At 36.6% G+C, this 72089-nt stretch overlaps 3 pseudogenes across 3 annotated transcripts; all 3 read left to right on the top strand.

The window, feature by feature from the left end:
- The first annotated feature begins 36690 nt into the window (after window positions 1–36690).
- LOC306652132 (ATPase PAAT-like) lies at window positions 36691–52735 on the top strand (annotated as a pseudogene). The gene is made up of 4 exons (XR_013766720.1): window positions 36691–37298; window positions 38231–38836; window positions 43885–44366; window positions 50357–52735. The product of XR_013766720.1 is annotated as an ATPase PAAT-like (transcript).
- Window positions 45215–46559, top strand: LOC306652137 (protein arginine N-methyltransferase 3-like; annotated as a pseudogene). Its single transcript has one exon. The product of its transcript is annotated as a protein arginine N-methyltransferase 3-like (transcript).
- On the top strand, window positions 46561–49750 carry LOC306652136 (transport and Golgi organization protein 1 homolog; annotated as a pseudogene). The gene is made up of 2 exons: window positions 46561–46730; window positions 47373–49750. The product of its transcript is annotated as a transport and Golgi organization protein 1 homolog (transcript).
- Window positions 52736–72089: the final 19354 nt, after the last annotated feature.

Here is a 72089-nt window from a genome sequence, read left to right as displayed (position 1 = left end):
TTTCATTATTATAGATAATATTTTGTCAGTGGGCATATATTTGTAACAAACAATTTCTTTCTTGTTTCAGGCAAATCAATTTTCACTGGATCTACAATGCATTTTGAGAACCACATCTACTGTGGCACATTTCTTGATTAAATAGAATAGGTATAGCTATCTATGTTGTGAATTTCCTTTGGTAAGCTGTCAAAGCAATGATCACATCTGATTGGTTAAATTGTATTTGAGGTTTGATTGTGAAGAACAGGATGGGAGGAAGGATTTCAGAGCACCTCTCACATTTGATTGGCCAAATGCACAGTTTCTTATTAGACCAATAACCATCTATGCAGGATATTGCAGGCTGGTAATGATCACCCTGTAAAATCATGCTAGTTGTACAGTGCAGAGGCTTTTCATTTGTGTAGGTAAATCTCTAGCATGAAAAGCCTCACATGCAAATCTTTGTTTAAAGGAACTGGATATTTATGTCCATCTTGTGGAGATGTCTAAAACCTGGCCTCAGGGATCCTGGATAATGAACATCCTGCCATGATTGATCATTTTCATGTTGCAGTGGAGAACAAGGGTAACTGATGCTCAGGAATAGATCAACTTTATCTCTCAGTAGACCCATCTGTTAAAGTGTAAGAAGGAAAAGGTTATCCTGGTGATTTCCTCTATTCTTATACTTTCTCCCTTTGGTTTTCCAGAAAGAGCTATAGACTGAAGTTTCAGAAATCATCACAGTTTATCTGGAGCAAGATCAATATAGAACAGAATTTTTCAAATTAGTGTATTAGGGTTTATGACTTCTGGAAAACTAAGGCAGTACTAAGACCCCCTTCAAATTCTGAGTCTTGTGATCAAGTTAGAACGATTTCAGACATGTCACTCAGATTAACAGGCTTGAGTTTACTGAAGGGATTAAACAAAAGTGAAATACACTTTCAAGGGACAGAGTGGGTCCTCTAAGAAATGACGGACTGTGTGCTTCTTCTGCAATCTAGTTTTATTAGAGGGTCTCAGAAAATTTTCCAGTGAGTCCCATCAAGGCCAAATCTTGAATTTTTACTGACAACTAGATAATTTCAGACTGTCAAGTCCCCAATTTCATAACAAATCTAGGTCATTTGGCCCATGCTGACTGGTTTTCATTGAATTTTTAACCATAAATTCTTACATATTTTACAATTAGAAATAATTATCCTTATCTCCCTGGGTTTTTGGCCCTGGTTTGTGGAAAGGTTCATAAAATTCTCCCTCTTCCAGGTAACTTGGGTCCACCTTATATACATTATTTTATACCTGCATTACTCCTTCCAAAATAGGTAGTTTGCTGAGAAATGTGACATATCCTATCCACTTAGGCCAGGCAGGTATGCAGATAAATTGCTTACAGAAAAAGAATGCATATGTGGATCAGCATATTGAGCCCATTTTATAGAATTTTTCTCTTAACCTTATATTCTCACAACTCACATCTCTCTGTCACCTATCATTGCAGAAAAAAAAAAAACAGTCTAAGTCACACTATGTTTGAGAGTGGGTATCTAAGAGTGGATTCCAGACCAACATGAGTTTTACCAGAGAACATAATAGCAATGCAGATTCTCAGGCCAAACCCCAGATGTACAGTATCAGACACAAAAATCCAAATTTTCACAATTGCTCCAGGAGACACTTGGGACTGACTACCTGTTTTGTTGTTTCCTCCAAGAACAGGATCTTTTTCACCACCTTAAAAAAAAAAAAAAAAAAAAAAAAAAAAAAAAAAAAAAAACCTTTTTTATGATGGCCTCACTGACTGAGACAACGGGAAGACTGACTTCCATGGAGGGACAGTTTCAGTTCAGGTAGACAAACCATGAGACCAAAGGGGCTGCACATGCAGTTATGTACTGCAAGGAATCCAGGGAATCCTATTGTACTGTTCCCTTTAAGGTTCTCTACTCTCTCCATATCTAATAGTCAAAACCCTGTAAACGTTTTGACCCTTACTTTTCTACTGGAGGTGGAGGTCTTAACTTATCTGTTGTTTAAGAAACTCCAAAAACCACGTCACTGCTCTGCCATTATGCCTGGGAAGACATTTTTTCTTATGTGGAAGATCCTGTTTCCTGGTGTGTAGATTCCTGAAGTTGCCCTTCAATAGCACCAGATGGTGAGAGATCACTTTCCTGCTGGCACTGAGGGAAACTCCACAGTCAGTTTGCAAGTTTCTAAGTCAGTTTCTAAGTCCTATCAAATCCCTAAGTTGTCAATGTGCTGAGGACAATTTTCCTGCAGTATTCAGGAAGTGATAATCAGACAGGTTCATTAAGAAGAGGGAGCAATAAACATTTAAATGTATAAGGAAAATCCTTTAGAATTTTACAAGTTCTAGTTCCCATGCATGCAAGACTGACATTTTCCAATAGTCCTCAGTTCTGGGGGTGGCAGAGCTCTAGTCACAGACCCTAATAATACCAGTGAAGAGGAGGAGAAGTCATAAAGACATGGGAAGTCTAATTTGATTTTAATGACACCCAGAAAACTAAATGACCAGCCTTTCGTGATGCTTTAAAGTGTTCATTGAGAGGGTAACTGAGGAGGTGGGAAGAGAACTAGCATTTGAATCATGTGCCCAAGTGTAGCTCTTTTCCAGTTGATTGTGAACTTTGTTCCTGTGCCTCTTCTAAGCTTGAAGCCATAATAGTGGAGAGTGTTTGAAACAGGAATAGTGCTTTCACAATTTTCACTTGGAAGGTGCAGGTATCTTCCTCCACTCCCACCTCTGACAGCCCTTCCTGTTACTCATAACTAAGATGGGGAGGGCCTAACAGAAAGCAGAGGACAGGTGTCCCCATGACACAGGCTTAGGTGTTCAGGCTATGGATGCAATTTTCTTGGCCCTTTTGACAAGCTTTGCAAGTTTGACATTGTTTTAAGGGTAAATTGAGTTTGTTTTAATTGGATATGGTAAGACTTACAGAAAGAAATTTTGCTCTCACAGTCTGCTATAGTTTCCTCAAACAAATATTTCAGGCTATGTGGAAAACACCAAGGTTGTTGAAGAGGCAGAGCATGTGGAAGATGAGGGAGAACATGGGAAAAAGACTTCATTTTATTTGTGCAGGAAAAAAGATGATGCAGCATAAGAAGTTTTAGGACTAGTATGTTTCAAAGATTTCAGTCTTCTCTAAAGGACAAGGGCCATCTCTGGGTCTCTGGTATATAAACCTGATAGAATTAGTGGTGTGAGAACAAGATCAATTAGCTTAAGTAAGGTGAACATACTGGGGAAATAAATGACTCTCTAGAAATTAGTTATTTCCAGGAAGGTATGCCCTGGGTATAGTGGTATATGCCTGTAATCCAAGTTACTAAAGGGACTGAGGCAGAAGTATCACAAATTTCAGGCCAGCCTGAACTACTTAATGAGACCCTGCATTAAAAATTCTAAAAAGGTGATAGGGATCTGGTAAAGTTTTGGAAGAGTTGTAGAATGCTTCTGGATTCAATACAAGTTCCCTAATGTGTGTGTTTGTATGTGTGTGCTTGAACAAATACACACACACACACACACACACACATATATATATACCCACACACTCTTGCAACAAATGGCCAAGGAAGTAATGCCCTTCAGGGTCAGGAAAGACCTGATATCAAAGAAAGAGAGTGCCAATAGCAATGGCATAGTTAAGAAAGCACTTTCCATACCCAACAAGGAAGAAATTGTAACTCTGCAGGTGCCCCTAGCAAGCCTGCTTTCTGGTCCCTCCAGACCTGTGTTTATGGTCCTCTGGATCACTTGCTTCATGGATGAAAAACAGACTCTTGGGTGATTGCACAGAAGCAGGACTCTGTTTTAATGGTTTCAAATTGAAATAAAGCTTTCCAGTTTGAAATGAAGTTTGGTAAGCAGAGCATAGAATGCAACAGACTGTTCTTTGGTCCTCAGTTTGTCTCCCAGAGATGCCAACCTGGAGAAAGTTCAGGATTCTTGGGACAAGGACAGAATTACCAAAGAAAAGAGGGTGGTGGGCAAACATTGCAAGATATTTTTTTCTCACTGGAGCTTATATTTTCTTATGGCAACTTGGAAGGGACAAATGAAGCACTGCACAGACCACTGGAATGAACAAGATCAGAAATCAACAGGTTTTCCTTGCAGCTGGCATGAGACCTTCTCAGGTCATCAGCATCCAAATGGATTCAATTGGCCCTTCACGTTAATGTGTGTTTGTGATTTTATGCACATGCCAGTCTTTGACTCACTGTGTATGTGTGGGATAGAGGAATAGGAAAAACTGTTTCTCATTTGGGGGTTACTGCTTAGAAAGAATTTCGCCTGATTTTGAAGGAGGAATATCTGGCTTGACATCACCTACTGGACTTGGAGAGGAAAACTTCTGGAAGAATGTTCAAACTCTTTGACAGACTGTAGTATGAGGATCAGGTCCAAATTAGTATTTCCCTGCCCCCAGGCTCTAAATTTCTCCTGAGAATAGGCTGTGTGTCTCCCTCTCCCCCTCACTTTTTTCCTTGTCTTCCTTCCTCACCTACTATGAGACACTCACTGTGCTTGAAGAACTGGATGAACTTTAAAAGGTACAGTGTCTTCCTGTGTAACATTTATGATCTAGACCAGCATTCCTGAACATCATCATGATTAACATGAAAATACCAGATGATTTTTTGTGTTCTGGATTTTTCCTTTTTATAATGATGTGTTCAGTAGATCCCTGAACAATGACTAGCATTGTCCCCTGCACTTTTTGAAAATCAAAAATGCCTACAGACAGTTCCAATGTCTTCTGGGGGTGACCATTGCCCTGGCTGACAACTAACCACTGAGGCAGACAGCTATGTTCACATCTACAGTGGAGTTACCACAACTGTCTCTGTGCCTACATGGATTCTATTTAGGAATCTGCTAGTGTTCACAGAGACTGGTTTAGTGGGACTTGTGGTGGGTGTTAGTACATGCCTGTTGTAAAATAATAATTGACCAGAGGCTACCAAATAAATCCCTGGGGAAGAAAGGCTCCAACTTAATATCATGATAGGTTAGCAAGGAGGCATTTCAGTGACAGTAATATAGTGGAGGTATTTGAAAATAAATCAGAATAAAATGTCCTTCCCTATTATTCCTTTTCAGTTTCTCCTTTACCATGAAATAACTGCAGGATGGGAAAATGAGTCTGTGTCAGGGCAGGCTTGAATCCTGAATTTTTTTTTTTTTTTTTTTTTTTTTTCATATAACTCCAAGTCCTTCTGTGTATCTCTGGCCCCTTAAATAGAAAGCAAAGAATATAAGTGTCTTTCTTTGTGCCTAATACAGGGGTGAGTTTTGACATTTGCCAAATATTTGACCCTATCATCAACTAACTCTTTGCAAACTGAGCTTCACAGTGAACCTCTAGAGTCTGTGGCCTTGAAGTAAAAACAAAAAGAGTAAGGGATGGACTTAAACTCACTGATGTGCCATGTCATTGATCGATTACAAAGATTCATTGAGGATGTTTGGAGGATTTCTAACATCAACTTTGATCAGTTTTATTACTCATTTTAATTGTTGTTTGTTAAACTAATAATCAAATGGCACTTTCAATATATTTGAATGTTTTACTTCTAGTATTTTAAAGCATTAATGGCAAAATTCTCGTTCTTTTTTCCTACTCAAATTTTGTACTTTTTCCAAATAATGCATATTCTTCTTTTACTAAATTAGCTGCTACAGCAAATGACTCCTATTCATCTTTTCTCTTCTACTTGGGTGGGTGTTATTCCTTTGTATATGCTATCTTTTGTTTCTTATTTCATTTTGTTCCACCTTTCCAGCACATTTTACTTCTTATGTAATACTTCATCAAACTTAGTATATTTAATGACTAATTTTTCTTTTTGTTTCAGAACTATACTTCAAGCTTGTGTCTGAATTATAGGAATTTTGGGGAACAATATCAGCACATTTTTCACTTTTATTAAGGTTGAATAGTACATGGATTGACTCATAACTGACTGTATCAAACAGGGTTTAGTGATTGATCTCACACTGTTGCTGTTACCAGAATCAGCAGAGACCTCATATTGAGTTTAAGCATCAATACACTTGGTATTTGCCCAAGTCAGGGCTCTTAAAAGAAAATAGCTCACAAAGTAATTCCTTGTTTAAATGAAGAAAGAAAAAGTTTGATTAGAGATGTAAGCAACATGAAAATGCAAGGGAGCAAACCATTCTGGACAATCCATAGAATTTCAGGAAAATTAATCTCCAAATACCACAATGCAGAACATTTCAGAGTAAAAAAAAAAAGGAGAAATCTTGTAGTTAAAATGATCCATGAGCTAAAAGAAACTGTAAGGAGTAAAATTATAAAACAGAGGAAGTGGAAGATTATTTCGACAGAGAAAGATTCTGAAAAAGAAAGAAATGGAAGTCCTCAAAATGATTTAATTCACCATGTTAAAAATTTAATGGAGAAATGACAAGGTGGTAGGCAGATTAGAGTGAGACAGCATTTCTCTAGCTCAGCTATTTAGAACTCATGTGACTGAAATATTACCTCTTCTGTAGGTTTAAAATAAAAAAATTCTGAGACTGAAATAGAAACCTGCCATATTATTGAACTCAACAAATTTTATGTTTAAAAAAGTCACACTCTATTTATCAATTCTCCACAGAGAAGCATTTCAGAAACCATTTTTGGAATACAGATCAGTGGCCCAAATGTAAACTGGAAACCCAGATTCATTAGTTCAGTGCTAGGTCTGAATAAACCTATCTGAGATAAACAATTACTTAACATAGTAAAAAAAAAAAAAAAAAAAAACCGTGGAAAATCATAAACAGAGAGCATTTTGCCTGGGGGAACACAGATTGTATAGGCTAGAGAGGACCCAAATCTTCTCAACCTTGTGTGTCCTGAAGCTCATAGGATTAAACATGGCCAACTAGAGCAGGTTAGAAAATTGGATAAGTGATTTTGAGAGCATTGGACTTCAAACTGCCTGAGCAAAAATCCTGGCAAATGCCCAGTCCTGAATCAACCTAGAAACCACTTGGTCCTCCTGAACTCACAATGCCCAGTCTTCCAGCATCCCCAACCCCCTTAAATAAACCCACTACTCCACCTAGTGTGACTTCAGCTCCACTGCCAGCCCAAAGCCCAACCTACTATCCTCCACTTCCATGAGGCCTACCTGAAAAAGTATACTGCTACACCACCAGCCCTTAAAGCCCATCACTGGTCACTGAACCATCTGGCCAAGTCAGGTAGCCCTGCCAGACATAAACAAGCATTTTGCCAAACAGCTTCAGCCCAGCCTGCTTGGCCATTCACTATGCAGACTAGCCCACATGACCCAGCCAGCTCTTTTGCTATGCAGACTGACAGGCTTGCCTCTTCAATGCCTTGCCAAACCAAACTCAGCCAGCTTGGCCCACTGAAAATTTATTGCACCACCTCACCCAGCTGGCTGCTTACCTGCCCAGCAATAGCCCAGTTGACCTGGCATGCTTGTTTAATGTCAATCCTGTAGTTCTTAGCCAGTTGCTCCACCAGAGGGCTTTCAGCCTCCACTGCCCACACCAATCTCTCAAAAATGGAAGTTTGGAAGTCTTAACCCCCAACTGCCAATTTGTCAAATAATACAATATAAAGGAGGGACTCCACAGCACAATGCTGAAACACCCTAGTTTAGTTCATCTCTCAAGAAGAAATAAGAAAATCACTTGGGCACAGAGAGGAAACATATTTATTCACTGATAATTCTGTCCACCATAGTGAAAAGGACTTCTTAATTTCTTACTTTATCCACTTTTCACCAAGATTTTCCTTTTTTTTTTTTTGCTATTATTGCTTTATTTTGCTTTTTTAAAATATGTTTATTTTTGTTCTGTTTGAATTTCTACTGATTGATTCAAGGACTGCTGTACACACACACACACACACACACACACACACACACACACACACATTTTTTCTCATTTCTGCTCTTTTTTGAACTTCTTTTATGTTTTTCATTTTTTTGTTCTCTTTAGTTATACATGACCACAGAAGTATTTTGACATATACACAAATGGAATATAACTTCCCATTTCTATGGTTGTACATGACATGGCATTACAATGTGTGTATTCATATATGAACATAAGATAATAATGTGCCACTACTATTTTCCCATTTCCATTCCCAACCACACTGCACGATCTGGTGAACCTGCACCTCTCCCTCCCCACCTATTGTGAATCAGCATCCACATATCAGAGAAAATATTTGGCCTTTGCTGATGTAGGACTGATTAATTTTCCTTAGCATTGTAGCCTCAAGTTTCATTTACTTACAACCAATGTCATAATTTCATTCCTCTTAATGACTGAGCAACTATATATTGGTAAAATGTAATATATTTTCTTTAACCATTCATCTATTGAAAGACACCTAGATTGGTGTCATAGGATAGCTATTTTGAAATGAGTTGCTATAAATTTTGCCACATCACTACAGTGTTGATTTTAAGTACTTTTGTTATTTGTTAATGAGTGGGAAAATCAGGTCAAATGGTGGTTTATCCTAAGTGTTCTGAGGAATCTATACTACTTTTTATAGTAATTGTACCAATTACCAGTCTGCCAAGCATGCTATGTCTGTACCTTTTCCACCACATCCTCACCAACATTTATTGTTACTTGTATTCTTTATTTTTGCCACTGTAACTGTAGCTGGATAAAATGTACAGTTTTAATTTACATTTTTCAAATTGCCAGGAATGTTGTACTTTTTTATATATTTGTTGACCATTTGCATTTCCTTTTCTGTGAAGGTTCTGTACATATGCTTTGCCCATTTAGTGTTTGGGTTATTTGTTTTGGGGATGTTAAGTTTTTTTTAATCTTTATATATCCTGGAGAGTAATGGTGTATCTGAGGTGCAGGTGGCATGGATTTTCTCCCATTCTATAGGCTCTCAATTTATGTTATTGATTGTTTCCTTTCTGTGAAGAAGCTTTGAAGTTTAATACAATCCCATTTATTGATTACTTATTTTATTTTATATTATTATTATTATTTTTTTGTGTGTGTGTGTCTGCTTTTTGAGTCTAGTTGGGGAAATCAGTTCCTAAATGATATAACAGAGATTTGGTTGTATATTTTTTTCTAGTTGGGGCAGGGTCTTTTTTTTTAATAATTTTTAGTCGTCAGTGGACCTTTATTTAATTTATTTATATATATGCAGTGCTGGGAATCAAACCCAGTGCCTCACACATGCTAGGCAAGCACTCTACCACTGAGCCACAACCCCCACCCCTGGGGCAGGGTCTTTTCTGTAATACTTACTTGATCACTTAAGAGTTGAATTTTACACAGAGTGAGATATACCTGTCTAATTTTATTTTCTTACATATGAATATCCAGTTTTTCTTTACCATTTATTGAAGAGGCTATATTTTCTTCAATGTATTTATGGTGCCTCTATTTAGTATGAGATAATTGTATTTTTGTGAGTGTGTCTCCCTGTCTTCTACTATGTACTATTTGTCTTCACATCTGCATTTGTTCTAGTACCAATGTTTGTGTTACAATACCTCTGTAGTAAAATTTAAGATTTGGTATTGTGATGTCTTCTGCTTCATTTTATTGCTGAGTATTGGTTTAACCATTCTGAACTCCTTATTTTTCCAAATGAACATCATTGCTGCTTTTTCTGAGTCTGTGAAAGTGTCATAGGAATATTAATTAGAATTGTATTTTATCTGTATAGCACATTTTGTTTTATGACCTTTTGCCAATGTAAATTTGTCTCTCCAAGGTGGGTAATTTTCTCTCTTTCTAAGGTATTCTTAAATTTCTTCATTTATTGTATTGTTTTAATTATAGCAGTCTTTCACATCTTTTGTTAGATATATTCCCAAATATAATGAGGCTATTATGACTGTGATAGTTTCTTTAATTTCTATTTCAGTTTATTCATCTGTTATGTATAGGAATATAATTAATTTATGGGTGTTTATTTTATATCATGTTACATTTCTGAATTCTTTCGTGAGTTCTAGAAGTTTTCCAATAGAATTTTTTGGAACCTCTAAATCTAAAATCATGTCCTTAGCAAACAGGGGAAATTTTCAATTTGTATTCCTTTAATATCTTTCTTCTTTCTAATTTTTCAGTCTAGAGTTACTAAGACTATGTTGGATAGAAGTGATGAATGATGGCATTCCTGTCTTATTCCAGCTCTTAGTGGGAATGGCTTCAATATATCTCATCTCAAATTGATGTTTCTCTTGGGGATAGCATGCATAGCTTTTAAAATGTTAAGACATGGACACGGCCAGCTTCTCCAGCTTCTCAGAGCCGGCCCCCCAGTGAGAGCCTTTCTGCACAGAACCAGCTCCAAGTCCTGGAGCCAGCATGGTGAGCTCTGGCCCAAAAGCAGCTTCAGGGACCAGGACAGGACAGCCTGGGACTTCCCCAAGCAACCCGGCTCCCTCAGGCCGGAGGCGCCTTTCAAGGCTAGCTTCTCCGAGCAGACTGCCCACTGAGAGCTTTTCTACACAGAGCCAGCCACAAGTCCCTGAGCCAACGGAGAGCTCTGACCCACAGGCAGCCTCTGGGACCAGGGCAGGGCAGCCAGAGACTTCTCCAGGTGGCCCTGCCCCCTCCGGCCAAAGGCTCTTTCCACAGGGTGATCCAAGATGGCGAACTAGAGGGTGACTGCATCTCCAGTAATTCCAGAACCCAGGATTCAAGAAGGGGAGGCATTGAAAGACTCAGACTAAAATAGAGCCAAGGGGTGAGTCTCCCCCACCGGGTGAAGCTTGGCCTGGGCAGCAGGCACGGATAGGGACAGCTTATCAGAGTAGGGCAGGGCAGCTAGAGTCTTCCCCATGTAGCCCTGCTCACTCCGGCAGTGGGATTCTCCTACATGGCCAGCTTCTCAGAGCAGGCCCCCCAGTGAGAGCCTTTATGCAAAGAGCCAGCTCCAAGTCCTGGAACCAGTAGCGGGCTAGGGGCAGCTTTCTTCAGAAGCACTGCACTATCAAGTTCCTCCAAGACTTCTGGCTACTAAAGGCTGTGAGGTGATACACTGGAAATCTACAGGGACACTATAAGCCAATAGAGGAAATCAGCAATATCTCAGAGTCCCATTGACATCAGAACAATATGAGAAAACAAGGGAAGAAAATGTCACAAACAAACCTAGATACTATATCAATAAAATCCAATGACAGCACAGCAGAAGAAAAGTCAGAAAGGGAGTTCAGAATGTACATAATTAAAACAATATCAGAAAATTTCCCAAATCTAAAGAATGAAATGGAAAACCAAGTACAAGAGGCTTATAAGACTCGAAATATACAGAATAACAACAGACCCACACCAAGGCACATTATTATGAAAATACCTAACATACAAAATAAAGACAGAATTTTAAAGACCACGAGAGAAAAGAATCAAATTACATTCGGGGGAAACCAATACAAATATCAGCCGATATTTCAATCCAGACCCTAAAAGCTAGAAGGGTCTGGAACAACATTTACCAAGCCCTGAAAGAAAATGGATGCCAACCAAGAATCTTATACCCAGTAAAACTTACTTTCAGATTTGATGATGAAATAAGATCCTTCCATGATAAACAAAAGCTAAAGGAATTTACAAAAAGAAAGCCGGCATTACAGAACATTCTCAGCAAAATATTCCATGATGAAGAGATGGAAAACAATGATGCAAATCAGCAATGGGAGGAACTAGCCTAAAGGAATAGCCAAATAAAGGAGGAACCAAATCATGTCAAAAAACAAAAATGAGTCAAATGACTGGGAATACAAATCATATCACAATAATAACCCTGAATGTTAATGGCCTGAACTCATCAATCAAAAGACATAGACTGGAAGATTGGATTAAAAAGAAAAATCCGACAATATGCTGCCTGCAAAAGACTCATCCCATAGAAAGAGATACCCACAGACTAAAGATGAAAGACTGGGAAAAAACATACCATGCACATGGACACAGCAAAAAAGGTGGAGTATCCATCCTCATTTCAGATAATATGGACTTCAAGCCAAAGCTTGTCGGGAGGGATAAGGAAGGACATTACATACTGCTTAAGGGAAGCATAAATCAGCAAGACATAACAATCATAATATCTATGCCCCGAACATTGGTTCATCCATGTACATCAATCAAATTCTTCTCAATTCCAGAAATCAAATAGACCACAACACAATAATACTAGGTGATTTTAATACACCTCTCTCACCACTGGATAGATCTTCCAAACAAAAATTGAATAAAGAAACCATAGATCTCAATAACATAATCAACAATTTAGACTTAACCGACATATATAGAATATACCATCCAACAAAGAATGAATACACACTCTTCTCAGCAGCACATGGATCCTTCTCTAAAATAGACCATAATTTATGGCACAAAGCTACTGTTAGCAAATACAAGAAGATAGAGATACTACCTTGTACTCTATCAGATCATAATGGATTGAAATTAGAAATAAATGACAGAATAAAAAACAGAAACTTCTCCAATACCTGGAGATTAAATAATGCACTATTATATGATGAATGGATAATAGAAGACATCAGGAGGGAAATAAAAAAAAATTCTTAGAAGTAAACGAGAACAAAGACACATCATATCAAAATCTCTGGGACACTATGAAAGCAGTACTTAGAGGAAGATTATTTCATGGGGTGCATTCAACAAAAGAAGTAGAAATCAACAAATAAACATCTTAACACTACACCTCAAAGCCTTAGAAAAAGAAGAGCAGACCAACACCAAAAGTAGTAGAAGACAGGAAATAGTTAAAATCAGAGCCGAAATCCATGAAATTGAAACAAAAGAAACAATTGGAAAAATTAACAAAATAGTTGGTTCTTTGAAAAAAATAAACAAAATTGATAAACCCTTAGCCACACTAACAAAGAGAAAGAGGGAGAAAACTCAAATTACTAAAATTCGGAATGAACAAGGAAATATCAAAACAGAGACGAATGAAATACAAAACATAATTACAAGCTATTTTGAAAATCTATACTCCAACAAAACAGAAAACATCAAAGATATCGACAGTTTCTAGAGACATATTAATTACCTAAACTGAACGAGGAGGACATACACAACTTAAATAAATCAATTTCAAGCAATGAAATAGAAGAGGTCCTCAAAAGCCTACCAACAAAGAAAAGTCCGGGGCCAGATGGGTTCTCAGACAAGTTCTACTAAACCTTTAATGAAGAGCTCATTCCAATACTTCTCAAAGTATTCTATGAAATAGAAGAGGAGGGAACCCTCCCAAACTCATTCTATGAAGCCAGTATCACCCTGATACCTAAACCAGACAGAGACACATCGAGGAAAGAAAATTTCAGACCAATATCCTTAATGAACATCAATACAAAAATTCTCAACAAAATTTTAGCAAATCGCATCCAAAAATATATTGAAAAGATAGTGCACCACGATCAAGTGGGTTTTATCTGAGGGATGCAAGGTTGGTTCAACATCCGGAAATCAATAACTGTAATTCACCATATCAACAGACTTAAAGTTAAGAATCACTTGATTATTTCAATAGATGCAGAAAAAGCATTTGATAAAATGCAGCATCCCTTCATGCTCAAAACACTAGAGAAAATTGGGGTAGTGGGAGCATTCCTTAACATTTTAAAGGCCATCTATGCTAAGCCCATGGCCAATATCATTCTAAATGGTGAAAAACTGAAAGCATTCCCCCTAAAAACTGGAAAAACTCAGGGATGCACTCATTCACCACTTCTATTCATCATTGTCCTTGAGACTCTAGGCAGAGCAATTAGACAAGCCAAGGAAATTAAAGGGATACGAATTGGAAAAGAAGAACTCAAACTATCCCTGTTCACTGATGACATGATTATATATTTAGAGGAACCTGGAAATTCCACCAGAAAACTTTTAGAGCTCATAAGTGAATTCAGTAAAGTAGCAGGTTACAAAATCAATGCTCATAAATCCAATGCATTTTTATACATAAGTGATGAATCTTCAGAAAGAGAAATTAGGAAAACTACCCCATTCACAATAGTATTGAAAAAAATAAAATACTTGGATTTCAATCTCACAAAAGAGGTGAAAGACCTCTACAATGAGAACTACAGAACACTAAAGAAAAAATTTAAAAAACCTTAGAAGATGGAAAGATCTCCCATGTTTTTGGATAGATCAGAATTAATATTCTCAAAATGGCCATACTACCTAAAGTGCTATACAGTTTCAATGCAATTCCAATTAAAATCCCAATGATGTAACTTACAGAAATAGAGCAAGCAATTATGAAATTCATCTGGAAGAATAAAAAACCCAGAATTACTAAAGCAATCCTCAGTAGAAAGAGCAAAGCAGGGGGTATTGCAATACCAGATCTTCAACTCCATTACAAAGCAATAGTAACAAAAACGGCATGGTGTTGGTACCAAAATAGACAGGTAGATCAATGGTACAGAATAGAGGACACAGACAAAAACCCAAATAAATACAATTTATCATACCAGACAAAGGGGCCAAAAATATGCAAAGAGAAAAGATAGCCTCATCAACAAATGGTGCTGGAAAAACTGGAAAACCATATGCAACAGAATAAAATTAAACCCCTATCTCTCACCATGCACAAAACTCAACTCATAATGGATCAAGGACCTTGTAATCAGACCAGAGACCCTTCAACTTATAGAGGAAAAATAGGTCCAAACCTCCATCTTGTTGGCTTAGGATCAGACTTCCTTAACAGGACACCCTAGCACAACAAATAAAAGCAAGAATCAACAACTGGGATAGATTCAAACTAAAAAGCTTTCTCTCAGCAAAGGAAACTATCAGTAATATGAAGAGAGAGCCTACACAGTGGGAGAATATCTTTGCCACTCATATATCAGATACAGCGCTAATTTCCAGAATATATAAAGAACTCAAAATCTCTACACCAAGAATAGAAATAATCCAATCAACAAATGGGCTAAGGAAATGAACAGGCACTTCACAGAAGAAGATATACAAGCAATCAACAGATATATGAAAAAATGTTCACCATCTCTAGTAATAAGAGAAATGCAAATCAAAACTACCCTAAGATTCCATCTCACCCCAATTAGAATGGCAATTATCAAGAACAAAAGCAACAATAGGTGTTGGCGAGGATTTGAGGAAAAAGGTACACTCATACATTGCTGGTGTGGTTGCAAATTAGTGCAGTCACTCTGGAAAGCAGTATGGAGATTCCTCAGAAAGCTTGGAATGGAACCACCATTTGACCCAGCTATTCCACTCCTTGGCCTATACTCAAAGGACTTAAAATCAGCATACTACAGAGATACAGTCACATCAATGTTCATTGCCACTCAATTCAACATAGCCAGATTGTGGAACCAACCTAGATGCTCTTCAGCTGATGAATGGATAAAGAAACTGGGGCATATATATATACAATGGAATATTACTCCGCCATGAAGAATGATAAAATTAGGCATTTGCAGGCAAATGGATGCAGTTGGAGAATATCATGCTAAGTGTGATAAACCAATCTCAAAAAACTAAAGGACGAATGATATTGCTGATAAATGGATGAGGACATATAATGGGGTTGGTAGGTGTTAGCATTAGGGTTAGGGTTAGTTTTAAGGTTTGGGATAAGGAGGGTGGTAAGAATGGAGGAAGGAAGGAATGTAAAGAGGGAAAAGAGGGGTGGGAGCGGTGGGGGGAGAAGGAAAAAATAACAGAATGAATAAAACAACTTTGCTCTATGTAAATTTATGATTACACAAATGGTATGCCTTGACTCCATGTACAAATAGGGAAACAACATGTATCCCATTTTTTTACAATAATAAAAAAAAATGTTAAGGTATGTTTCTACTATCCCAAGCTTTTTTTGTGTTTTGAACATAAATTGATTCTGTTTTCAGGCAAATGGTTTTTGTGCATCTATGCTATAACCATAAGATTCTTATCTTTAAGTCTATTGATATCATAAATTTCATCTATTAAATTTGTATGTGGAGCCATCTTTGCATACCTGGGATGAATCCCCCTTCTTTGTATGCAAGATACTGCAATTTTATTGAGAATTTTTGCATGTATAATTTTCGGGGATATTGGTCTGAAAATTTCTTTCCTTTCATGTGTCTTTTGTTTTAGTATCAAGGTAATATCAAAGGTTCATAGAATGACTTTGAAAGAGTTCCCTCCTTTTCTATTTCATAAATTGATTTTAGGAGAATTGGTTTTTATACTTCTTTGAAGGTCTGGTAAAACTTGGCTGAGAGTCTGATTGGTCGTTGGCTTTGCTTTGCTTTGTTGGTAGGGTTTTGATAATGCCTTTAATTTTCATTGCTCAAAATTTATCTCTTTCTATTTTCTATTTTCTTCTGATACATGTGTCAGTCATATGTTTGTTAAAATTGGTTGATTTTTTAAAAACTTTCTATTTTTCAAAAGTATAAATTTTCTACTAGGTTGTGATTATTGTCTGTATTTCAGTAGTGTCCATTGTGATATTTTTTCACCATAAATTTTCATAGTTTTAATTTTTCTTTTTATGTCAGCTTTCATGAATTAACCTATTTTATTTATTTATTTGAAATAAATAACTTTTCATTTTGTGGATTATTTGAATTGGTCCTTTTTTTCAATTTCTTCTATTTCAGCTGAGATTTTAATTATTTTCTCTCTTCTTTCATTGATGATTTGTTCTTTTTAAGGACACTTAGATGTAATATTAGGTTATTTATTTGGTGACATTCTATTCTTTTAATTAATAAGCTTAATATACTAAAATTTTCTATTAGCACTGATTTCATAGTGTCATAGAAAATTTGATATGTTTTATTGTTATTTTTATTTTCCTCTAAGTATTTCTACATTTCATCCCTTATTTTTTTCTATTGATTTATCTTTCATATCATTTAGTCTACAGGTGTTAGAATAGTTTCTATTTTTATTTTATCAATGGCTTCTAATTTCATTGTATTATTATCTGATAGGATACATTGTATTATCTCTAATTTTTTATTTGCTTAGAGATACTTTGTGACCTAATTATATAGTCCATTTTAGGGAAGCATCCACTTGCTTTTCTGAAGAAAGTATATTTCCATGTCAATGGATAATACACTATATATATATATAAATATTTTAAGTTTAATTATTAATTGTATTTTTATTTGTATAAGTTATTTATTTCATTTTTGTTTGGAGGATCAATCCAATGTGAGAGGGTTCTGTTAAAGTCACCCAGTATTACTGTTTTCTGCTATGTTTCCTTTTGAAATTGAGAATGGTTTGTTTAATGTATTGTATATAGACTTTCCATTGTTTGGGCCATAAGTATTTACAATTGTTGTCTCATTGATGTACAATTCCCTTAGGAAGTATGAAATGACCTTTGTTGTTTCTTCTGATTAACTGTGGTTTGAAGTCCACTGTATCAGAAATGGGAAAGGAACCCCTGCACATTTACCAGTTCATGTGAAATAATATACTTCCAATTATTTGGCCTTCATTCTGTGGATATATTTGCCAAAGAGGTATAGTGCTCTTGGAGACACAATATTGTTGGGTCTTGCATTTTAATACAGTCTGTCAGTCTATGTCTTTCATTTAATAGGGATAGGCTGTTTTCTTCTCAGGATAGTATTGCAATATGATTTTTATTCCTCATCATTTTGATTTATATCTGGTTTTTAATTCAAATTAGTTTATCCACTAATTCACTGTTCTTTCTTTTGTGGGTGCTGGGGATTGAATTCAGGGCCTTGTGCTTGCAAGGCAAGCACTCTACCGACTGACCTATCTCCCCAGTCCTAATTCACTGTTCTTTTTGCTTAGTTCCTCCTTTGCTGGTATTCTCTTATCTTTAATGAAATATCTTATTGAGTATGTCTTATAATGCAGGTTTTCTAGTTTTGAATTCATTTAACAGCTGCTTACCATGGAAGATTTTTATTTTATTCTCAAACATGAAACTCACTTTTAATAATTATAGTAAACTTGGATGACAACAGTGTTTTTTTTTAGACCTTGGTATATATTATTCCAAGATATCCTTGCTTTGAGGGACAGGTTTTTGAGATCAGCTGAGGCCTGTCTAAATCTTAATTGCCATTTTTCTCTATCAGACTTTATAATTCTGTATATATTTTGTATGTGGTGCATTTTTATAATAATGTACCTTATTTCGTTTCAAATAATTTTGTGTATTTGGGGTCCTGTTATTCTTCTGTATTTCACTTTCCATTTAATTCTGAAGATTTAAAAAATTTTTTGGATATTATTTCTTTGAAAATGCTGTTCATTTCTTTCATTTGTACCTCCAATCCTTTATCTATCTCAATAAGATTAAAATTTGGTCTTTTCAGATAACCCCATATTTCTTGGAAGTTCTTTTCGTGTTCTCCTAACATCTTATCTCCATGGTAGAATTCATTTTTCATATTTTATGGTTTGTCCTAATTGACTGAAACTCTGCTTTCCAAGTGATCTCGCCTGTTGGTGATGCTCGCAATAAAAAATTTTTTTTTGGTATTGATTCCTTTATTTTGAGGAGTTCTGCTTGTTTTTACTTTCAGAATCTCTGTATCTTTTATAAAATGTTCTTTCACTTTCTGTATTTTCTCTCTGATTTCAGTCCCTTATCTTTACTTTGCAGATCAGTTTATTTACATTATAAATTCCTCCTCTGATATTTCTTCCACTGTGCTGTCAATGGGTTCTGTTAGTGGAGTGTCTTGGTTTGTTTGAGAAGATATTTTTCTCTGAATTTTTTTATGTGTCTTTGTCTATCCATCTTAATATATGGTTTTGAGGAATTAGAGTTTCTGCCGTGTGTACTTATAATGTCCCTGTATGTTTCCAGTAACACCTTGTTTATGAGTAGACAAAAATAACAGCATGCAATGTGAAAAATACACACCGTTCAACTAAATAGTTCTAACTGTGATCACTAAAATGTAATTATCACAATACACATAAATGTTATATTCAGATATTGCATATAGTAAAAACAGACAGATTGTAATAAGTTTTACAATTTCAAATGATGAAGAGGGACAGAATAGAAGTGATATAGAGTGAGATGATTACATGGGGGGAGGAGAAAAGATAGAAGTAAAAATTTAAAAGATGAATGAAAGATTGAACAATACAGATTGGCTGTTAGCAGAAGAAAAGAGAGAGAAAGAATAAAGGGAAACAGAAACATAAAAGAAAATTATATATATATATATATATATATAGTACAAATTTAAAAATATAAATGGATAAAGAATACAGAACAAAGTTTTTAAGAAATGCATTCAAATATTCTAGTCCTCAACACACTGGTCCATATAAAATAACTCCCTTCAAAAATTCTAGAAATGAGAAAAAAATATGAGTATGTACAAATATTTATGTACCACTATGGTCACAACTAAAGAGGGAAAAAAGAAAAGAAAAAAGGAGAAATAATATCCATGAAAAGTTAACATATTCTTTCTGTTGTAGTTCAAAAGTTTCACAGCTTCTCTTAACAGTTTTTTGCAGGGTCATGAGGAGCAGGAAGTTTCTCTCTCTGCACTGCTGGAGTGAGAAACAATCCCATTGGCATAATTCCTTAAGATTGTGTCTAGCATTAGGTGGGCTAGAGGATCTTCATTGAATGCCAATTTTTCTGGTGATTTTAAATCAGCACACCTCAAGAGACCAGTAATGGCTGGTTCATGCTAGAAAATTGTACTCTAGGGGATCTCATGTGTATTCCACTCATGTGATGAAAGAGCTAAATTTTAGTCCTCTACATCATCTTTAGCCTCCACATTTTATGGTCTATGGTTTAAAATCCAAGCTCAATATCTCCTACCACTGCTCTTCTGTATTCCCTGGCAGATACATCTTTCCAAGCTGAGGCTGAAAGCTTCAAATATGAGTTTGCTAGAAATTTGTTTCCTCATCTACTGTCCTATATGCTGCAGGTGCAAAATGGTACCTCTCTTTGTCCTCTGTATGCCACCTCAAGAGGTGGTGGATTCTTTCCTACACATGGTTAGTGTACAGCATGCATTTTAGTTTAGTAGGGCAATGTCCTTAAACACTCCATATTCAGACATGCCTCAGGCCTCCTAAAAATGTGGAATATTTAGTGAACTTATCACTTCACTTTTCTAATGGTCAGACCACCTTTGCTTGTGTTTTCTGCCTGCATGGCTATAGCAGTTACTGTACTGCTGGGATTTTATTTCTTATTTTATTTTATCCAACATCTGAGCTCCTTGTGTGCTCAGAAAATCAAATTTTAATTCAAGTAAAGTCTGTCCTTTTGTTGTTTTTGTTGTTTTTCACCCATTGAGCTGAGAACTACCTGTCTGATTTCTTGTTTCTCTCAACAGAGCAGACAGAAAAGCTATCTCCTCTATTTTGTCATCTTGAAAATATTTTTTTGAGTTTTAGAAGCAAATTTTTCCTTGCTCTGTATTTTGAGATAAATAAGCAAAGATCTACACAGACTGATGGTAAACAATGGGAAAATTGTATCATTTGCATAAATCACATAAAAAGTAAGGGTTTCTATCCTCATATCACATGAAGTAGACATCAAGCCAAAGTTAATCAAAAGGTACAAAGAATGCCTTTTTGTGCTGTTCAAGGGAAATTTATATCAACAAGAAGTAAGAGTCATAAATATTTATGCCCCAAACAATGGATCATGTACATACACCAGGAAAACCACTCTTAAATTTAATAATCAAATAGATCACAACACAATAAATTTGGGAAAGTTTAATACACCTCTCCCATCACTGTATAGATCCTTCAAGCAAAAAGTAAATAAAGATGTAGAAATGCAGTTAATAATTTTGACTAACAAACGTACATGGAATATTTCATTCATCAAAGATTGAATATACTTTCTTCTTAGCAACACATGGATTCTTCTCTTAAGTAGATCACACAGCCTACAAAGCAATTCTTAGCAAATACAAAAATTAGAGATTTTTAAAATTCTATGTGATTATAAGAATAGAAAATTGGAAATCAAAAATAAAATTGAAAAGAGAAGCTAATGTATTACCTGGAGATTAGATAATATGCTACTGATTGATCAATGTATAGAAGAAAATATCAGGGATGAAGAAAAAAATACTTAGAAATAAATGAGAAGAACACCATATACAAAGTTTTTATGGACTCTATGTAGGCAGTACTAAGAGGAAAGTTCAATACATTGAGCTTTTTTATTAAAGAAATAGAAAGTCACTAAATAAATATAATAATGTATATCTCAAAGCCACTGGAAAAGAAGAAAATAACAACCAAAGCAGAAGATTGGGAATAATTAAAATTATAGCTAAATTCAATGAATATAAAATATAAATTTGAAAAAAAAGACCTAACACAAAGTTGGTTCTTTGAAAAAATAAGTAAAAGTGGTGGAGCTATAGTAATGCTAATGAAGAAATATAAGAAACTCCATTTATTAATATTTTGTTGAAAAGGGAAATATCAAAATGAGCACTACTGAAATAGATTGTAATCAAATACAATTTTGATACTCTATGCTCCAATGAAATAGATAATTCTCAAAAACTTTCTACAGACACATGACTTAATCATACTGAATCAGGAGGCTATATAAAATTTAAATATATCAATTTTAGAAATAAGTCTGAAGGCACCTTCGAAACCTACCACAAAAGAAAAGCCCAACCCCAGACAGATTCTCATCTAAGTTTTTCAGACCTTCAAAGTATTTAATACTAAAACTTCTCAATTTTTTCATGACAGAAGAAGAGGTTACCTTTCCAAATTCACTCCTTGAAGCTAGTATCACTCTGATACTGAAATCAAAAAGACACAATGAAGAAAAGAAAGTTTCAGGTCAAATCCCTTTTGAAGACAGATACAAGATGTATTAATAAAATGCTGGCAAATCACATATAAGACTGTATTTGAAAGAGTGCACCATAATTAAATGTAGTTTATTCCAGGGATGCAAACCTGGCTCAATATATGAAATTACTATCCTTAATTCATCACATCAAGAAAGTTAAAGACAAGAATCACATGCCTATCTCAATAGATGAAGTAGAAGCATTTGGCAAAATTTTGCATCCACTCATTCTCAAAACACTACAAAATAGAAATCTAGGCATAGCAGAAACACAGGCCACGGGCTTAGCATATACCTTTACAATGTTCAGGTATGTTCCTACTATCCCTATTTTTTTTAGTGTTTTGAGCATGAAGGGGTGTTGTATTTTGTCAAATGCTTTTTCTGCATCAATTGAAATAACAATATGATTCTTATCCTTTATTCTATTGACATGATGGATTGCGTTTATTGATTTACGAATGTTGAACCATCCTTGCATTCCAGGAATGAACCCCAGTTGATCGTGATGCAAAATTTTCTTAATATGCTTTTGGATATGGTTTGTCAATATTTTGTTAAGGATCTTTGCATCTATATTCATCAAGGATATTGGTTTAAAATTTTCTTTCCTTGATGTGTCTTTTCCTGGCTTGGGTATGAGGGTGATATTAGCTTCATAGAATGTGTTCGGTAGGGTACCCTCCTTTTCTATTTCCTGGAATACTTTGAGAAGTATTGGAATGAGTTCTTCTTTGAAGGTCTTGTAAACCTAAGCTGAGAATCCATCTGGTCCTGGGCTTTTCTTGGATGGTAGATTTTTAATGGCTTCTTCTCTTTCATTGCTTGATATTGATCTGTTTAAATCGTGTATGTCCTCCTGGTTCAGTTTGGGAGGAGCATATGTCTCTAGAAATTTGTCAATGTCTCTGGTACTTTCTATTTTGTTGGAATACAGATTTTCAAAGTAGCTTCTCATTATGTTCTGTATCTCAGTGGTGTCTGTTGTGATATTTCCTTTTGCATCATGTATTTTAGTAATTTGAGTCTTCTCTCTCCTTCTCTTTGTTAGTGTGGCCAAGGGTTTATCTATTTTGTTTACTTTCTCAAAGAACCAAGTTTCATTATGTCAATTTTCTGAATAGTTTCTTTTGTTTCAATTTCATTGATTTCAGCTCTGATTTTAATTGTTTCCTGTCTTCTACTATTTTGCTGTTATTCTGTACTTCTGTTTCTAGGGCTTTGAGCTGTAATGTTAGGTCATTTAATTGTTGACTTTTCATTCTTTTCTGGAATGCACTCCATGCAATGAATTTTCCTCTTAGTACCACTTTCATAGTGTCCCAGAGATTTTGATATGTTGTATCATCATTCTCAATGACCTCTAAGAATTTTTTAATCTCCTCCCTGAAGTTTTCTGTTATCCATGTTACATTCAATAGCATATTATTATTTAATCTTCAAGTGTTGGAGTAATTTCCTTTTTTATTTTGTCATTGATTTCTACTCTCAGTCCATTATGATCTGATAAAACACAAGGCATTATCTCTATTATTTTGCATTTCCTAATGGTTGGTTTGTGGCATACCACATGGTCTATTTTTGAGAAGGTTCCATGTGTTGCTGAGAAGAAAGTGTATCCACTCATTGATGGATGGAATATTCTATATATGTCTATTAAGTCTAGGTTATTGATTGTGTTATTGAATTCTATGGTTTCTTTGGTTGGATTTTGTTTGGAAGATCTATCTAGTGGTGACAGTGGTGCGTTAAAGTCTCCCAGAATTATTGTGTTGTGTTCTATGTAATTCTTGAAATTGAGAAGGATTTGTTTGATGTACAGGGATGCACCATTGTTTGGGGCATAAATATTTGCTATGGTTATGTCTTCCTGATTCTTGGTTCCCTTAAGCAGTATGAAATGTCCTTCTTTATCCCTTCTGACTAACGTTTTCTTGAAGTCCACTTTATCTTATCTAAGGATCGAAACCCTTGCTTTTTTACTGAGTCCATGTGCGTGGTAGGTTTTTTCCCATCCTTTCACCTTTAGTCTGTGGATGTCTTTTTCTATGAGATGAGTCTCTTGCAGGCAGCATAATTTTGGGTCTTTCTTTTTAATCCATTCTGCCAGTCTATGTCTTTTGATTGAGGAGTTTAGGCCATTAACCTTCAGGGTTATTATTGAGAAATGATTTGTATTTCCAGACATTTGGCTTATTTTTGGTTTTTAAATTGGCTTGGTTTCTCATTTGAGTGGTTTTTCTCTAGGGTAGTTCCTCCCTTAGCTGAACTCCATTGTTGTTTTTCATTTCCTCCTCATGGACAATTTTGTTTAGAACATTCTCTAGTGCAGGCTTTCTATATGTAAATTGTTTTAACTTTTGTTTATCATGGAAGAATTTTATTTCATCTTCAAATCTAAAGGTTATGTTTGCTGGGTATAGGATTCTTGGTTGGCAACTGTGTTCTTTCAGAACCTGAAATATTTTGGTCCAGGCCCTTCTCTCTTTTAGAGTCTGGGTTGAGAATTCAGCTGCTATTCATATTGGTCTCCCCCTATATATAATCTGATGCTTTTCTCTCATGGTCTTCAAAATCCTATCTTTATTTTGAATGTTAGGCTTTTTTTATTCTAATGTGCCTTGGTGTGGATCTGTTGTGATTCTGTGCATTTGGTGTTCTGTAAGCCTCTTGTATTTGATTTTCCATTTCATTCTTCAGGTTTGGGAAATTTTCTGATATTATTTCATTGAATAGTTTGTTCATTCCTTTGGTTTGTATCTCTGTGCCTCCCTCAATCCCAATAATTCTTAACTTTGCTCTTTTCATGATGTCCCATAGTTCTTGGAGTTTATGTTCCTGATTTCTTACCATCTTCTTTGTTTGGGTGACTTCATATTCAAGATTAAATATTTTGTCTTCATTTTCTGAGGTTCTGTCTTCCACGTGGTCTAGTCTGTTGGTGATTCTTGCCATTGATTTTTTTATTTGGTTTATTGTCTCCTTCATTTCAAGGTTTTCCTTTTTTTTTTTTTTTTTTTTTGAGAATCTCTATCTCTTTGTTGAAATGATCTTTTGTTTCCTGCAGGTGCTCTTTCAGCTTATTAGTATTATCATTCATTTTCTGCATTTTCTCTTTTATCTCATCCTTTGCTTCATGAATCATCTTAATCATGTATAATCTGAAGTCCTTTTCTGACATTTCTTCTAAAATACTGTCATTGGATTCTATTACTGTAAAATCTAAATTTTTTTGGATCATTTTCTTCCCTTGTTTTTTCATGTTGTTCATGTATCTTCCCCTCTAGCAGTGCAAATGATAAGAAGGCAGAGAGAGAGCAAGATTTACTTTTTAAACACTTTATTTTTAGTTCCTCTTTAATTTTCATGCAACTTTTGTTAAACATAATCCATCCCCTATAATGTTCTTTTAACTTATTCTACAGTTTTTTTTTTTTTTTGGAATTCAGAGTTACAATTGTGTTCCTGAAATTCTTAGTACCCTTGGGTAATGTTTCATGTTTTCCCCTGTATAAAATTATGGTTGTATGTAGAGAACACTGGCAAGGTATTTAGTCCTTCTTTTCAAAATACATTGGATATGTCATTGTTTCCAGAGACTACTTAAAAAATACTAATGCAAACGAAGCTAATTTAATTACAGTGTATCTTGTTCATGGCACTAATAAAAATTGATGCTGACATTCTCATTGTGTTATAATCTTTCAGCTAGTACCAGCACCATTAAAAATGCTATTTATCAGGGCTGGGGATATAGTTCAGTTGGCATATTGCTTGCCTCACATGCACAAGACTTTGGGTTCAAATCCCCAGCACTAAAAAAAAAAAAAAAAAAAAAAAAAAAAATGCAATTTATTGCCATAGGCCCACTTTCATCGGATTCCTTGTTAGCATTTCCAGTCTTTCCTCTAACACAATTCAGCTCACACATGGTTTCAAGAAAGCTTTCTTGCTTCTTTCTAAATCATGCCCATTGCAGGTCCAAAATAAAGTAATATGATCAAAGACTATCAGAGGAAATGTACAGACTCCCCAAGGTATTCTGTCTTTGTTAGCAGAGGTCAAGAGCAAGCTCCATGATCATGAGCATACCCAGCCTCACCACCAGTCCTTGCCTTGAGCTGACTGGAACTCATCTCAACATGACCTTGCTATGAGTTACGTTCCCCAGGAGACAGACCCTGGAATATGAGTTCCTGTGCACATTGTTTTGGTGTGATCTTGAGAACATTATCTTGAGTGACAAGGGAGGTAGGTTTGGGCAGAGGAAGAAGTCAAACTTAAGGGCAATAATACAGTTGGATTGCAATTGTGACTGATGCTGCAGCCCATCCTACAGAGAGCTTGGTGCTAGACTTTTCTCCAGTTTGTCCTGCCTTCAGGATGGGTGAATATGAGCTGTGCCTTGGAGTATGATTTTGGGTTAAAAGACTCTGAGGGCAAATCTGAGAAATGGATTCTTCTGAGTTCTGTCAGATCCCAGTGCTCTCAGCAGGGAATAAAGTGAATACCCTCATCTCAAGGGAGGAAAGGGAGTGGCATACCACAGTATTTGCTGTATTCTGTACTCCCACAGCTTGAATTCACTTGCTGTGTGTCTTAAGTTCAGTGGTTACCTACTTTCACACCTGTCCTGTCCATTCATGCCCAGTACTCTGGTTTACTTTGTGGCATGATTCACATCTTCATCACTGAAGCATCTGAGCCCCTGACCACTATGGCCTTCAGACACTCTGGGTGGTGACATATTGATTTTCTGTCAAATTTTGCCCAGTAACATCTAGAAGGCACCTTAGTGTGCAACTTGGGTACCAAAGGTATCCTTTCCTGTCCCCAGAATCTAGCAACAGACTTACTGCTTCCAGTGATTAGTGTCAGTGACTACCTCGGGGAAGATATCTCAGCATGAGGAACCCAAGTGAAAGATAGTCAGAGCTTAAAGTTTAAGAGGACTCTTACAGTGTCTCCTGGTGGAAGTCTTCCCACTTTGGAAATCATACTCTCTAGACCCGCAGAATTTAAATTGGGGGGATAGGAAATGTACAAATTATACAAGTCGGTTTCTAGGAGTCGTGGTAAAAGAAATTACTTCTAATTCAAACTTTTAGTTTCATATATTCAATCTGTTGAGGACAAAGCATTATATAATGTTGCCTATGTTGCCTCTCAGAAAGGCACTTGATCTTGACAGGGTATCACCTCCAAACTAGCATTTCAGTCAAGTCCCTCCATCCCTCCATCAGGGTATCAGTTTATGGACTGTATACTGTTCCATCCTCTTCATGGAGTTTGTGATTGTGTTCCCATAGTTATTTTCATAAGTGGGTTCCTGGGTCCAATGAGTTGGATGAGGACTTGTTTGTACAGAAAACATTCTAGATGCCCTCACGCAGTACTGACTGAGAAACAATCCATTATATATGTATGCCAGATTTTGTTTATCTATTCATCTGCATGAAAATGCATTATTAATGTTATGATTTGAGAGAGGTCTGATTACACAGGTCCCTTCAGAGAGCATGAAAATGGACATGTGGATTAACACAGCAAGAATGTAGATCAACTATCTCTTCCTTATCACTGGAAAGTTAACTGCTCCAGATTGTGCTTCTGCTAGGGATGGAGAACACCTGTGCCATGTCAGGGACTTCAAACCATGTTCAAGTAATCCAAAAAGCTTGAGACCAGAATTGTTTTGGAATTTTGGGTATCATTGAAAATTTACATATTCTAAGAGATATGCAGCATTTGGGGATGGGACATAATTCTAAACACAGAATTCACTTGTTTTATAAATAGCTTATACAGACAGCCTGAAGGTGATTTTGTATTAATGTTTAGTGCACTTACATTTTGATTATGACCTGTCACATGAGGTCAGATGTGAAATTTTCCATTTCCAGTGGCACATTGATCTGCAAAATGATTTGATTTGGGGGAATTTAAGGTCTCATATTTTTGGATTTGGGATGCCTCACCTGTATTTGAGTCTGTGTTAATCTTCTAAGCCCAGAATCCTGTATTGTGGAATAGGAGATACAGTTGGAAACATTACTTGTTTTGAGTTTGTGGTTGTCCACTGTCAACCTCTTGAGTCACTTATAGGGTCCACACTGGTGAATTACATGGAAAATTATATAGACAAACAGTCTCACATCCTCTGATTTTTAAGAATGGTATTCATCTTTATGATTCCCTCCAGAATACCATGTTTTGGATTTACTACTTGGATCATTGGAAGGAAGTTTTAGAAAATTACATTTATGTTTCTCACTTTATAAACTTTTATGCTGCTAGCCAAGAAGCCAGAACATTTCCATTCCCATTATACCTACAGATATTTGGCATGTAACTGAGATGTGGGTGTGTAGAACCAAGAGAGCCTCTGGGACAGGGCTCCATTTGTGAACTGCCATTATCCTCAGCCACTCACTAGAACAGTCTGCTATGGAGCCTCAGTCCTTTGGTATTAAATCATATACTATAGAACCATCTTGAAATACTTGCCCAAACTTTTCTAGCCAGGGCAGTTGTTCTCCAAGTACATGGGCATAGATCTTTAGGTGAAAGGATTAGCAGGGATGATTGCTGCATATATTTGACTTGCTGTTGGAGGGAACTCCCTTGAGGTGAACTGGCCACTCTTTTTGTCCTTGCTTCTGAGACTGAGACCTGCATCAGGCCCAGAGAGTTGGCAAGAGAAAATGCCTTTTTATGGTGTGAGTGCCCTGGCCCTTGTAAGATCACCACTCCAAGTATTCCTAGTTCTGTTTTTACTTCTTTCCCACTGTCTGCAATGACAGTTCTGGAAATCTTACACTAGAGTGAACCACTGTTTCTCTAGGCTTTGAAAAGCCAATCTAGCAACATGGTAGTACATCTCTCAGGTCCTTGGTGGAGTGTTAACTCCTATGACATGAGAGATGTCTTCTGTACCAGCTTTCCCTTACCCAGCTTGATGCTACATGCCTTTATCCAGCACCCCTGGTATCCAGCCCATATGTCCTCCCTCAGCTCCTGTTATGAGTATCAGTCTATACCTGCAGGTGTATAGACTATTTCTTCCCTTAGCAAGCCAAATGATGTTGTGTTGACCTTGGATTTTGTTCAGCAGGCAAGGAGGGGAGTTGGAAGTACTTATTATCTTGCAAAATAGAAATTTTGGTATCATCAGTGTGATATGAGGAGAAAAGGCCACTTTTGGGGTTCAGAAGATCCAGGTCACTCTTAGAATTCAGTATTTTTGAGCATGTCAGCCAAAATGTCCCTATCCTGCTTCTTTTCACAGTGATCATGTATATTCAGCATGTTCCATAAAGAACATCTGACCTCTAACCCTCCCAAATCTCATGACTTTGAGTTTTTCCTCAGCAGTGTAAACCACACAGTTTCAACTCTAGACCTTGCAGCCATTTCATTTTCTCTTATGACCCACCTCTAACCTGTCAATAATTCCATTTCTCTTCATTTTTCAAATATATACAGAGTCTAGCCACTCTCACCACCTCAATGGCCCCCACCATAAACAGGGTCACCCATCACCTCTCAACTCAATTATTGGGATATCCCCCTCATCACTTACCCCTCCTCTGCCTCCTTGTGGCCTATGGCCTGCTCCAAACACAGAAGCCAGTGTCACCCTACTAACATGTAAACCAGTATGTATCACTCTCAAAACGATACAAAGCCTACCCATATCACTTAGGGTCAAAGTCCCTAATTAGGTATGTATTTCTCAAAACTATCTGAACCTGCTATTTCTCTCACCTTATGTCATGCAGTTTCCCACCGACTCACTCTGCTTGAGGCTTCTGTGCTGGTCCTAATATGTGTATGCACAGTATGACCTCAAGAACTCTGTACTGGGTATTACTTCTGCATAAAATTCTGTGCCTCAGTCTTTCCATATGTTTTCTCCCTCATCTCCTTTAGACCTGGACTAAAATTTAATCATCTTGATGGGGCTCTTTCTGATCCCCATCTGCTGTGGTTTGGATCTGGTTTGGGTCATTCCAAAGTCCTTGTGTTAAAGACTTGGTGCTCAGCTGGTGTTCATTGGAGGTGGCAGAACTTTGAAGCAGTGGGCCCTGCAGATGGTCTTTGTCATGGAGGTGTGCATCCCAGCCAGGAGATGAAGTTTGGCCACAGTGCTGCCACAGTACACATTCCCTTGCCACAGGCCCCAAAACAGTGGTCTAACCAGTCATGGAAAGAAACCTCCAAAACTATCAGCCAAAATGAACTTTTCTTCCTTTTAAGTTGACCACCTCAGGTACTCAGTTACAGTACCTAATGTACAGCTGACCTATGTGCTATCTGAAACTCTGACTTATTTTTAGAACACATTTCCTGAGTCATCTTTATGTTTTTTACAAACCACTTATCTTCAAATTTTATGTTTCCTTCTTTTATATGAAAACCCTATGAAGAGAAAGTTTTTAAAGCTTTAATCAGTGCTTTACCTTTATTTGGCACTAAGTATCCATTTACTGAATGAGTATTTTCTTTTTTCTTTTCTTTTTTCTTTTTTTCTTTTTTTTCTTGCAGTACTGGGGCTCAAACTCAAGGCCTTGTGCTTGCAAGGCAAGCACTCTACCAGCTGAGCTATCTCTCCAGCCCTGAGTGAGTATTTTCTTAAGTATATAAACTGAAAATATAGGAAGGACTGTCAATATAAATTGATGTGTGAATAATTCTTGAGTTTTGTTTTACCAAGAGGTGTGCAAAAGCAGTAAAAACAAAAGTCATTTACACCAATTAATAGTCACTGTCAAAGATAGAGATTTTGTTTTGTTTTTTTCTTAAAGAATCATGTTATGGGAAGTAAATGAACTCAGACATGTTTCATTACTTAAAATAATGTACAGATTGGGTAATTATGCTAAATGTAGCATGAATATCATTTGAGAACATAGGCAAAATAAACTCTTAATGAAAAAATTACTTCTTTTAATCATCCTATATTCTTTACTTAGTGCATAAAAGTATATCTTTCTATTCCTATCTTTCTATTCCTAGGTCAAAGAAAATGTCCCACACCAGTATCTCAACAAAATGGTGTGTTATCCTCATTTGTAATTCTAAATCAAATAAATTTAATGAGTGGGTTTCATTTATGGCCTCTACAAATATGACTGATCATTTGGAAATCTTTCTATAATTGGCTGTGATCATACACTGAATTAAGTCATGACTGTTTAAAGAATTATTGAATACTATGATACACCTAACTTGAAGAACAGTCTTAAATTATAATTAATAAGTGAGAATTTAGATCCAGACTGGCTGGGTTCTAATGTATATTTCTTCATTAATGGCTGTTTAATAATTGATAAAACAACCTCCTAATTTTCAGAGACAATAACCCCAACCTCAGAGATATAAGAATTCAGTGAATTGACACATGCAAATAATTGAGAACACTAGTTGGCACATTGGGTTTGCATTCAAGAATTCAAGAAATTCAGAATTAAAAATACTTAGAAAATAATTGTAGTTGTACCAAATCTGTACAAACTGTTTTTCTTACTAATATTCCCTAAACAATGGAGTCTGAAAAATGTTTATATAACATTTATATTAGGTTATTATAAGTAATCTAGAGATGATTTTAAATATACTGAAGAATGTAGATAGTTTATATGTAAATTACATGTAACTTTCTATAAGACTTCAGAATATTGGTATTTGGGAAGGGACGGTTCCTTAAACCCATCTCCCAGAAATACCAAAGACAATTGTGCTCACTAACTCTTCCCTGAGGACCATCAGCTGGATGGGATTACAAACCCACACTTGATATCTGGTCCTTTGACTTCGACTCTGTAAGTGCTGCTTGCAATCAAAGGAACTTTAAGTTCACATTATCCAATGCTGCAAACTGACCTGCTAATTAATTTTCAGTAGCTTTTTAGTTGAAATAAAACCCACATGCATAGAAATACACAAATCATATGTGTATAGCTTTATGAATTTTTGCAAGAAAATCACAACCATGAAATCACTGCCAAAAACAAAGACATGGACCTTTCAGCAACCCAGGGTTTCCTTCATGATAACCCTCATCACACATTACTGAAGTACTTGGTCTCCTGTGTTTTCCACAGAGATTAATTGTGCTGGCATGCTGCTTTTGGACTCATGTATTGTTCTTCTGTTGTCTGGATTCTTTCTTTCAACTGTAAGTTTGTGGAATTAATTGGTGTTATTCAGTTGGCTTTTCCTCATGCCTAAGAATCAGGTGTTCTAATCGTTCACAAAAATCCATCCATTTTCCTGTCAAAGAACTATGTGATAGTTCCCATTTTGGACCACATGTTCACATGATTCAGCCCAGAGCCCCCCCTGCACTGGGCGAGGCTTTCGGATTTCTGCACCCCACCCCTTAAAAATTGATCTGCAAAATGCAGAACTGTTCCTCTGGCCCAGCCTGGCCAGCAGCTGCATCTGCCCAGGCCCAGGGGACCCAGCAAGCACTGGCACAGGCGGTGGAGGATGCGCTCCCAGGTGGATCCTCCAGACTGGGGGATGTGAGGTGTGTGTGGAGGGGGCTCCCAGATGGATCCCCACTGGTCGGGCACCGGTGTAGGGGTGGAGGGGGCTTGCAGATAGACCCCCGCTGGCCCAGCATGGTGCGGGGTTGGGCAGGCAGCTCCTAGGAGCGCACACCCTGAGAGGATCAAGGTCCAAGGTCCGCTAGTGCCTAACTGTGGGTACGGAAGCTCAGCCTGGCCGGCAGTGCAGCACTTGTCCCCTAAGGGGACACTTTATAACGGCCCCATCATGGGAAATTCCAGAATACTTTAGAGCCTTTAGCTACGCCCCTCCAGAAAAGCCTCTCGAAAGTCCCCCTGCCAGGCATTGTCCCCAACCTAGGAAAGCAAGCGGACAACGCCCAGTACCAGAAGGCCCAGCCCCTGGGGTGTGGTGTACCTTGAAGCGCCTGCATCCCAAGGACCTCCACAGGGATTCACCCTGCACCATACAGTGCCAGTGTGATTGCAGGCGACCCCTCAGGGACAGGAGGGTGGAAGGAAGGGCTTTGCTCTTGTGGAATCTCCTCCCCGCAGGCTCCTGGGGCCCTACAGCAGGTCTCAAGTGGTTTGGGGTTCCGGACAGGGCGAGTTCACAGTGGGTGGAGCCACACAGGGGCGTGCCCAACCTACCACGGCCTTCTGCGCATGCCCAGCTCTCAGGCAGTGCCCGGGCAGGGACCGTTGGCCCCCTGATTACTCCGCTAGCGCCAGAACTGTTGGGACGTTGGCATCGTTTCTGCAGCTGCGTTGGTGTCCGGCTGATTCACAGCTGGAGGAGACCCAGTGCCTGGACCACGAGACTGACGGCCCTTCGCCTTCATGTCAGGCAGCCATTTTGCTCTCAGGGAAGGCTGCAGGGGTAATGCTGCCGCCCTCGGTTAAGGTCGCTGCTCTCCGATAAAGCTGCCCTCGGTAATGCCGCCTCCCTTGGGTAAGGCCGCCTTCCTTGAGTCACACCGCCCCGGGGTAAGGCCTCCACTCTGTGTGGGGTCTTGGTTGGTGTGCTGGGGCAGTGGGAGTGCTTTTGGTGACCGACCCCAGGGTCTGGGCCTTGAGGTCGGGGATCCTAGAGAGAGAGGCCTCAAGGGTTGAGCATAGCTGGACGGGACGCTAGGGTCTCCGGGTGTGAGTCCCGTCCTATGCCTGGGTCTGGACTGGGGACACGGAGGCCAGGCACCTTGCAAAGGTCAGGCTGCGGGTGCTTGGCCGGTCCTGCAGCTCGGGTCTGGAGTGGAGACCAGAGAGGCTGACGCTGGCACGGCGGACCCCGGCACCCCAGCCTTTTCAGATCCTCCAGTGACTCTTATTTTTGTTTTGTTTTGTTATTAATGTTTTCAGCTGTCAATGCACCTTTGTTTTATTAACTAATTTATATGCCGTGCTGAGAATCCAACACATGACCTCGCACATGCTAGGCAAGTGTTCTACCCCTGAGCCACTATGCAACCCTACTCTTTTGATTTTGAAGGAAAATAATCCAAAGGACCTAGGGCTCTGGATGCCTGGGGCTGGGGAGGGTCTCAGAACATTGAGAGCAGGGCTGATGTTTTCTTACTTTTTCTGGCTGTGTGAGTGAGTGTACTCCTGTTGGTGGTCAGTGCTGTGCCTCTCCTTTTGCTTGGGATGCTTTAAACACCAGCTTAGGGAGGACTCAGGATTAGAACTCAGGATTTTCCTTTCAGTTATTACATGTTCCCATATTTCCTGTCTCTATTTTTGAGAAATAATAACTATGTTTTGAACAAATTAGAAGAATTTGGGGTAGGGAGGAATGCATTTTTAAGAATAGTTGTTTTTTTCAAAGTACTGTTAGCTCTTTAAGAAAAAATGAAGCTGCCAAAAAAGGAATCAACTACCCTCTCCCCTGTCCCCTCATATTTGCTTTTTACTGGGTAACCACACTTCAAGTGCTTTAGTCATTGAGGGTTTTTTCTTTCCATGTATAGTATATTTTTTTCATATATTCTTTTATGGGCCAACTATAAACCACAAATATCCCTCACTTTTATTAACATGCCTCATTCTTTTTAAAAGCTCCACAACTTTGAAGTTACTTTTTTTTTTTTATTGCTGAACTTGGATTATAAATTTTTTATTATCAGTTGCTTTTCAAAGGCTAGTATTTTGAAACATATCATGGCAAAATTTCAGAATGTCCAAGGCCAGATGTGATACTTTTATATGAAACAGGCTGAGTAATCTGTTTACACAAAGCTTAATGGTTAGTTTACATGTGGCTGGATGACTTCATAAAGGTTACTAAAGAGTTTACTTTTTTTAATTGCTTTTTTTTCTAATTTACCATATGGTCAGATGAAAACATTTAATTCCTTGAATATGATGTGGCCAATTTTTGAAAGAAAGGTAAAGCAGAAAACCAGTAGTCATGTGGGAGAATCACCTGGTTTAAATATTTTTAAAAACAAGCCATAGAGAGTAAACCCAGAAGTGGAAGGATGTTACTATACTGCTTACTATTAAGAAAGGAACCAAATCCCTGTTGCATTCTGTATTTTGTGTGCAGAAAGCTGGAGACTTTGTTAGTTTAATTGCTACATTGTGATTTTTAAAGATGTACTCTTGTGTTCATCTTGGTGCTAGTTTCCTGAAATTTAAAAGGAAACAGAACCGAGAAAAACATATACAGTCTGCATCTAAGCATGTATAGTCTGAAATCTTACTCTAAATTGTGTAACATTTTATGTGGGAACTGCTTGAAAAGATTCAAAAACATTCATAGCATTTTAGTTCTTGTTCTTGAAAAGAGTAGCTTTCCCATAACACCAAAAGAAGTAGCATTTTTCCTATTCTATAGATTAATAAACATGCTCGCAGAGATTAAATTGTTCAAGATCCCATTGCTTTTTGAATAATGATGTCTACATATACTCACATGTACTTAATGCAAGAACTTGGAATTCTTTTGCTCTTCCTTTTAAGCAGATATGACAATTTATACAAATTAACTTAGAAAATTGTTCATCTTACTTTTCTTTCTTTAAAATGGCAAAATAGTGATGCAAATAATAATGCACACTGAAAATTGTCTAAAGGATAATTAGCCAGAAACTAAAATAGTATCTTTATATAGGAAGTTTCTGGTAATGTATTATTAAAATATTTTACTTGTTTTTATGCTGTTAACCATAAAGGTGAGGGATTGTGTTGCTTTAGTCACTGTTCTGTGCTATGATAAATTTGCAGGTGTAGCTCTCTTGACTTTTTTATAAACTTGAATAATCTCATTAAGCATTTTTTAATGGATCTATTTGAACTTTTAATATGCTAATATGTTCAAAAGAACACAAAGAGGGCCATAAAAAGTATAGAAAGACTGAAATTGCTTATTTAATATTTGGTCTTCTAACAGTTTCTTAAAATGCATCAATAAGATGTGTGTCATGATATATTATTTTAATTTGTTTTAGGTTTTTAGAAGATGTGACAAACATGTAGTGTAAAAAAAAATAAGGAAAATACTGAAGTTAATAAAGTATGACCAATATGTACTTGAGAAGAAACCCACAGAGAGTAAAAGATTTAAGCTTTTATTGGCAGTTCACAATGACAATTAGTCATATGTAAGTAGCATATATACTACTGATTATCTCTTAGCTTATGTTGGTTTTTAATGGGTTTTATATTTATTTCAGGCATAGCAAAATCACTGTACAGTATTTTAAGACTGATGACTTTTAGCTATGGAGGGAGATGAGACTGGGGAAATATTGCTTTTTTGTATATTTTCACAAATTAAGAGCTATCTTATTGCTGGTAAAAAGGAATTGAAAGTTTATTTTCCACTTTGATTTCATTATCCTTTTGGGGGCTGGTATTCATGAGCAGTCAGAATCAAATCAACTATTTTTGGTCATATGAATAATTTAAAGAAGCATCAGTATTGCTCTCTAGAGTTTAAAATCTACTGGAATTTTTTCTTTGTTAGAGAAATGAACGCAAAATTTATTAAGTCCCGAAGGCACAGTACTAGATTCCTATTTAAAAACTGATTTGTATTAAGTAGCTATCATGTAATGGCATAAAGAATCTGTTCCCTGATAATTCTGTTTTCGTTTAGATTTAAAAAAATAACAGAAAGGGTGGTGGTAGAAGGGGGAGGGTCTGAGAATTGGTTGTCAGAGAATGGGAAAAAGTGGTTTCTACCAAGAGGAGTAATTGGTAGAATCAGATGTACCAATGGATGGCAAAGAACAGGAAAAATTTCTTGATTACAGTTTCTTGAGCTTCTAGATGGGGGAGATGTTTGCTTTTTGGAATGCTAAAATGCATGTCTGTAGAATGAGGTTGTGAGGCTAATCAGTTTGTCACTCTACCTTCCCTCAACTTTATAAAGGTAATCACAAACACTACTTTTAGGTTTTAAGCACATTTAAATTATTCATTTATTTAAAAAAAAACAGATGAAATAGTTGCATGCTTCAAATTGTAAGTGGTACAGAAATATGTAGTTTGAAGATGTCTCTTCCTTATTCTCCTAATTTTTCTACTGGGAAGTAGCCACTCATGTCTGAAATAATCTAATAGAAACTCTTACATTATATACATATAAGTAAATGTGAATTAATTTTCTTTTCATGTAAGTAGAGATGAGGCACACTGCAGATTTTTACTTGCATTTTTAACCTGAATGTATATCTCTTAAATTCCATATCAACACATAAAGAACCACTCCATTCTTTTAAAAATACTTGCAGCCTCAAAGTATGCTGTATATAACTACAGTTTCAGATTGTGTATTTTATTTAACAATATTTCTACTAATGGGCATTTTGGTTGTTTCTGTTTTTTTACTATTATAGCTATTGAGGCAATGCACTGAAGGAAAAGAAGAAATAATTTAAAGGTAGGTGATCCTTCCTTGTAGGGAAGAATAAAGTTTGAACTGAAATTATTAAGTAGGGGTGAAAATATATGATTTTTTTTTCATGTATTTTAAGAGTCCAAACTTTAAGACTATGTAGCTGTCTACTGTTAATGTTTTAAATTTATTTCAAATAGACTTTACAGTACAATCTTCTATAGTTAAAAAATAGTACAACTGTGTTGAAGTGTGACTAGACAAAAAGTTATGACATGATTTGATAGACTGAAGGGTGAAACAGCAAAACCTGTTTGTTCAGGTTTGTCTTTTGTGTCCCTGTTACAGTCCTTCCATGTTATACGGTAAAACCCCTTCTGGATTGAGGGTTTTACTGTCTTCTATCAGACAAGGTGGGACCAAGAACTTCTTTATGACCAGCCTTAACCCAGAATGGCAAAGGGAGGTTAAAGTAAAAGATATAGGTTGTTATTACTGACCTAGGAAGAGGAGCTTTACTTTATATGACCCAACTTGGTGAAGAGGAATTCTAATTTCTGTGGCCTGCCTTGGGAATAATAAAAGGAGTAGGAGAAAGAACAGAAATCAGAAAAAGAATTTGCTTTTGAGGCTAGCTGGTGTCCTCAAGTTCAAAGTGCTCATTATGCAGAAGTACCATTCTTTGCTGTAGGTTTTTATGAGCCCCACAACATGTTTCTGGGTTATCCCTTTTATGTATGTGTGTGTGATTGTGAGAGAGAGAAAGAGAGGGCAGGGCTGATGCAAGTGATGTCCTAGTGAGCTTCATCCCCAGCTCCCTGCTTTTAAAATAATTTTTTTTGAGACAGGGTCATGCTAATTCTCAGGGTGGCCCTGAACTTGTCTTCCTTCTGCTTCAGCCTCTCAGTAACAAGGATCATATGCCTGTGTTACTCCAACTTACTTCTGGTTTCCTTTCTGACTTGATGATTAGTGAGTGATCTGGATGGAGAGAAATATGGGATCATGCAAAGACACTTCTTAGAATCTGTTGATTGAAAAGGTGCCACTGGTGATGGGTAGCAGCTTCCATGATCAATTGTTTATTACTCAAGGGTCAGCCCTCCATGCATTTAGAAGTTCAGTGCTTTGAAATGATAATGACCTGGAAGATAATATGTGAGACTCTCACCTATGTTATTGTTTCCATGGGGTTTGCTCCTCAGATGTCCATGTGTTGGAAGCTTGGTCTCCTTGGGGAGATCTGTGAAGTGATAGTACTTCAAAGGGGTGGGGTGTAATGGGAGGTTCATAGGTCAAATAGGGACTTTCCCTAGAAAGATATTGAGTTAGGTTTCATGTGACCCCTTGGTAAGATCTTAAAAGTGTTAATTCTTGAAATGCTTTGTTATTATTAGTGAGTGATTATAAGAACCTTATCCTGACCCCTCCCAGCTCTTCAACTTTCTGTTTGGGGATGTAATATATTTTCCTAAACAGGGTACTACTGTTGCCATCTGCCATGATGTGATGCATCATGAAAGAAAGAAAAGCCTTCACTAAGTGAACTGATGCCAGCACTATGCAGTTGAATATCAAAAACTGTGGGCTAAATAAATCTCTTTTCTTTATAAAGTTAGCCTATCTAAGGCATTTTGTTATGATAATGAAAACCTGAGTAATTCAGCTGGTAATAGTGCATTTAACATGGAATACCTGTTTGGGGATGAGATAAAATTCCCAAGTATTACCTAAAATAAAATGTCAAGGCCTCCAATGCAACATATTTTACTTTATATGGTCATTAACTTTTTTAAAATATAAAATTATATGTCTAAGATGATATTTAAACTACTAAAATAAGTGAAGTTAAATTCCTCCTGCAGGGCTTTCCATCCATGTCTGTTCTTTACGGGTTGCCAGAGTAATGATTTCTAAGTTTGGTGCAACTCCTTTCAGCCGTTTATGTATAAAGAAAGACAGTATGTTTGCCCAGTCTTAAGAACTCCAGAATTCTCTTGAAAAATAACCAATGGGAATGGTAAGTCAGAATCTTATTGAATAAAGAAGTGAAACAAAATGATGGGACAACAGGTAAATGAAGAGTTTATGTTCTTTGACTCCTTCTGATCATGGATACTATAAATACAGGGTATTGTTTTGTCAACAGTATTGACTACTTAGCTTCTGTGAGATTGTTGATCAGGTTATGTCTGACAGTCATTTTTCCAAACTTTGTATTTTTCAAACAAGTAATAGGGAATTGGAATGTTTTTCTGATAGGCCTAAAAATTAGTTTTTAGATGTTTATGTTCCATGCTACTTCTTTTGAGAGTGGTATTTATGTGTTGTCTAGATTTGACCCAGTGTGACTTAGATTTTTTTTAAGAGTTCTTGTTCTTACCCATTTATGAACCACTATGATTATCTTTTGATCCATTATATTGTAGTAGATGTTGTAAGCCTAGAAAATATAATGTCATTTATTTAGCTTTTGATTATTTCCCCTACTATAACAGTAGGAATTCACTGTAGAAAGACTTTAAATTATGAGGAAGAGACTGATTATCAGCAATCCTATCACCCAGTGGTGGTATATCCTTTAATTATGTTTTAATGAAATCATCAACATGAAAAAACCTGGCTTTAAGTCCTGCTGCCATATAAGAAGTAGATTTAGTGATAAAACTATGAAAAATATGACTGACTGGATTTTGTAGGCCTAGAAACTTGCACTTTAGTAACCCAGGTTGTGATAAAGCCTTGACATAACATGTTAGGGAATTTTGCATATAAATGACTGACCACTTTGTGCTTAAATTGTTGGTTAAGGAAACCTCAGTTGGATCAGTCAGTGTATCTCTAAAACTGCCAGTGGGTAAATACTGTAGATTTTTTGTTGTGATAAGTACCAGTGTATCTTGGTAGTCCATCATTAAAATACTAAGCTTTATGGGTATAACTGTTGTAAAGTCTTGATTAGAATGGTCAAGGCCCTGAGTTCAATTCCAATACTGAAAGAAACAAAAGAAAGTTCTTAAGATAGTAGTAGAAAATATTTAGAAATGTCATAGCTCAAAAGACTAGTACAAAACAGTGTTTTGTTTACAGTGTTTAGAATGATTGCTTATTTTATTCTTGTGACACCTGAAAGTCTATTTACTGTGAACTCTCAAGTTTTCATTCTTTGTCTTTTGTTAGCTAGAGTGGATTTTAAAATCCTGTTTCATCTTCATACTCAAATATAAGAGTACATTTTGGAATGTATAAAGGAAGTCACTGCAATTCTTGTTTCAAGAAAAGACTGCAGGGTACATAGTGAGTTAAAATGCATTATAAATCCCATCCTGAGAACTTTTCTTAAACACTTTTAAAATATTTTAATAGGCTTGACTTTTTCCTTTGAAAAAAGTGATTTGAAGGGTTTCTTCTTTCATGAACCAAAGATAACTAGAAATGGCTATAGAGATTCTACAGTAATTTATAGCTGCATTATACTTTGCTGTACTATTCTATTATCTATTTCTTTATTATGCTTTTCATGCCATTGATTTGGCTTTCAAGGAAAAGAAGGGAAGAAGTAAGCATGAATTTATAATAGTTGAACAACCTCATTGTTTATGATGAACAAAAAGCTTGTTTTTTTATTACGAAAAGTAAGCTTGCTTTTTCTTGACAGGGACTTATCATCACCACTGATTTTATTGCATCTGTATAGCACTTAATAAAATGAATGTCAGTTATACTGCTATCATAACTCATATATTTATAGACACATCTGGATATCTGGTCACAGCTCAGAAGGGACCATTTAGATTAGTATGTAAATTAATAGTTTCTATTGCTTCAGGAGAACTCCTGATATTTCTTAGAGTTGTTTTAGTCAGCTTTTTCTGCTGTTGTGATCTTGCTTGTGGACAAGAGCAAGTTTAGAGGAGAAAAATTTTATTTGGGCTCCCAACTTCAGAGTTCTCAGTCCATCAATGGCTGACTCTCTTGCTCTGGGCCCAATGTGAGGCAGGACATCATGGCAGAAGGACATGGAGGAGGAAAGTAGCCAGGGCCCTACACCAGGAAGCAGAGAGAGACCATTTCCCTCACCACAGACAAGATATAGACCCCAAAGACATGGCCAGGGACCCACTTGTAGGCATACATAATCTACCTTCCTACAGAATCACCCAGTTAGCCCCTGTCAGGGGATTGACACACTAATCAAGTTAAGGTTCTCATAACCCATAATTTCACCCCTAAACTTTCTTTCATGATTCATACATGAGCTTTTTAGGGGCGACACTTAATATTTACACAACAGTAATGCTTTCTAGATTTTTCAGGCAATATGTTTAGACCCTTATATCTTTGGTGTTACAACATTTTCATGTTTTTAAAGAGGCAGGCAAATATTATTCCCATTTTATCCATGATGGGATACATGATCTCAGACTCAAAATGACTGAATTTTTATAAATCTGTTGTGTTTTCTGTAAAATAATGATGATATTGTACTCAGTGATCCACAGAGCTTAAGGCCATAGATTTTGGTGTGAGATACACCTAAACCTCAACCTGTTTTGGTTACTTGTAGCTATAAAGGTTTGAGTAAGTTAATTTAATACCTTTTTTGTAAATTTCCACCATTGAAAATAATACTGTGTACATAAAATTTTTTGAAGATTTAAATGCATTAATATACTAGAAACATCCCAAAGCTTTATATATTTTTATAGTTGCTTTAATAATCAGTAATAAAGGCAATGTTATTTTGTGTGCTATTTTTTCAGAGATTATGAGATCACTTACTTGACAGCAGAAAGTGAGGAACCTCATACAGCAGCCATATTTATTTAAGCAGAGGCCAGTGTAGACCAGTCATACCTCATTTATCAGTATTGTTAACAGTGAGTGGGAGGAGTTAAAAAAAGAGGAGGAACCTCAAATAACAAATAAAATAGTTGTTCTCTAGTCCAGAACAGGCTGATCCATATAAGGCTTCATATAGTATAGATAAAATAAAGGAGGAGATTTGAATCATCTGGCCACACAAAGAAGGAGTGAGAAATGACTAAAGTTTGGAGTTTTAACCCTTGGAATATTAATACTGTGTCTATGATCTCTGAAGTGTTCCTTACTTTTTTGGTTGTGCTGGGGATTGAACCCATGGTGACACTCACCAGGTGAGTGCTGTACCAATCAGCCCTAGCCCATGATGTGTTCCTGACATACCATCATTGTTACTGTTCTTCACAGTAACTTTGAGCCATTGAGAAGTGTTTGAATTAGAAACAATGTACTATAGAACAACTTTGATTAGTTGGTTTTAATCTTTGGAATTTGAACACCAGTTACCTGTCCATTCATTCCTTTCATTTTTTTTTTTTTTTTTTTTATTTTTGATGGTGTCATGCTGGGGATAGATCTCAGGGTCAAGTAACCATTGAGCCACATTACCAGCCCTATTTTATATATTTTTAAAGGCAGGATCTCATTGAATTGCTTATTAGCACCTTGCTTTTGTTGAGGGTACCTTTGAACTATGATACTCCTGTCTCAGCGTCCAGAGCCACTGGGAATACAGGAGTGTGCTGCAATGGCCAGCTGTCCTTTTACTCTTAATTGTACTTGATTGTAAAAATACTAAATTTGAATATGTTTATTATTTAATTTGATTCATAAAATTGAGGTAAGTCAATAGAAATATTTTTGGTCAGTGGTGTGGTAAATGTTATAAATTCAGATCTCAATAAATATGTTTGATTTTGAGCCTTCTTCTCATTGCTATTTTAAAGTTTATCTGTAAAGTTCAGTGTCTGCTTGTTTTCTAACCATTTGTTACCTTCTGTTAATAGGGAACATTATTAAAATCAAGTCCTTCTCCTAAATATTTGTGTGTGTGTGTGTGTGTGTATTTGGTCTATTATATCTTCTCATTTATTTTAAGTGATACAAAAATTAACATTTACCTCCAGGGAGATTTCTTATTTAAAAAAATATTTATTTTTGAGGTGAACTGGAATCTCAATACATTAACATTTTGAAAATTTTGAATCTGCTACATATATCCTAGTGACTACCTACACCTAAGAAAATATGTAAAGATCTTTTTCACGATCTTTACTCATGTACAACTGGATTTTGGTAAACACACTAAATAAACTCTTTTGGTAGCTTTTCACTATCCCAAAAGTAAGTTCAGTATTTAGAATGAGCCCCAAGCAGTTTCAAGCTTGAAGTTTATGTTTAGGCACAATTTCTCACAGTGGTCTAAGATATCAGAAATGTAGACTTTTTAAAAAGTGGGAACAGTATGTTTGCATGGCTTCACAATTATCATACCAAAAGGTGATGTTTTGTTGTGTTTCAAGTTGGTGCTTAAGTAAAATTGAGAGTCAGGGCTTTCATGTTCTTGTACAGTTTATCTCTGGTAGTTGTTTTTTCAGTTAGAGGGCTTTAGTGCATTTTGAGTATGACAATGCATTATGCATAAGCAAAAATGACTTCCAGATTTCTTTAAGCAATAATGAAAGCATTTTATTATTACCTATGCTTGAAGGATATTTAGTTTTTCTCTATCCTGAAAGAGAAATGGGAGATGTAGGTATGCATTTAGTCAGCTAGTGTACATATTTAAGAATTGTGTTTGTTTCCCCAGGCAGAGCAGTGTTCCACTCAAGAGTAGAGGACAAATACAGTTTGGGTAGTCTGGTAGGTAAACAGTGTCCCTTCCTTCCCTCAATAGGTCCATGTCTTAATCCCCAAAAGTGAATCTGTGACCTTTTGACAAAGAGGAATTAATGATGCAGATGAAGTATGGTTGCTAACCAGCCAACTGTAATGTAGGAAGATTATTGTGGATTATCCTGATGAATCCAGTGCATCCTTACATGGGTCCTTAAAACAGGAAGGGTAAACAAAGTTGACAGACCCAGAGAGAGAGCAGAATGAGAAGGACTCATTTCTACTTTTCTGTCATTGGATTTGGAGGAAGACTATGGGCCAGAGTGAGCAGAGCCAGACATTGCAGTACAAAGGAACAGTCTTCCCTGGAGCCTCCAGAAAGGAAGAGTCCTGCTGTGACACCCTTACTTTTAGCAGCCCAACAAGACCTGTGTCAGACATCTGACCTCCATAACTGTAAGATAATATACTGTGGTATTAAGCCGGTAATCAATTTGTTAAATCAGAGATAAAAGGAGCACAGGTATTTACTCAGCTAGTGTACATAGTGTACATACACCAAAGGATGTTGAGACCTTGATTGTTTAGGTATCCAGTATCCTATTAAGGTGTGAGAAGTAGGATTATTTTGAAGTTCATTACAATAATCTAGGAAAAAATGTTAAGAATAGTGACAGAGATTTTTCACAAAGGCCAGTGAAAGTAACAAAAGGTGGTTTGAAAGTTGAGGGAGGTCATGCTGACTGTTTTGGTTTCAGGTATACTAAATTTGTGTGTGTGTTTTAGTATTAGGGAATTGAACACAGTGGGATTGTACCCTGAACTACAGCCTCAGCTACTTTTTTTTTTTTTTTTAATTTTGAGACAGGGTCTAGCTCCATTGCCCAGGCTGGCCTTAAACACGTGATTCTACTGCTTCAGCCTCAATTCCTGGGGTAACAGACCCACACCATGAAGCCCAGCATCAGATACCCAATTTGAAGTGATGGCGAGGGCCTGCTCCCCTATGAAGTTAATTTAGATACCTATTAAAACTTCACTGAACACACTAGATGATTTGTGCTAAAAGGATAATGTTTGAACTAGTAAAGCAGGAAATACACACACACACACACACACACACACAAACCTGCCTTAAAATATCAGAGGTAGTATGTTGAGGGAGGAAAGGAGAAAATTAACAGCCATGTAAGTAGCTCTGTGGCAAACCAAAACTGGGGTTCTTATGAATTTCTTTCCAGTTTGGTCGAGAAAGAGCCTAGTATTGAAGAAGTCGGAGGGCTCCTCTGCCATGTGCTAGGGCTCCTCCGCCATGTGCTCGTTAGCGTCAGGAGCTACTGGCATCCAGGGCGCTGTGGAGGATGAGGAAGACCTGCCAGAACTGTCGGACAGCAGTGACGAGGCTGCCTGGGAGGATGAGGACAATGCAGAGCTCCCCCATGACAAGAAGCAGACCCCCTGCCTGTTCTGTAACAGGCTATTCACATCTGCTGAAGAAACATTTTCACACTGTAAGTTGGAACATCAATTTAATATTGATAGCATGGTCCATAAACATGGACTTGAATTTTGTGGATACATTAAACTAATAAATTTCATTAGACTTAAAATTCCTACAGTTGAGTATATGAATTCCATATACAACCCAGTGCCCTGGGAGAAAGAAGAATATTTGAAGCCAGTATTAGAAGATAACCTTTTGCTTCAGTTTGATGTGGAAGACCTTTATGAACCAGCATCAGTCCCTTTCTCATACCCCAATGGACTCAGTGAAAATACATCTGTCCTCGAAAAATTGAAACATATGGAAGCCAGGGCACTGTTGGCTGAAGCTGCATTAGCTAGAGCATGTGAGGATCTGCAAAGAATAAAACAATTTGCTCAGGATTTTGTGATGAACGCAGATGTCAGAACCTGCTCATCATCTACTGCCATTGCAGACCTCCAGGAGGATGAGGACAATGTTTATTTCAGCTCATACGGGCATTATGGGATACATGAAGAAATGCTAGAGGACAAAGTATGAACGGAAAGCTACAGAGATTTTATATACCAAAATCCACATATCTTCAAAGATAAGGTAGTATTGGATGTTGGATGTGGAACTGTAATTCTCTGTATGTTTGCTGCTAAAGCTGGAGCAAGAAAAGATCTTGGAGTTGATCAATCTGAAATACTTTACCAGGCAATGGATATCATAAGACTGAATAAACTTGAAGATACTATTATACTAATTAAAGGAAGAATTGAAGAAGTTAATCTTCCTGTAGAAAAAGTGGATGTTATTATATCTGAGTGGATGGGCTATTTTCTTCTTTTTGAATCTATGTTGGATTCTTTCCTTTATGCAAAGAACAAATACTTGGCAAAAGGAGGATTGGTCTACCCTGACATTCACACTATCAGCCTTGTAGCAGTGAGTGATGTGAATAAACATGCTGACAGAATTGCTTTCTGGGGTGATGTATATGGCTTCAACATGTCCTGCATGAAGTTATTCCAGAAGCTGTGGTGGAAGTTTTAGATCCGAAGACTCTTATTTCAGATCCTTGTGGTATTAAGCATATAGATTGCCATACAACATCTGTCTCAGATTTGGAGTTTTCTTCAGATTTTACCCTGAAAACTACAAAGACATCTATGTGCACGCAGAGAAGCATCGTCTCAGCTCAGCTGTCCGTACACAGTGGACTCAGTACCTGCCACCGTGCCTTTTGTCGCCGCTTCACCAGGGGACCTGGAGTTTCTGGGACCCCTGCCGGTGCTCTACGCAGCCCTTATAGGGAGGGACTCCCACTGTGGCAAGCAGGTGGCTGAGTTCTGAGCGGAGTGGGTACACTGACTGATGCGGCCACGGAGAAATGGAGTGTGTCAGGCCCCAGGCAGGCAGGACTGAACTGTACTGTTAAGCGAGGCCGGTGAGTGTACTTGAAGCTTTCCTCTTTGCACTTTTTAACGGACTACTTAGAGGTGACAAGCCCCTTGTTACGTTCCTAAATGCAGCTAATATCACAATAGGTCTTGTCCCTATGGAGACTGTTGGGAGGTGAAGCCAGAAGGAGAGTTATCTCGGATACTTGAAGAAGGCAGTGTAGAATAGTGGAGCATAGGCTGGTGTTTAATACACTCCCTTCAGCACACATTTAGAATTGAGTTTTACAGAAGGAAGTTAAATTCAGAGTAGATTATCTAAGCCCAGTTTTCTAGAGTTGTCTGGAATTACTTGTCATTTGTCTTTGTTTATGTAAGAGTAAAATGGAAATATGATTTAAAACCTTAGAGAAATAGTTCATTATTTGTACTCTTTATCCTTGTGGTTTTATTTGTAGCCATAAAATTAGTTTTATCATATACTTAAGTTTTTGTCTTACATATTTTTTTAATCATAAAAACCAGGTTATCTATGAGAGAAGTATTATACAGAGGGATTCTAGCCAGGTGTTAGACAATATGATGTTGTAGGGCCTATTACAAATGGAAATATACGCTCAATTTAAGGTATTTAGATTCATTATGCTTGAAACACTGCAAGCAAACAAGAAATATGACACTGCCAGGATCCTGTCTCTCAAAGAAGCTATTGGAGAATTGTGAGGAGCTAGTTGCCACATTGCCCAGTGATGCTCAGCCTGGGTCTGGTTTTTATGGACTACCATGGATTTTTAAGTACTACCTGTACTTCTCACTGTCTTCTTGGGAATTGTTTCATTTGCTATTTTCTTCTGGAGAACTATTCTTGTTGTAAAAGGTAAACTATATCAAGTTACTGAACAGCAAATTTCTGAAAAGTTAAAGAATAACTTGAAAGAAAATGAAGAACTGGTGAAAAAATTGTCAAATTATGAACAGAAGATCAAGGAATCAAAGAAACATGCCCAAGAAACAAAATATGGTTCTCTCTGATGAAGCAATTAAATATAAGGAAAAAAATCAAGCTACTTGAAGAAACTAATGAGATTCTTGATGACAGAGCTTAAAGTCTTCATGTTATGTTAGAATCTGAGAGAGAACAGAATGTCAAGAATCAGGACTTGATATGAGAAAACAAGAAATCAATGGAGTAGTTAAAGGATGTTATTTCAATGAATGCTTCAAAATTTTCAGAGTTTTAAATTGCTCTTAATGAAACTAAGCCTTGTGAAGAGAAGGTGAAGTCTGAATGCCATCGGGTTCAGGAAGAAAATGCTAGGCTTAAGAAGAAGAAAGAGCAGTTGCAGCAGGAAATTGAAGATGGGAGTAAATCACATGCTGAGCTCAGTAAGCAAATAAAATCATTTGAGAAATCCCAGAAAGATTTAGAAGTAGCTCTTACTCACTAAGATGATAATATTACTGCTTTGACTAATTGTATTACACTATCAAATTAAAAAGAGCATGAATTGGAATCTGAGGATCAAAATAAAGGAGGAGATGAGTCAGATGAGTTAGTCAATGGAGAAGTAGGAGGTAACCAGAGAGAGGAGGTGAAAAATCAAAGTAAGCAGCTGATGGATATCTCTCGGACACAAACTGCAATATCAGTAGTTGAAGAAGATCTAAAACTTTTACAACTTAAGCTAAGAGCCTCAATGTCCAAAAAATGTAACCTAGAAGACCAAATAAAGAAATTAAAAAATGACCACAATTCACTACAGTCTGCTAAAGCTGGGCTAGACGGTGAGTGCAAAACTCTGAGGCAGAAAGTGGAGATTGTAAGTGAACTGTACCAGCAGAAGGAGATGGCTTTGCAAAAGAAACAAGTCAAGAAGAGTATGAGAGACAAGAAAGAGAAGAACAGTTGTCAGCTGCAGATGAAAAAGCAGTTTTGGCTGCAGAGGAAGTTAAAACTTACAAGTGAAGAATTGAAATGGAAGAATTACAGAAAACAGCACTCATTTTAAAAAACAGATTGCTACTCATGAGACAAAAGCTCATGATAACTGGCTCAAAGCGCATACTGCAGAGAGAGCTTATAGCTGAAGAGAAAAGGGAAGCTGCTAATTTGAGACACAAATTATTGGAAATGACCGAAAAGATGGCAATGCAGCAAGATGAACCTGTGATTGTAAAAAAAAACAATGCTGGAAAGACCAAATACACAAAACCCTCCCTGGAGAGGCCCACTGAGCCAGAGTGGCTCTTTTGGCCTATCCCCTGTGAGCAGTGGAGAATGTTCCTCTCCACTGACAGCAGAGCCAGCTGGGAGACCTCTCTCTGCTACTCTTAATCGAAGAGATATGCCTAGAAGTGAATATGGGTCAATGGATGTACCTTTACCTCATCCTTGATAGTTTTCTGAGGCATCTAGGAAACCTTTTCCCTCTGACCCGGGATGTGGTCCAGCTTCCATGAACAGCAGCTCCAGAAGCTCTTCTCCGGCCAAGGTGATGGATGAGGGCAAGGTTAATATGGCTACAAAAGGGCCCCCTCCTTTCCCAGGGGTATCTCTCATGGGCTCCCCTGTGGGAGGGCCTCTACCACCACCTGTTCGATATGGACCACCACTTCAGCTTGGGGCTTTTTGGGCCTCAGCCACTTCCTCCACAATTTGGTCCTAGTGTGCATCCACCAGTAGGCTTAAGAGAATATGCACGAGGTGTCCACCTAGAAAACGGGATCTGCCTCTTGACCCTCAGGAATTTTTACCAGGACCCACACCATTTAGACCTTTAGGTTCATTTGTTCCAAGAGAGTACTTCATTCCTGGTACCCAGTTACCACCCCCAACCCATGATCCCCAAGACTACTCACCATCACCTTCTGCAAGAGACTTACCACCTTCAGGCTCTAGAGATGAGCCTTCGTCTGCCTCTCAGAGCAGTAGCCAGGACTGTTCGCAGGCTTTAAAGCAGAGCCTGTAACCATGCCTCTGACACTTAGTCTCTGTGGACTGTGTTGAGGGATTATTGGCTTCAAAATCCAAGAATTTTAAGGGTTTGTTTTTAGCACTAAGCTGCCTTGGCAGTATGCATTTTTGAGCCAAAAAATTCCAAACTATCATTTCCCGCTCTAAATAATATTCACCTCTTAAGCTAAAGTATCCTTCCAACTTTGAAATGTGCAATAACGAATACCTGTGTTTTAGTTAATGTAGCATATATAATTGCTAAATGATTTAGAATGTCATAAAATGTGAACATTTCCTGTGGAAATGCTTTAAGAACATGTATTTCCATTATCCTATTTTGAATGTATTCCAGTTGACACAGAGCAATGGTGTTTATAAGCTTGATCTTTCTTTCTCAATATCTGGTCACAGACTGTTAACGCTAAAAATGTTTACTCAAAGATCATAAACTTATTTCCCTTGCTGAAGTTCTTTGTACTAATAGTTCATAAAAATTGTTTATTAATAAAAATAAAAGGATGAGTACCTTAAAAAAAAAAGAAGTTGTGTGTATTCATTTTTCTTAGTAGGACTGTGTCTCTGTTCATTCTAAGAATATAAAAATGCATTTTCATTCTAGGCTCAGGTGAGAGAGATGACGAGAATTTCATTGGGCATCAGACATTATTAAAACTTTTGCTGTCTTTAAAAATACTTTTGGGATGTGGGACTGACCAGCTGCTCCTCCACACTGACCCCTTCCTGGGAAGGGGCAAGCAGGGCCCTGATCTAGAGCCTCCTCCTCACCCAGGCTGGTGTTGGTGCCCAGGACCTAAATTGGGAGGAGTTGCTGGCACCACCTGCTATGGGCCAGGACCTGGTGCACTTGAGCAGGACCCCTGAACCCCAAGGCAGAGGCCCTACTTCCTCAACCTGAGCTGTGGTCCCAAGGGAGGTGAAGAGGTCCTTGCAGTGGGCATCCTGAACTCAGTGAGAAACATATAGATGTACATGGGAGAGGAGTACTGCGGCACTGGCAGGGGCAAGGGTGTCTGCCAAGGGCCTCTGCTCTGCCCCCAACGGCAGTTGTTGTCCTTTGGAGAAAAGCAGTGTGTGTTCATCACTAATGTTGTGGTATATATGAGACCTACATCAGCAAATTCTTCACCAAGATCTCCTGCTCTAGGATCAAGAATAGACCTTGCCAAAGTCTAAACCATAATGGAGTCATGGGGTCAAAATTATTACCTGGAGCTCAGCAGTTGATGAATATGGTTAGGTTTCAGCAACAGAATTGTATTCCCATTGGAGAGCAGCTTTAGTCCATTTTGGACACTGTCAGATATAAGCATATGAATGCACTCCAGCCATCGTCCAATTCAGTAGTCCTGGAAGTCATCCCCCACACCTTTCCCTTTTAGAACTGCATTGACATCTGCAAACGGGACTGAAAACTTACAGACTTTCATCAATAAAAGCACAAGATCACCTGTGGAGGGAAATAACACAAACCATGACAGGTGTAAGACTATGCCACAGAACCATTCCCTTTTTGAAAATGATCTTAAAAATGCAGTATCTTCTTTCTTACCAAAGAAAGCAAGTGACACGCTCACTCCCCAGTTCTGAGTTGCTGCCCTTTCTCTAGGATTTATGCAATCAAGTCAACAATCTTCGAGTGAGACATAATGTCAAGTGGCAGGAAAATGTCCCCAAGCCCAGTGAAGGCATTGTTGGTGTTGCAATGGAAGAATAGCCTATTTGCTCCTACTTGTAGCAGATTCTCTCTGAAAATATGGGACTACTAGAAAAGAAACTTGTGGACTGCATTGATCAGCAATACATCAACTCCAGGAGCACATAGATGACAAGGTGGTCTTGTTGATGGACTTCCTGAAAAATCTCAACTTCCTGCCCACTGACCATTGTGATACTGGAGAAAGAATTTCCAGTGGAGAAAGATAAGTGCTCAGCATATAGTGGCCTGCAGATATTCATTACATATTTATTACAAAACCCAAACCTAAAAACATTTATGAAAGCCAAGTATTTGATGTCCTGTGAAGGCTCAACAGCTGGTATAAAGTGACCTCAGTGTTTTTACTGCCCTTGTTACTGTGGATCCAGTACTGTACACTAAGAGATAACACCAAAGTTAGAAGTTATTCTTGTTTACAATGTTTTCCATGTGCTGAAATTTTTGTATGCTTGTTTTGCTTATAGGTTTTAATATTTAAGGATTTTTTTGTGTGTGTGGTGCTGGGGATAAAACCCAGTGTCTTGCGCTTGACAGGCAATCACTCTAGCAACTGAACTATATCCCCAGCCCATATTTAAGGATTTCTAATATAATTCATTAGTTTTATATTGTATGTGTTTGTAGTAGTTTTAATCTGTACAAATACCTTATTTAATATTTGTGATATAAGAAAAAATGCTTACTTGGATTTATTTTCCTAATTGATTGCTCTTGGAAAACCGAGTGTTTTGCCTTGAATTACTTAATTTCAGATCACCAACTTGTATTTTATATTGTTTACTACAGATTTCAAAAATGGATGTCATGTTTGGTATATGTAAGAGCAGTTCTCATTGTGGACATTAATTTTATGCTTTGTCACATCATAGCAGCAAATACAAAAGTGAAAAATCAAAACTGGCCCATTCCTTGTTAGGACTGTTACTTTGGATTTAGTGTTGATGTAAAATGGAAGATGTTGTCTTGTTTTACCTCAATAACCAAGAACACATAATAAAGTCTCATTTTTAGGCTGATATATGTTATTTTTCCCAGCCCTTCCTGGCTCTTGTCCAGTGTGAACTGCTGAGGGTCTGTCTGCATTGAAGCATTTCAGCATATGAGTCCAGGATGCTGCAGTTGTGTCTAATAGACTTCACTTTCAGATATGAGCTGGGCACATTGGTGTATGCCTGTAATCTCAGTGACTCTGGAGGCTGAGGCAAGAGGATTACAAGTTTAAAGCCAGCCTCAGCAACTTAGTGAGGCCCTAAACAATTTAGCAAAACCTTGTCTCAAAATAAATGATAAATGAAAAAAAAAATCGTGGGGATGTGGCTTAGTGATAAAGCATTCCAATACCAAAAAACAAAACAAAACAAAAACAAATGTATATGTGTTGAAGGATGTTGTATTTGTTTCTGAAAATAAATGGATCTTCTGGAAGCTAAAAAAAAAAAAAAAAAAAAAATACTTTTGTTCCTCTACAACATTACCTACCTGCTCAACATCAAAATAAAGCACATCCTCTTTAGTAACATAGTCTGGCTTTGTGGCAGTTACCACTGTTCCATGGTGTTCATTGTATTATATTTTATCACAGTAACAAAAGTGTGTCATTTGTTTAGTGTCATTTACTGTTACTTTTTTCCAAAATTGATTTTTTCTGCTGAATAGGAGATATAACAATTAAATGAATCCCTTAATGACTGCTTATATATTTGGTTTTCATCCTGTACTCCTACAACCCTGGGGTTACTTTTTTTCCCCAGAAATCTTTTTAATTGTCTTATTTTCTTCAACTTGAAATGTTACTGACAAGAAAAAATAACGTTTACTAATTTTGACCCTTGAATTTTTTTTTTTTAGGAATTTTCCTACCCTTTTGGATTTCTGTACTTAGCCTGCCTATCATGACTATTTGATTAAGTTTAAGGAATTTGTTATCAGATTTTTAAAAAAAATGTTCTATGTGTGTTAATAATTGTAGAGGTTTATAGGGGAGAAACAGGAACACTGGAAAGATCATGTGCTTCAGTTAACAAACTATTCAAGCTGCTTGCAGTAAATGAAATCCCTGAAGCATCCTCCTTCTAAAACTTTGACTGTGGATTGAGTTTCCAGGTCAAGAAAATAAGGATGGCAGTTTTGGTAGCTGTTGCCCTCAGTAGTGTTAGTCACTGTTGGCATGTGATTTATTTGAGATCAGAATGGATATTTTTTTAAGAGGATACCTATTGATAATTGTTTAAAAAATTTCCAAGAAACTAAGATAAACTTCCCTTTTCTCTCCAAAAGGAAGGGAGTATATGTGTAGTGTAGCAGTTAAAGTCAAACTTAGGGATGCATGGGTGCTTTGACTTAGCAAAGATCACATTGTATTTTCAGATCATTTTATTGTCAACCACTGTCTTGTGGTATTCAGGATTCTGCTACTCTGGGTCCAGTGAGGAAAAGGAAGTCACACAGTAATGAGAACAGGGAATGTTTAATGTAAAGAATTACTCTCACAGGCTGTTGCATAATAAGAATTAAAGAGAACTGTAAAAAATAATCATAATTGATGCAAGAGCATCCTGTGCTTGTAGGGCTGTGATTGAGTAACCAAGCAAGCAGCCCACACAAGGTTTGAGATGCAGGCCTCATCAGAGAGGGCTTGTCTATGACTACCGGACAGCAGGGAAAGGGTGTTGATGGAATTTGCTAGAATGTCACTCTCTCAGGTACCAGGGACACATGTTTATAGGAGGTATTTCAGCAGGACCTGTGTTCTACAGACTTGAGGGCTAAGGAGGGAGGGTGCAGAGGAAGCTGTGGGCTGCAGTGCAGAACAGGAGCCTGGTGCTGGAGACACCTGCCAAGCAGTACCCTAGACAGAAGCAGAATTCTTCTCTCCTGCAGTGTCTCTGGTGCCATCTGCTGAACATTATCCATGAGTTGACATTGGTACAGAAATTAGAATAGTTTTTCTTTGTACCTATTCCCTGGTTTAATCACAGCAGCAAATTGCTGTTCTAGGCTTTTCCTGAAGTACAGGTTCATAGCTGTTGCACCCTCTGCCATCCAGAAACTTCTTGGAAGTGAAGTGTTGGTAGACTACTTTGGTCTTAGAGACCACTCCTGCCTTTGTTGTTCCCATTTAGCTGATAATAGTCATTTCCCTGCTCTGTACCCTGTCACATTTTTAGTACAAAGGGAGTCATAGTCCTGTACCCAATTTTGGGGTATTTTATTTCTTATAAATATAGTGATAGGATTGATGGCTCTTTTATTAGCCTTAGGAAGTATTACACAGTTCCTTTGGCTTATTTTACTATAAGGATTTTGTTCTTGTTTTATAAACAGTAGACTAAAATAATTACTTTTCATAACTTTTGTTTTATGATGTGTTTAAAATCAGCCAGGATACTACAGTCATGAACTCTGTAAGTATGTCCTTCAGTGAGTTTTTCTGTCCAATGAAAACATAAACTAGGTGATTTTAGGGTTTTCTTCTTTGTAATTATTTTTCTTGAGTTCCTCTACACAAATAATAAAGTACAGTATTTTGTTTGTGTTTAAAATCACAGGAAAATTCATGTTTGCAGATGCTTTCAACGTTTTATGATGGGGTTCAAGTGTTAGTAATATAGTGTGATGTTTCTGACTAGCTCTCATTTTGTTGCCATTTCCACCATAATGTAATAATAAGAATTTAGAATCAAAAATAGCTCATGTAACTTTATTGCAGCTGGGTTTTATAGGTCAAGAAAATGATTTAGACAAGATAAGTGTACATTCCTCAGTTATTTTTAGGTTGATACTCTGAACACATTTTTAAAATCTCTTGGGCATTTTACCAGTATTTTTGTGTTTTTTATATTTACAGTACTTATAAAAATTGTTCAAAATATTTGGTATTCTCTGAAATTTACTGTGGTTTATCACTTAATGAATAATTCAGAAGAGAATCTGTTGAGTCTCTTTCCTTCTGCTGTTTGTTTCTGTACCTATCTATATATTTTCATATTAATAATCTCACTGGTTAGCCTGAGAACACTGAAATATCAACTCTTCTAAATTTATTGGGGACTCAGATATTTCTACCAAGTTCTTCTTTGCTTTCCAATTTACAGTATTATTAAAACCATTGAAAATTACAAGTTTCACTACTTTGTAATTTGCTAATATCTTTGTATAAGAAGCTTATCCTGTCTGGCTATTGTATTCCTTATTGACATCTTCTGATTTTGAAACCTTGAAGCATTTAGATTACCAGTTTTCACCTTCCATTTCTTCTTACTTTTTAGTGTGGTATCACTAACTAAATTGTAAACCCTTTAATGCTGTTTTTTTCTCTTCATCAATGAAATATATTCTTTTTTATACTTAATTTAATTAATTGATTTTGCTTTACTGGGAAATGAACCTAAGGGTGCTGTACCACTGAGTATATCCTTAGCCTTTTTAACTTATTTTTTAAATTAAAGATATTGTCTTATATAAGGCAGGTTCTTCCAAAATATCCCTTAGTCTGTGAACTTGTGATTGCCCTGCCTCAACCTTCCAAGTCACAGGATTACAGGCATGTGCCATACTGCCCTCCCAACTCTTCATAATTTTAAATGACTTGTAAACTAAATTTCTCATTAGCAGGGGCCTTGAAAAATCTCAGTTTTAAGGCATTCTGCTAAAAGAAAGAAAGAAGCAAGTGAATAGTATTTAGAGCTTTACCTTGAAATAAATTTTTGTGCTGGAAATTGAACCCAGGAGTGCTCTACCAGTGAACTAAACCCTCTTTTTAAAATTTGGTGTCAGGTTCTTGTTAAATTGCCCAGACTGGCCTTCAACTTGAGACCCTCCTTCCTCAGTCTCCCAAGAATTTGAGAATTGTGTTGGTGTCATCACTCCCAGAATGTCCATAGGATGATGTAATTATCATGGAGAAAGGCTGATGATATAACTGAAAACATCTCATTAGTTCCATAGACTCTAAGACCTAAGATTAAAATTTACTAGAAAACATTAAAGAAATAGGATATACATAGACCTTCCATATATATATGTATATATATATATATATATATATATATATATATTTTTTTTTTTTTTTTTTTGTTATGGCATTGATCCCAAGGGCCCTTTACCACTGAACTCCATACCTAGCCCATTTAATTTTTTTTTAAATTTTAAGACAGGGTCTCACAAAGTTGCTGAGGATGGCCTTAAACTTGTTCCTCTTGCCTCAGGCTCCTAAGGTACTAGGGTTATTGGCTTGTGCTATCACATGCCTACCTGGAAAAGGCCAGTGAGTGGGAATCTGAAAAATCACTTTTTGAACAGGTGATAGAAGATAAACTCAAAGTGTTTATGAGCCTTCAGGGGACTCAAATTATATTTTAAAACCCTGACTCCTCATGTGGCATTTTTTTGGAGATAGGGTTTCTGAAGAAGTAGGAAAGTTAAATAAGGCCAGAAAGCTGGAACACTGACCCAATGGTATTATTAAGTGTCCTTTCATAAAGAAACATCAGAGAGCTTAGGCATGCTTTGAGGTGCATGTGTACAAACAAGGTCAGTTGGGGACGCAGCAAGATGGTGGTCATTTTCAAGCTGTGGATGAAGACCTCACCAGAAACTTATCCTGTTGGCTTCTTAATTTGGACTTACATCAGAACTGTAAGAAAATACATTAGTTAAGCCTCACCCAAAGCCTGTGATATTTTGTTATGGCAGTCTATGTAGACTAAGACAAGTTTATAAGTATTCTGGAGTTGGTTCTAGAGAAATTTCCTAGCAGAAAAGGACAAATTAATGGTATGTGTGTTAACAAGGTATTTCCAGGTAGAGGTTTAATGTGGATGAGAAGGCATGGAAGCATGAGGAAGTATGTGGAAAAGGGGATAAGGGAACCTCAGTGAAGAGATGTTTGGAGGTGCTTTTGAAATGGGATGGAGGGTCACATCAGACAGTACATTGCTGGAAATGTGGAAAAATGGAGCACAGATATGCATGCAGTTGTGTGACTTTGGACATAAGCCAAAATTTTAAGCCAAGTTCTGAATTTTTTTATGAAATGGGGATGAAGTTTTTTTGTTCTCTTTTTCTTTGCAGTGCTGCTTATTAAATGCAAGATTTTGTGCAGGGTGGGCAAACACTCAACACTGAACTATATTCCCCAGCTGTCTTATAGATTTTTTGTGAATAATCAATACATTTTTGTGAAATATATAGTTGCATACCAGGCATCTAATAAATATAGCAGTGAAATATGAATAAAATAAGGTCTGTTGGAATCAAACCAAACATTGAAATCATTACACTCTGCTTGTGGAGATTAATGGAGATTAGTTGTACATTGTTTTCAGTTGGAGTTAGGGCCACAGACTAGGAAGTTGCTTTTGTTTACTCATGTGGCTCTGGAGGATAGAGCAGGATCTTTGCTAAATGGGAAAGATCCATCTTGAGAGAGTGGGGAAGGTGGTAATGAGTTTGTTGTAGAGAAGGGAGTCAGAACTGAATAAGGGCACAGAGATGGCTGAGCATATTGTCAAACACCTGTAATTCCAGCAACTTAGTTGGCCACAGTGGGAAGATCTCAAGGTCAAAGTCAGGCTCTACAACTTAGACCCTGTCTTAAAAAGAACTGGGAATGTAACTCAGTGGCAGAGCACATCTGGGTTTAGTCCCTAATACCAAAAGAAAGAAAAAAAGAAAAAAGAAAACAATAAGGAACATGAATCTCCAGGGGTGCCAATCTAAGCAGTAGATTTCTCTCTTATCTAACACTTCACAGAGAGATTATTGCCTTGTTCCAGGATCAGGAGTTTTGAAGGTTGAGTGAGACAGAAAGAATGAGAAGTTGAGACTAATAGAAGAGCTGGCAGCTGAAATCAGTATTCATCAGATGTTTGGTTTGGGAAGAAAGTGATGTGAGCAAGTGTCTGCCAGTTTTGACCCACAGGTCACACACAGCCTGGTGCCTGTTTTTGTACAGCCTGTGAACTGAGGATGGTAGTTGTGTTTTTCCGTGGTTGGAAAAAACATCAATATAAAGATATTTGATGATATGGAAATTACATGGACTGCCATTTTCAGTATCCATAAATAAAATTTCATTGGACTGCAGCCTTGCTCTTTCATTTACATATTGTCTGTGGCTACTTTTGCCTTAAAGCAGTAGTAAGTTTAAGTAGTTGTGACAGAAAATCTATTGTCTGCAAATTCTAAGTTATCATCATCTGGCTTTTTGTAGAAAGAGTTTACTAATTGTTATGCTAGAATATTAGCAACATTGAATTCAATGACAAGAAAATTTATTTGGGTCTTCTTTATTTAGCTAAGGATTATTAATTTTGTTTACATTTTCAAATAACCAGCTCCTTATTTCATTGATTTTCATATTGTTCTTTAGTTTCCACTTTGTTTATTTCTGCCATGATCTTTTATCATTTCTTTAATTCTACTGATTTTAATATTTTTATATTTTTCTAAGACCTTAATGTGTGCATCACTAGGTTATTCTCTTTTTTCCTTTTAAATTTTATTGAGTTATCTGCTTTTATAAATGTTATAAAACATTTTGATATATTTTTGTTATATTTTTAAGTTCTGATATATGATCTTTTAATTTTCATTTGATTTTAGAATTTTTTAAAATTCCCTCTTTGATTTTTTCATTGACACCCACTGTTCTTTGAAGATATTTTTCAGTCTCTGTGTGTTTGTATAATTTCTAAAGTTACTCTTGCAGTTGGCTTCTAGTTTTACTCCATTACCTTATCACAAGCAAGAAATTGTTTGCATTTTTTAAAATATATTACCACTTGCTGGGCAGGGTGGCATGAGCTTGTAATCCAATGACTCAGGAGTCTGAAGCAGGAGGATCACGAGTTCAAAGCCAGCCTCAGCAATGTTGAGGCATTAGGCAATTCAGTGAGATACTATCTCTAAATAAAATACAAAGTGGGACTGGGATTGTGACTCAGTGGTTGAGTGTCCCTGATTTCACTCCACAGTACCTCTCCCCAAAAACATTAAGACTTGCTTTGTGGCCTGTATGTAATCTGTTTTGGAGGATGTTTCTTGTGCTGATAAAAAGACTGTATTATGTTGCTGTTGGTGGGAATACTTTGAATATGGTCAGTACAAATGTAATGCTGTTTCCTTCTTGATTTTTTTTTTTTTTTTTTTTTTTTTGGTTCTGGGAAGAGTGAGTATTTTAGTCACCCACTGTTGGCAGTTCCAGTGTTGTGCAGCTGTTCTATCAGCAACTTGGGAGATTGAAGGAGGGAGCAATTTTTATTTAATTTTAAATCAATTTAATCATTAAGGGATGTATCTTATGTACTGCTATATCCTCAGGAGCTGGCATAAGTTCTAGAATAATAAATGTTTCTCTAAAGAATGAGAAAATAGAAAAATTTAGCTGTGGTCACAAATTCAAAAGTTTTGCAACTAAGATGGAGGTAAGCACTACATACAAAGCATAAAAGGCTTATTCTTCATCCTTTTATTTTTCAAATAAAGCATATTGGCAACTATTATTTATATTAAATCTATTGTATGGATGTCAAAAGTATTTTTTTTTTCTGATACTAGGGAATAAAGCATTCCACAGAAGTCAATCTTAGAGATAAATACATTTTAAATTAATTCAATATTTTTAGCTGTTGGATAATATTGTAGAATGCAATTAATATTTTTTCTTTTGTTCCTAAAACGTTTTCCTTCTGACTTTATGCCAACTATCATCCCTACAAACATCCAGTGTATATTATAAAAAATCAAATTACTGAAGAATTAGGGAGGCAAGTAGGTAAGCTGTGAGGAAGAAAAAGGGAGAGAAGAAAAATATTACAAAGTATGCTTTTTATTCTTTTGGTCTTGTAAGCCATTCAAATGAGCATATATAAAAGTACAGAGAGAAGAGAACTGTCATTCAATTTTCTGCCTGAAGTAATTTGGAAGGAAAAAAATACATTTCACAATGAAAGGAAACATAGGAAGAAAAAGAATATGTTAATTTTTTTCTTGTGTCATGACAGGAAAATAAGTTGAGATAAGCTCAATAGAAATCTTGTAATCACTGAAGAAGAAATATGATGTAGGTGTCCTGCCCACTTAAGTATTCAAATTGTGAGTACAGCTCACAAGGTTTACATTCAAAACCAATAAATACCCATAACTCAATAGTTCTTTAAGTAAAACCCAATTAAAATGACCTAGGCACAGTGGAACATACCTGTAATCTCAACAACCCTTGAGGATGAGGCAAGATGATCACAAGTTAGAGGTTAGCCTCAAAAACTTAGCAAGAATTAATAAAATAAAACAAAAAATACTTCTCTGGTTTCAATTTCCAATACCAAAATGCATAAAACTTGATGCTCTATATCATTAAGTAGGAAAATTACATATTGTAACTACAATGAGGTAACAATGCACACACACTTAAGGCTATTTATAAACAAGAGGGCTGCAGATGTAGTTCAGTGGTACCATGTGCTTATTAGTACATGCCAAGTCATTTGTCAATCCCCAGCACTGTAGGCTAGTAGGAGGAAAGGTATATCAGTGAGAATGTTTAGAAACTGGAAGCTCACACACTCATAAAACTTTGGTTGGAATATAAAGTAGCACAGCCACTATGGAAAGAAGTTTGTCTATTTCTTAAAAAGTTAAATATAAACTTAGTATTCATTCCAGTAATTCCACTCCTAAGAATTCAGTCAAGAGAAAGAAAATAATGACTTACACATGAACACTCACAACAACAGTATTCCTAACAGCCAAAACCTAGTGATTCAACTCTTCATTGACTGCTAAAGGGATAAACAAAATGTAGTATATCTACTCAACAGGACATTATTCTTCCATGAAGAGTAGTAAAGCACTAATACAAGCTACCACATGTAAGAACCTTGAAAATATAGCCAAGTGAAAGAAACCCGATGCAAAAGATCAGCTATTATATGATTCCATCTATACAAAAGGTTCACAAGGGTGCTGATCAATGGAGACAGAAAGCATATAACTGGTTGCCATGGTCTGGAATAGCAGTTAGGAGTAGATCATTTGGATATTTTTTGTTTGTTTGTTTTTGGCATAATAGAAGTATGTTCAAACTGGACTGTGGCAATGTTTGCAAGAACTTTAAATCTGTTAAAAATCTCTTGAGTAGTGCATGTAAAGTATGATGATATGTAAACCATAGCTCATTAAACAGGGAGAGAGAAGGGTCTCTGAGCATGCATGCACATGATGACAAGAGATAATGAGTACCTGAGGTCAAAGGTAATGTAGGCTAGAAGAGTAAGGACCATTTAATGTCCTGTAGTAAAGAAACAGTACAGACACCAAACAAGCAGGACATAGCTTCACCAATCAGTCCTTCTGGACAATTCAGCTTCTGCAAGTGTCTATACAGGTGGAAGTAAATGTCCTGCTGATCAAATATCTGACTTTTGGAAATGAATTTAGGAATGAATATGTCAGCATGCACTAAAGCAGTGGCATCCACATGCTGGAATGATTCTGGAAATCTCAGAAAGTCATTCCTATGACTAGGGAATTAAGCAAAATACTTATAGACATTATTGGACATGGGCATCATAGGTTTTATAAGGAATCTATAATTGTTATGTTACATAAGAAAAATGGAAATGATCCCTAAGGAAAACAATACAAACAAACAACAACAACAATAACAAAAAGCATAACGGGGTTGGGATTATGGCTCAGAGGTAGAGTGCTTGCCTGGCATGTGTGGAACCCTTGGTTTGATTCTCAGTACCACAAAAAAGTAGATGAATAAAATAAAGGTCCATCAACATCTTAAATATTTTAAATATTTTAAAATGAGGAAAAAACAAATTAGCCCTCACAAACAACAAGAGGTGATTATAGGCCATTCTCTGCATTGGTGTATGCAAAGTGGGAATTCCCCAAGAGCCCTCTTCCTTAAGAGTGGTACTGAACCACAGATGCTTGCCCTCCCTGATTCATTGGGCATTCCACCAAATTATGCAGTGTATGGCTCCTCAGGTAGGGCCCACTTGTCAGTGAGTCCTGTCTCTTGTATCTTAGGTATAGGAGACAAAAATGGGAGAGAGTGTGGTGCTCAGGAGAGAGTCTCTGTTATGAGTTCACCATAAAGGAGTGGAGACAAATCTACCTCACTACAGATAATTACACCATGCATAGCATCCTTCTTTGGACCTAGGTCTAAGTGATTTTACAGATGCATTCCCTACCCTCTTTGACTTAAAACACACAAAAGGGAAACAGGCAGGATGCGTGATAAAAGATTAAGCTTCCTCAGAAACTTGGTGGATTCAAAATAAACCATAATCACAGATTTGCAGATTGCCCTGCCTTTCCTTCTTTAAAATTTTTATCTTTCCCAGAAAATGAAGAGCTCCAATCAAAAGGAGATAATTATATCTTGGTTTTCACTGTGCAGGATAATATAATAAAAAAAAGTCTTGGAGAAGTCATGACTATGTATCTAACCATAGATCCCTCTAGCCTTAGAGCAAGAGGAAAATACCTAGTGTAATTCAGGTCATCTACATGAGCTGCCTACTTCCTTTCATGATGCCCTCTGGTTATGAATTAAAAGAGAAAACAATAAAGCCTGAGGTCTGCCTACAAGTGCATCTGGTCACAGAAATCCAGCATCTTGGAGACTGTGACTAGGCAAGGAGTCTCAAAAGGTGACCTCATTGCTAGCAAGATTCTAATTATGACACACGCATCTCCTACCCTTCCTTTGGCAGACTGACCTTTCTCAGCAGGAGCTAGCTGGCAAGTGCTGGAGAACTGAGGAACAGGATAATCATGCACTCCAAGGTTGGTTAGACATGCCATGAAGACTGAACTTCAGCTGAAACTTGCCAGAGCAAGAAATATACTGGATCGAGGTCAGCAACTTTCATTTTTGAAAGTAGCAGCTCTCCCTACTCATGCCTCCTACTTTCCTTTTGATTTGGAGGCTATCATAAACCCTAGATATTGTGGTGATGAAAGTGATAGATATGTAGAAGTTTCAAACTGCTAAAAAATTCATATCTCAGAATGAGGAAGACCATCAAATTTTAATATGAGATTGTAACTTTCTCTTTATTGTCAGAAATTAATAATTTGCTACCTTCTTGAGCAATGATTAAATATCAAGAACTAACTCAGGTAGGAGCTCTGGCACATGCTTGTAATCCCAACCTGTTGGGAAGTTGAGGCAGAAGGATAACAAATTCAAGGCCAGCCTCAGCATCTAAGCAAGGCATAAGTAATTTAGCATTCTCCTGTCCTGAAATGAAATATAATAGAGATGGGGCTGTGGCTCAGGGGTTAAGTACACCAGTACTAAATAAATAAATAAATAAATAAACAGATAAATAAATAAACTAAACAAGTTGTGAACTGAAAGTACACTTTCACCTTTTTTAGTGACATAGATAAATAAAATAAAAAACAGGTTTCATGACTAAAAGAGTAAGGAACTAGATACTATATAGAAAAATGGGATTTGGGGCTCAAAAATGTCTTCAAAGTGACAAAATGTGACCCCACAATCTATCATCCATACTGGGACAATCTTCCTACTAGAGTATACATAATTCTGTGTAAAAATCCTTCTGTGTAGCCCCAACACTCTAGAATAAATTTTACACCTTTCTTCTTCTGATAACTAGAGCATATAACCTCAGTTGTCACACTGCCATGCTAAAAAAGGGATGCTTACATCTCCCTAATTTCTCCCCACAATGACAAGAGTCTTATGTGTCTTAATGTTTCTAACTGAATGTCTGCCCCACAGAAGAGTCAGTGAAAGTAATGGCTGTTCTCAACGACTTTCTAAACTTCATGTTCTTTCTCTGTCTAAAACAATGTCCTACACAGTACATTCCTCCATCTGTGCCCCACAAAAGAGTCAGTGGAAGTGATGACTTCCTAAACTTCATGTACATTCTCATCTAAAATGATGCCTTCCTCCACCTATGCTCTTCCCACCTACATTCCAGAAACTTATCTGTCACTTCATAGGAGCTCTACACCTCATTTTTCTCATCTTTATAACAGCATGTACTTATGAGGATTATTAGAAATACTCAGTGAGGTACTACACATAGAGTGCCTTAAACAATGTCCAGCATTCTTCATAAACACCTAGTGTGCTCCTTGAGGGCAGAGCTCTCTGTCACCTTTGATCATGGCTGTACAATCACACTAGAAAGAATTTCTGGCAGAACAGGCATTGAGTAAGTTTGATAATATCTTAGTAAATATATCAAAGTCTGTGTTTTACTTCAGTCTCCTGTTTTGTTTCACCAGTGCCACACCTTCCCTATTCCACATACTCCTCTTTCTCCAACAAAAAATGGACAAAATTCTCTTTCCTTCTAAAATGGGATACGAACAAAACTATCAAATTTCAAATGTTAGTAAGCATAAAACTTTACCTGAAGTATACAAAATAACACTTGCGTTTCCTGCTCAATTTTATGTACAATGACTACAAGTTGGAGAATATTTCCAAGAGTTATCTATCAGAATTCTTTTTTTGTGCAAAAACTGGGTCAGGGCTAGGAATGAGATTTCTACCACTGTGTTCCCAAATTTGAATAAGGAAGATCACTACTTTCAGTACACAGATTCCACCACACTGTAGACACAGTTACAAAGCCTTGAAATTACAAACCATGATGAAAACTCAATTTATTAAAATTAGAATTTTACAAAAATAGCATTACCTAAAATTAGGCCTACCACTGCACTCAAATATCCAGTTCTACCTCCCAGGATAAGAAAAGATAATTCTGGTTCAAGTTCCAATGCTTCCATAACTTTAGAATAAATGCAAGATGCTGAAAAGTGTAAGTTTACATGCTTCCAGGTGAAGTCTGTGTAGGCACCATCTCTGTAGATTTCCAAGTAGTAATCTGCATGATAAATTGCTCTGAAGGCTTGCTCTGCTCTTTAGGTGCAGATATATGGAGCTTCTTTAAGGTTTTCAACTAAATCATTATCTTCCTCAGCACTCACAGCTCCTCCCACGATAGTATTCAAATCAAATCATAAGTTTAAAAATGCAATAAAATCAGTAGAAATGGTTTCCAATGATGTAGTAATTTGTTTTCTTTTTAATACTCCACTTGATATTAAAAAATAAACATGCTGGATGAAAGAATCCAAAAGAGGAACGATCTCACTGATAAGTGGATGATGATACTTAGTGGGGGTGGGAGTGGGACAAGAATGGAGGAAGGAGGGACTGTATAGAGGGAAAAGAGAGGTGGGAGGGGGGAAGGAAAAAATAATGGAGTGAATCAAATATCATTACTTATGTAAATTTATGAATATGCAAATGTATGCTGTTACTCCATGTACAAACAGAAACAACATGAATCCCATTTGTTTACAATAAAAATAAATTAAAAAACAGTAAAAACAAATAAAATACTACTCAAGAGGAAAATAGCTCCATTTTATTAAATATATGCCATTATAATTAACCATCCTTTCTCAGGAATACATTCTGCTCCAGGTATAGTGTTAAGTGTCTTAAATAAACTATTTTTACACTTCTTTAAAAACCCAAAAGGTGACTTATGTATTATCAGTACAATGGGAAAATGGGGGAAAATAGAAGTCACTATTACTATGGCCCACTACCGTAGCCACTTCCTATAATTACCTATCTACATCTCAATTAAAAGCAATTTAAAATTCAATTACTCAACCTAGTTACATTTCAAGTGTAATAGCTATGTGTGGTCAGTGGCTGCCACACTGTACAGTGTTGCTCTAGAGAGTGGCACTGCCAGACCTTAGTTCCAGGTCTTTTAGATTCAGAAACTAAGCTCTCAAACACTAAAGCATATGGTTTCTTTTTGGTATAGTGATCCTGGTTTATTAATAGTTTGTTGACTGATTAAAAATTCCTGAGCTGAAAGAGTTAATAACTGTAAAATGCACATGTGAGTTTTAAATATTAAGACAATAATATATTGCTAAACAATAAATATAAAATATAAATAAATAATAACAGACTCAAGTTTTATATATACACACTCAAAGAAAGAAAGTTTATTGGTAAATCTTGGGATAAACAATGAGAACACAAACTATATTAACATATCTAATTGTCTAACCACTAGCACAAATGTTTTATATATATATGTATGTATATATATATGCATATATACACACACTATGTAAATAATAAAATATTTTTAAATAAATACAAATGAGCATCTTTTAATGGAATTGTAAGTGGACTTGATAAACTAATGAATTTCAATACATAATACTGGTTATGCAATTTAAAACTTATACTGTTAATAATTAAATTCATGTATGAATTTCTGCATTAATAAATAAGGAGAGAAGGAAAGTGAGAAATGAAATACCCATGGCAGAATACAGGAGTTTTAACAGTCAACTCTGCAAGACTGCATCCCTACTCTTGGCTTTAGATAAGAAAATAATCAGAGCTTTGAGTGAGCCTGTCAAACCAAGTTTTCCTGTTTTACCTTTGCTCTTTCCTATGATCTCCTTAAGAACTTTTCAAGCTAGAGAAAATGTAGTATACGCACACAATGGGGTTTTATTTAACCATAAAGAAAAATGGTTTAGTTTTTGCAGGAAATTCAATGGATCATGAGAACGTGATGTTCAGCAAAATGAGCAAAACTCAGAAAGTCAATGGTCATGCTAGGTACACATGAAAAGGAAAAGAAAGGTGTGAAGGGGAATCTCATGAACCTAGAGTGATACCAGCAGGACAGAGGGACAGGACCAAGGAAGGATGCAGAGAGGGAGTGGACATACTGGGGAATGGTGTTGGCCAGGTTACACTGCTATATTGTGTGCATGTATGAGCATGTAAAAATCCAACCCTTAAGTCCAACTTCAATGCACCAATGAAATAAATGGGAAGAAAGTGTTAAAGAGCTTTCTAGGAGGAGGGACACCGATACACATTTCTTTCAAATTTAATTTATCCAAGCTTACTTTTAAAAAGTTGATAGCTCCACTCCCTACCTCCAAACCCCAAATAATAATTTTAAAACTACAAGGGTTATATACCCTTGGATGCCAGTAAGCTCATTCTGAAACATATGATGCAGTGGAGAGATGCTAATCTGCTATTCCTTCAGTGACCTTTTACAGTTGAAGCATCCAGACTTGCTGAGAGCAACTCTAGCATTTCAAGATTTGTTTTAATGGCATGACCTCTAAGCACAAGTCAATTTTTTAATTCTGATAACACAAAGTGACTCTTCCAAAGTGAAAATAATAATGGCTACACTAGACTGGAAGAGAGCTCTGTGTGTACCCAGGGTGACAGTTGCCAATGACTTTAAAAAAGTAATTCTGACTACACATAGAAAATTAACATACAGTTCTACTAATGCAAATGCCACAGTTTATTAGTTTTAAAAATTATTTCCTTCATGTTGGTTCCAGGGGCTTAAGAACCTGAACTTTGTTAGTTCCTCCTGAATTCCATTCTGCTCAAAAATGTCACAGAAAAACAAATAAATGTCACCTTTGTTAAGCAGCTCACAGCCTTGGTGAGATAGTGGTAAAAGTTGTAATCAATCAAAAACTGTCTCCATTTGCCAACAGACAGTATTCTAGACACGTTACCTGCAAATTATGTCATTTAAAACTCACAATAAATCTTCAAAGACAGTATCGGCATGTCACTTTTGCTTAAAACCACTTGTGGAATACTATAAAGCACAGGAAGTCAAAGTGGCACCTGGAACCAGAGATCAAGAACAGCTTCCTTAAAAGCATGCACTGTGTGAACACTTAAAGAATCAAGAGAATTGTAGACTGAGGTAAAAGTTGGTACTGACTCAAGATAGCAATTGATGATTCTGAGACATTACCTGCAGCTGGGTCTTTTGTTAAGCATCCTAAGAGTTCTGGTAGGCCTCTGTGTTTTCGTTTGTTTTTTTGTTTGGGATGGTTTTTGAGAGTCTCGCCAAATTTACTCACACTCTCCCTATTTAAAACTGAACAAATCAGAAAATATCCATACAACTTCATGATCATGAGCTCCTTAGGAAATAGGAGTTCACTCAAGATTATCTACTAGTGAGGTGGAGTGGCACATGCCTGTAAATAAAACTGGATCTCAAGTAGGAGACCAGACTTAGCAACTTAGCAAGACCCTAAGAAGCTTTGTGAGAACCTATCTCAAACAAAAAAAATAAATAAACAGTTGAGGGAGTAGCTCAATGACAAAGCACCTCTGGATTAAATCCCCAGTGCACAAAAAAAAAAAAAAAAAAAAAGAATAGAACAAAATATCTATTATAGACAATAGTGTCAATCAGAAATATTGGTGAGGGGCAATTTCATATCCATTTTATGAGATGCATGAAATGTGATGTAACCTGTTTTCAGAAAGACCTGTTTCATTTATATCTTCAGCAACAGAATTGAAACCAAGTACCTGGAGACTGGAAAGACCATTACACAATAAAGAAGGAGGGCAAGGATGTAAAACCTAATTTCCCAGACTCTTTCTCTAAAGTCTAGTAGTAAAGACAGATAAGCAAATCTGAACAGAAAGCTGTAAGAATATCCAAGAGGGAATCAATTAGAAAAGTTTCCAGGAACTGAAAATATAGTCATCCCCCTGCATCTGTGGGTTCATTTTCCCTGATTTCATTTACCCAGTCAACAATTATGTAAAAACACTGAATGTAAAAGTAAACAAATGAACATTTTCTATATCTTCACAACATGCTTTTTCATCATGGATGATGAAATCTCATGCCATCAGGCTCCAACCCACCCAGGAAGTAAATCATCCCCTTCTCTAGCACATCAACACTGTACATGTCATGGGCTCATTAGTCACTCGGTGACATCTTGGTTAACATAAGGCTGTGTCACAATGCCTGTGCCATTCACCTCACGGTATCTCATCCCTGATGCATCATCTCACATCAAGATGAGTACAGTATATTCTGACAAAAAGTCCATATTTACATAACTTTATAGTATAACTGTTTTAATGTATTAGTATTTATTGCTGCTAACCTCTTATGCCTAACTTATAAACTTTATCATATATATACATATGTAGGAGAAAACAGAAACAGGTTAAGAATTCTATTCTGAAATGCCTGGAACCATGTGTTTCAGATTTTGGAATATATTTCATATACATAATGAAATCCCTCAGCAATGAGACCCAAGTTTGAATAAATCATAAATACATCAATTATCTGAACACATAAACATTCATTAATGCTTCATATATTTATGTTTCATACACTCTATGCATGTAATTCTATATAATATTTTAGTGCACCTGTCTTTTAACTGTTCCCCTCATGTAAAGTGAGGAATTTTCCACTAGGCATTATATTGACACTCAGAAAAACTTCAGATTTTGGAGCATTTTGAATTTCAGTGCAAACATTCTTAATTAAGGTCGCAGCACTATCCAAGGTTTTAGGTATTCCACTGAGAGTCTTGGAACCCATCTCTGGAGGGTACTACCTAAAATGTATATTTCTTTTATGTAAATTAGTTCATAAACATAGTATGGGTAAAATCTGTAAATATATTATGACAGTGTGATTCACACTGCATGTTTATACTTTGGAGTGATCAGGAAGTAGTAAGATTCTTCATACTGAAGAGATAACCTTCACAATTTATGGAGACTTTAAGCAAGAAGCTATATTCATACACAGTATTTTTCTAGAAGGCAATTGTATACTGGTTTAGTGGTTTCAAGTGATCTGGGAAAGCTGTGATTATAAATGAGAAAGCGCTAATACATTTTTCCCTGGTAGATTAATGAAAAAGATATAACCAGGTTTGAACTTTTAAATTCTGACAAAAAGTATATTTACATGAAGCAAATTAGCCACCAGGGTCTAAACTTGAGGGAGAAAGACGAATGGTAGGATATTTTGCTGTGAATACTGACTGTAATGTTAAGTGCAAAGGTTAAAAATCATTTTATTAACTCCTTTTTTTCTTTCTGTATGCACAACTTGAAATCATGTGAGATTTAAAGTTATACACACCATAGAAATAGTGAATTTATGAAGCTGCTTTGATCAGGTGAACAGAGAGTAGGCTTCCTATGTGTGAGGTTGTTTTGATGTTTCTATAAAATAAACATCAGATAAAATGATGGGTTATAATAGATACTCTTTAACAGAGAAAAAAGATGACTTTATAAGACAATGAGATCATACCTCCATGTAAGAGACTGAAACATCCTGGAAGAAAAAATAACACTAATTTTACATAAAAAGAGAGGACATTTTTCAATGCTGCACAAGTGACTCTGAATTAAGATGTCATCTATTTTTGTTTGTTATTCAACTTCCATTTCTCATTGAATCTTTAATTTTCACCTACATGAACATCACAGCTGTTCTCCTTCATGGTCAGTGATGTGGATTTATCTTTATAACTTTTGTACCTAATTCATGCCATCTTTTAGACATTTTTATTTTTTAGTTTTAATGTTTAGTTCAACTTTTTTCCTAATTGAAGTATATTGTATTTTTTGTAAGTGTATATTGTATTTTATTGGTTTGGTGGTTTTTCCTTAATTTTAAATTTTATATATAACAATGTATAAAAATAAATTCTATGAGATTCAAAATGAAGTTTCAGAATGTGTATATGTTATATAAACTAGTCAGTATTTAGCATCTTTCACCTTGTATCTTTATTGTTAGGGTGAGAACATAAAGAATCCTTTAATCTAGTTATGTTGGAACACAGCAATTGTTATCAAGTAACAGTTATCCTACTATATTCTAGAACCATAGAAATTATTTTTTCCTGTGTATTTTAACCCCTCTAAAGTTTATTTCTCCACCCCCCATACTTGGGTAATCATTATTTTACTCTTGTTTTAGTGATATAATTTTTTTAAAATTTTACACTTAAGAACATGCAGTGCTTGTTATTCCCTATCTAGTTATTTAACTTTTTTTAATGTTTTACAAAAATACGCTTCTGCAATTGACAGAATTTAAATATATTTATGATAAAATTGCATACCTTTTCATTTGCTTGTTTGCTATTTTTCTAATTTTTAAGAAATGTGTATTTAAATTCTTTGCTTGCTTTTTTAAAATTTTGCTATTTTTTCACTCATGAATAAAAAAATCTTCAACTATGTTTTGATATTAGGCATTCCTAAGATATATGATTAGTGTATATTTTATCCCACTCCCTTTATTAACTATAACATTTAAATCAAATAAACCTTTGACATTTGATAAAATTCAACTTCTCTTGCATGCATAAATATAATTTCTAAGAAACTTGACTCACAAAATTTACAGCTCTGTTTTCTGCTTAAGATTTCATAATTTGAGTTTTGATAGTCCCATCTGATGTTCATTTTTAATTCACTCTTGTTTTTGGCAGTCCTTTATTCTTCCCTTGTTTGCAGTGCTGGAGATTGAACCCAGGGCCTTGTGCTTGCAAGGCAAGCACTCTACCCACAGAGCTGTATTTCCAGCCCTGTTTTTAGCATGTGGTTGTTGTCCATATATATATCCATATATATATATATATATATATATATATATATATATATATATATATGAATAAAACCTTTGGTTCAAACCGTTGAAAAACATTTAATTTC

The sequence above is a fragment of the Sciurus vulgaris genome (genome assembly GCF_902686455.1).
Source record: "Sciurus vulgaris genome assembly, contig: HiC_scaffold_630_arrow_ctg1, whole genome shotgun sequence".
In the NCBI taxonomy this organism is placed as follows: domain Eukaryota; kingdom Metazoa; phylum Chordata; class Mammalia; order Rodentia; family Sciuridae; genus Sciurus; species Sciurus vulgaris.
This window is presented reverse-complemented; position numbering and strand designations above follow the sequence as displayed.